Genomic DNA, 70,676 nt, shown 5'->3' on the forward strand with positions numbered 1-70,676 from the left:
TTATATAATACTAGATACAAACAATGTGCATTACACGTTTGGTTAATTTTATTTAGAGAATTTATTAATTATTTTTATTAAATTTATATTAATGTCATATAAATTTTAAAATAAATATTCTATTTTAATGAAATAATTTATTTATTTTTGTTTAATTTTATGTTTGTTCTAATTTTTTAATTTGGAAGTGACAATATAAGGTTATATATTATATATTTAATATAATATTAAATATTATACGTGAATTTTAAATTTAAATTTTTTGCTAGCTTTTTAAAAAAAAAAAAATTTGTTGCTAATTTAGAGCAGATTATATTTTATGTTTAATATGATATTATTCTAATAAGTAGGTTTACGTTTTAATAAAATTTTATTTAAGTTATAAAACATATGATTTTATTATTTTTAAATACTTATCATTGTAAAATACTCAAAAATATTATATTTTAATTTGTTTAATTATTTATTATTTTAAAATTATTATCATTGTAAAATATCTTAAAAATATCTTATTTTAATTTGTTTAATTATTTATTATTTTTAAATAATTATCATTATAAAATATTTTTTTTTAATTTTTAATTTTATTTTATTTCAGTTTAAGTGTTTACAAACTACTGTTAAATATAAGAATATTCCATTCAAGTTAACATCAAAAAATAAAAAAACTGTTAAAACTAAAAATTTCCGTTATCTACACACTTATTATATAGAATAGATTTAATAAATTGTTTATATTATTCCCAATACTTATATTAATTTATTATTACATAAATAATATTTTATAACTTTATTACAATTAATGTTATTTGCATCTGTCATTATATATAGCTGCCTTAATGAAACACATTATTTAGATTTAAATCTTGTTTGTGCGATTTATATATTATGTCATGCTAAGAGTATATATATGACAATTTTTCTATAAGAGCTTCATTTTAAACTTTACCGGTAGGGCTCTCAATATTCTAGACCCGTAAACAGTTTTCAGTGCGAATTTTTTTTATGACCGTATATATTGTAGTTGTTTAGAAGATATTGCAAATTTTTAGAAAATTCCGAATAATTTATAATACCGAAATTCAAATATGTTGTTGCACGCGTGATTAATTTTTTTTATATACGTTTATTTGATAATTATAAATTAAGTGTCATGATTAGATAACCGAGCCCATATGTAGACATATATATATAATTGGTGATGAATACACATCTTAAGTGTGGAAAAGGCCATGCATGCATTGATGTACATAAATATACATACAATTATGACATGTATATATATATATATATGTATACGTACGTGTTCTTTCTTTTCTTTCTTCTTGTTGAGATGACATATATTGTTGTAAATTAGAGTAGTCGTACGTAGTAGTAAAAATAAATAAAATTGGAGTGAAATGATTATATATAATAATAATAATAATAATAATAATGAGTTATTAGTAAAAGGGTGGTACGTAGAGAGTGGAGCTAGGGTAAATCAACATTAATGAGGGAGCAACCCAACAACATTAATGTTTCATACAATAATTTTGGAAGTACTGTCCCTGAATCATTGGCCTCTAGTGTTAAGTGGTCCCAATCTCTTAGCTAAGCAAACCAAAGCTACCTCATTCATCACATTTAAATAATTTCAAAATAATAATATCACTCCCTCTCTCTCTCTCTCATATCCTCATCACTAACCATACATATATATATATATATTTTAAAAATAAAAAATAAAAAATCCTTGGTAGTAATATGTATAATGTAGTGTAGGCATATATATATAAATTTTAGGTTTGTTTCATATTGTTTTGTCGGAGGACATAAACATAGTTTTGAGTGGAGAAGGTCAGTTTCACTTAGTTATATATTAATAATTAGAGCAAAAAGGACAGATATTTGTGTATGAATTGGGGGGTCACCAGTCACAAGAGTCGTTAGGAAAACAAAATTATTGAATTTGGTAAAACACGAAGAGACATATGCATATATATATATAATATATATATATAAAAGGAGGGAAAGGGGAGATGAATTTGGCTCTCGATCTATAGTATATATATATAGTATTGTATATAGTATAGTTCAATTCTGTTATTTATGTACCTCTGTCTACCCACTTGATCAACATATATTCAATCATCACCTGTACTATTCCATAATTACATTTTAATTTTAATTTTAATTTTAATTATTAATTCTTTTTCTTTTGGACAGTATATTTAAAATATTAATAATAAGCTATTTGCATGCTTTTTGAATTCAATTAGATGCACATGATGATTAATTGGGCGTCCGAGTTGGTATACCGTACAACTACATGCACATCCTTTTCTTTTTTCTTTTTTAAAAATTATTTATTTATTTCAAAACAAATATATAAATATATTTAATGTCGACCAAGAGAAGAGAGTAGTTGTGCGCCTTAATTATTATTTCTTCCCTCTTTTATTTATTTATTTATTTTTGTTTATACATAAAAATAAGATAAATGGTGTTGCCTTAATAAAAATAAGATAAAATATAAGTATCTCCAACCCATAACGCTATGCAAGCTGTTGCACCAACATCAAAATAGAAAATTTTTATCACTATATATTTTTTTATTTCAATCACAACATCAAAAATTACACCAAAAAATATATTATTTAATAAAATATAATATCTTCTTATTATTATATTTAATAAATATATTATATATTTAAAAAGATGTATTAATAATATTATTGTATTATAAATTAAGTTTGTCGTTGTCTACAGTTGCACTCTATATATGGTGTGGCACTGTAGACAACCCAATGTTTACCGCTCGGTTAGAATGAATATGGGGGGATATCAAAGCAAATTTGGTGTTTTGCAGCTGGGTTGGAGTTGGCCTAAGGGGCATTATTGGTGCCCAACAACACAAATAGGTGTTATACCGTTATTGGTGCTATCCAATATTGGGTCCTACTTATTGAATTTAATAATTAAGTATTATGGGGTATCGTTAACCAATAATATGGTGTCATCTCATGTGGTATTGGACACCTGAACGTGCGAAAGTAAAACTCTAAAAATATATAAATAAATAGCAATGGCTCCCTCTGGTCATGACACGTGTGTTTATATTGTAATTAATGGCATTCCATAAATATGACCTACTCTTAACTTTTAAGTTTAATTTAACTACTAACCAGCGGTTAATAAATAAATTTTGCTATAATAAAAATGTAAGTATGATCCAATATGTATTAAATGCATGTATGCATCAAATACATAAATGATTACCTTTCATTCATTAATGCACAAAGCTGTTTTGTCTTGATTTTCTTCCTTGAATTCAATACACCAACACCACTCTCTTGTTTCTTTCTATACACATACATGTACATGTACGTACACATATATGTATATTATATGATATTTTTTTTGTTCATTGGTATTATACATACTACATTATTATTATATAGCATATATATATATATGATATGATATGATGTATGAGACCTAGAATTGAACATGTGTATACTCCACACACACACATACCCTTATCTACTCCACTCCAATTATGGAAATTATGTAGAAAATAAGGGGCTCATTCCCAATTTCCCTATATATATGCTCTCTTTTTTTAAAAATAAAAAATAAAAAAAAACCATTATTATTGTTTTGCTCAAGCTATATAAATATATATATATATATATATGTGTATATATATCTAACAATTACTATTATTATCATCACTAGTATCCAATAGTAGTACTATAGCGACTAGACATATGTATATATACCAATTAATTTGATGACTTAGTCAAGAAATTTGGTTTTAGTATATTTGACTTCATTCCATATATCTAGATGCAACTTGAACAACTTACATAAATATAGTCAACACATTTAGAATTATTTCAAAATATATATATAGTCAAATATTTCATTCTAAGCATAATAATAAGTTTGTGACGAATGAAAAGAGTAAATCAAAATGAAAAAACATGACGAATTGTTGTGTGCAAAAAGTATATCCAAGTGACCCTTTTTATTATTAGTATTAATTATTCATATACATATGCAACTTGGTGAGTTGACAACGAGTAAACCAATTAATTATTAAAATTCATTAGGAATGAAATCGACCCTCCTCCCCATCTTTCTTAAAAATAATTAGTTTTGTATTGTAATTAGTTTTGGTAATAGTTTGAAAAAAAAAAAAAAAAAGGGTAAAAGGGTATTCATTTCTTTCATTTTTCAAGTGTTTTCTTTATGGTATGTAATAATTGGGGATAAATTGAAAGTAGTAGTGTAAAGTAGTTGAGTTGTACGGATGCAAAGATAGACAACATATATTAAAAGAGAGAGAGAGAGAGAGAGAGGGGGAGAGAGAGAGAGAGAGAGAGAGAGTTTAATGGTATCTTACAAACAAAAATATTTTTTAAAAAAAATAAAGAAAGAAAGTTTGTTGTAATTGTTGTAGGGACAAGGCCAAAGCTCCCCTTTTGTGGAGCTTAAGGGACACTTTTGTAATTTTATAATACTAATACTAATAATTAGGTTAAGGCCAAAGGGCAAAATATACAATAAGAGACTAATACGAGTCATTAACTTATACGGTCAACTCTCCTACTCAGCACTGAGAGAGAGAGAGAGAGAGAGGGGTTCCCCACACGCTGTTAATGAGAAATAGTCAGTTGACACGTGCGAGCTCCTATGATAGTGAGGAAGTTAAGTACTATCCATCTACTACTCTAGTTCTATTAGTGTTGCTATTGGAAACTTTAAGAGTGTGATTGACAAGAGTATTCAAATCTAATTTTTTTTATTTTAAAAACTACTTGAAAATAGTGGGACAAAATGATCTGTAAGATGTTTTTTAAAATAAAATTCAACTTGCTATTCTAATTTTGTGTTATAAAATCAAAAACAAGAAAATCATGTTTTCTCTGATTCCAAATCATTGTATCCTAAAATCTTACAAATCTATTACTTTTTTATATTTTTAGATTCTATACCAATCACATATTCAGATTTTTAAAACCCAAAATTAATTTTCAGATATCGAACCAACCACATTTTCAAAAACATATTTTCAAACTATAAATTTAGATTTTATTTTAGAAATACATTTTTTGAAAATGCAATTTTTCAATTACGAACCAATCAAACCCTAAAGTATCCAACATTACATGAAGTGAAACCTTATAATTAGTTAACGACACTACATAATTCTTGTTAAAGTCAAAAGTATGAGACCCGATATTGAATTCCACCAAAACGCTACCAATAACCGTGTGCCTCCTAACATTTCTCTACTACTACTACTCATACTCTACTTAGTAGTAGTAAGAGGACCAAATGAGCTGGAGTGGAGATTCCCTCCGTGGGATTTGAGCTGTAATTGAAAGCACCTCTCTCTCTTTCCCATTCTCTTCCTTCTTTTTTTTTTCTTTTCAATTTTTACTATATTTTTTTTTAAAAATAATTTAAAAAAGAAAAGGGGTGAAGGAGGCCTATAAATACACATTTGCTTGTTCATTTGTATTCATCAAAAGATTCACTTCTTACAATTTTTTATATTCTCACTCTCTCTCTCTCTCTCTCTCTCTCTCTCTCTCTCTCTCTCTCTCTCTCTCTCTGATTATTACAAACAACAATGGAACTCGTCACAGCCACCTCTCTCCTCTGTTTTCTGGCAATCTTCATCGTCTTCATCTCTCTCATCAAATCCTTCTCATCCAAACGCAACACTCTCCCTCTTCCACCAGGGACTCTTGGGTTGCCCTACGTAGGAGAGACCTTCCAGCTCTACTCCCAAGACCCAAATGTCTTCTTCACCTCAAAGCAAAGAAAGTTCGTACCTTTCTTCTCTTCTCTTCTGTGCTCTGTTCTTCACACCACTATTCTTTAATCTTTGTTGATTTTGTAGTATTAACTTGTTGTGTATGTACATGATGGTGATGATGACAGGTATGGCTCCATCTTCAAAACCCACATCTTGGGTTGTCCCTGCGTCATGATTTCGAGCCCAGAAGCAGCCAAATTCGTGCTGACCAGGGCCGAACTGTTCAAGCCCACATTCCCAGCTAGCAAGGAGAAGATGTTGGGGAAACAAGCCATCTTTTTCAACCAAGGTGATTACCACAGCAAGTTGAGAAAGATTGTCCTCCGCGCTTTCACCCCGGACGCCATCAAGTACATCGTCTCCGACATCGAGACCATAGCCAAGGACTCTCTCCAGTCGTGGGAGGGTCGCTTGATCAACACCTATCAAGAAATGAAGACAGTCAGTACTCTCAAACTCACCCAACTCCAAATCCTCTGCTTCTTGATGAACATAGTGACTCACAATTAGTGCTCTGTTTTTGTTTTCAGTTCACTTTCAACGTTGCTCTGCTCTCCATATTTGGAAAAGACGAAATCTTGTACAGAGAGGATCTGAAACGGTGCTATTACATCCTCGAAAAGGGTTACAATTCAATGCCCATAAACCTCCCCGGAACACTCTACCATAAATCCATGAAAGCAAGAAAAGAGCTTGCTCAGATCTTGGCTCAAATCCTCTCCACCAGAAGACAGACCAAGGAGGACCACAACGACCTTCTGGGTTCTTTCATGGGCGAGAAAGAAGGGCTTACAGACGAACAGATCGCCGATAACATCATCGGAGTGATCTTCGCAGCTAGGGATACTACTGCCAGTGTATTGACTTGGATTCTCAAGTACCTTGGAGAAAACCCTTCAGTTCTTGAAGCTGTCACTGTAAGAATATAAACTGTTTGTGTTAAGTCCTTTATGACTTGTATCGTTTCTATGTTATAATTATTAAAGCTTTGGTTTCGTTTTGGACAATACAGGAAGAGCAACGATCCATATTGAAGGGGAAAGATGGTGAGAATAAGGAGTGTAGTCTTAGTTGGGCAGACACAAGGAAGATGCCGGTCACTGCTAGAGTCATTCAAGAGACACTTCGAGTTGCTTCCATTTTATCTTTTACTTTCAGAGAGGCTGTGGAGGACGTTCAATATGAAGGTCAGTTTTTTCTTTTTTTGGCTTTTTCTTTACTCGAAATTAATTGGTAGAAAAAGTCATGCAGTGTGTGTTGCTAGCTAGCTGTAATAGATAGTTATAGTAGAGTACTAAACGATAAACATTTTACTCGTTTTTATCAAAACAGGATATCTTATACCAAAAGGGTGGAAAGTGTTGCCCCTTTTCAGAAACATTCATCACAGCCCTGACTTCTTCCCTGAGCCTGAGAAATTTGACCCTGCTAGGTTTAAGGTGAGCAACAAACTATTACTATTACTACTCATTCTTGTTCTTCTTCTTCTTTTTTACTATGACTGTTACTATGATTGATTATAGTATCATCTCCATTGTCTGATACACAACATGTGTGTAATCATCTCGTTTCAATGACTTAGGTTGCACCAAAACCCAATACATACATGCCATTTGGAAATGGGGTCCACTCATGCCCAGGGAATGAGCTAGCCAAGCTGGAAATGCTGGTTCTTCTCCACCATCTAACTACAAAGTACAGGTTGGTAAAAAAAATACCCTTCTTTTCTTTTTTATTGTTTCGTTGTTAGAATAATATGGGGGAAAACAAAATGCTAAAAATAGTAAATTGGATAAAACTTTGTGAAAAGGGGTTCTGACTCTGACTCTGTGATACTGTGAGACTGTGAGACTGTGAGACTGACGTGTGTGGTGTTACTATTGATGTGCAGGTGGTGTGTTGAGGGTGATCAGAATGGTATTCAGTACGGCCCTTTTGCTCTTCCCCAAAATGGGTTACCCATCAGATTGCATACCCTTTCTTGAGGTCACCAAATCTCAATTATTATTTCCATAAATAGAAACCAACTCATCAATTCTCAGACCCTCAATCAAAACCCATTTGGTTTCCACTTTCTTTGACATCATCACTGTCACTCCATTCCATTCCATTTTACTATTACCATCATCTAAGTTTATCCATTACTATTTTTTTTCTTCTTCTTTCTTTTCATTCCAATTCCAATCGAGAAAGACAAGGAGAAAGTCTCCACCTTTTCTCTTTTGGCCAAGAGATCATACCCTTCTTCCTTTAGACCTACTACTACTACTACTACTACTACTACTACTACTATTATTCTATATTCTTTTTTTTTTTTTTTTTGGGTGTTTTTAGATCGATAGATATAAGATAGTTAGATATAGAAAATCCAAAGTCCAAAGCCCAAAAGCCATTGAGCCATACCAAGACAAGTGTACAGAAGAGAAGAGAAGAGAAGAGTCTTTCCTTTAAAGCAAAACAACAATTGAACTGTGGTCATTTTTGTTTTCGATTCTAAGAGGAAAACCAACACAACTTCAGGCGGTGTGACATCCTTCATTCCAATCAAAATCAAGTCAAATGTATTATTATTATTATTATTATTTATTTAACTAGCTTGGCTAGGTTTTTATTTTATATTTACACCCTCCCAACTAATATTTTCTATTTTATAATTATAGTTATAGATATATATAACTTCTTCTTAATCATAAAATGTAAAGCCGCAAGGCGTGCATTGCAGAATGAAATTTTGATGATGAATAACAAATTTTATTCTCTCATTTTCTCATCTTTCTTTAATTATTTTATTATCTCTTGTTTGTTACTATATAGTACACTTCATCAGCAAATGACTCAAAGATATTAAAAATTATAACAATAAAAGAAAGTGTTATTCACAATCATACATATATAATTATATAAATAAAAAGAAAATAAAATGCATAATGTTTACGGCACTCCAAATCCAACCATCAAAGTCCAGCTGCTGCTGCTGCTAAAAATTTTAAAGAGAAAAAAATAATGGTTCTCTTCTCTGTTTTAAAAATCCAAATTAATAAAGGTGTTAACCATTTGACTTTTGGGGGTGTATTTATTTATTTTTATTTATATATATAGACACATAATAAATGAGATATATTATATTATGTTTCACAAGATTGAGACAAGCTGTTAAGCTCTGTGTTTTGTCATCTTCATTCATATCAAATATCAAATCATAATTCTTTTGAAAAATTACTTAATAACTTTGTCTTTGACCAAATAATGTTATTGCATTGAATTAAAAGTCTCAATTCAAAACCAAACTTGTTTAGTTTTTGGTCAAAAACTTGGAGCTTCTGGTTCACAGAAATATCCTTGTTAGAATTGAAACTATATATATATATATATATAGGTATAGCTGATCAGTTTGGGCCATTTTTCAAACCAACTTAATGTTTGATTTGTTCCATTCATGCATATTCATACATTATCAAAATTCAGCAACTTTGTTATGAAGGTCAACTCTAATATCATCATATATATATATATAATCTCGAACTTAGTACAACCCATTAATTGTCAATTTTCAATATTATTAATTGTATGTACAACTGGCATAACTTAATGTAGCTGATATATATAATTTTCATATCCAAAAAAATTAATAAAAGTCAGAGAGAAAGAGGTTGATGATGCAAAATAGGTACGCGTTGCAATGTTAATTTGATGAGTTGGCTAATTTTGAGTCGTGATAACATTAATATATATTGACAAATTTAAATTTTATCTGAAAGCAGCTTCTTCCTCTGACCTCTCTAACTCCATAACATTTATTTGAACAACTGACTCATCATATCATTATTTCACCCCAAAATCAGATGAGGATATATATATATATATATATATATTTATATATACGTGTCTCTACATAATGCGATGTGTGTATTTGTCAAACATCTTAATTCTTCCCAACAAGAATAACAATAGACAATGACGTGTATATATATATATTTAGTGGTTGTTTTATTGTTAGGGCGAAACTTCAAAACCTACCCTTACAAGCTAAACAAATTTTCAACTATAATAGTTAGTCGAAATTTTAGATGGAATATTTTGGAAAGAGGAATGTAAAGTGTAAAATGACTTTAAAAAATAGATCATATATATTTTGAAGAAATCTGGATATTGCTTATTGAGGATGAAATTCGTTCTTATTGGTCAAAATCAAAGTTCAAATTTTGGCTGTGTTTGGTAAAATTTTTATTTTTAAATTTTTTAAACACAAAAATAGAAATGTTATTTTTGTTTTTTTATTTTTAAAAACAAAAAATAAGAAATGTGTTTGATGAATTTTATTTTTATTTTTGTTTCACAATACAAAATGAGGTGTTGATTTGAAGAAGAGAAGCAAAAAAAAAGGAAAAGTTGAAAACTATTTAAAAATATTTGAAAATAAAAAAAAATATTTTCAAAATTTAATAATTGTTAATTAAATTTTTTTTAAAATAATAAATAAAAATATAGTTAACAAACACTATTTTATATTTAATTGTCAAAATTTTAATTAATTAAATAAAATTCTATTTATTTAAATGTTAACAAACAACACATTTATATAAGCCATTTGTTGTTACTAGTTTCCATAACTTGGAAGCTAAATTTAAAAATAAAACACAATGAAAATCATTAAACAAAAGTTAAAACAAATGTTGACGGGGATAATGCTTTCAAATTCGAATCAAAGACAATAAGTTAGAGCAATTCAATTATTGGTTAAGACATAGCTTACACGGATCAATGTTAAATATCACTTTAAAACTAGTTTGCTTGAATTTCTATAAATAGCAATTTTAAAAAATAAAAAAATTAGGTACCCTGTTTTTGTTGATATCAATTTATGGTGAGGCTCAATTTAGCAATTAAAATTATATTAACATTGATTACAAGACCTAGATGAACAATACTATTTTTTGCTTTTGAGTATTTTCTTTCTCTGATGTTGGTTGTCTTTTTTGTAATTACTCTTTATTTATTTATTTATTATTTTGGTTCTCTATATTTTAATTGACACAAACAAATGATTGAAAACACCAAGATACACAAAGAATTTGTAATGGAGATTATGTAAAAGAATATTTCTGCATAATATTCAAATAATATGATTTGGGCCTTTAAGTTGGTAGAAATGATCAAGCAGTACTCCCCACAATTCCGATCTAGAGTATGCTCCTATCCATCGATTAAATAGATGATTGTTGGAAACGAAATAATCATTTATCTTTATTTTGTAAATTCCCTTTTTATTTTCTCAAAAGAAAGAAGAGTAGAAACGAAAAAAAAAGGAATACAATTACATGTACAGTAGAAAAAGTCTTTCTTTCTATTCTACTTTTATTCTTTACATTTCTCAATCCATATTCGTGTGGATAGAATTGAATTCATATCATAATTTATGAATTAATATAGAAGTTTTTTTCGTAAGTTAAAAAGTTGGGTTAGTGATATTTTTACCATGAGTATTTGATTGAAGAATTAAATTATTACTCAACAAATACAAATTAAAATATGTCCAACACCACACGAGGTGACACCTCATAATTGGTTAACGATACTCCCATAATACTTATTAAATTCAAATATGTGAGAGCCGATATTGAATTACACCAATAGTGATATGCCACCTCCTTGTATTGTTGGACACTGCCGGTGCCCCTTAGCAACTCTCTTACTATTTTGGGTCCAATGTGCATTTCTTTTCCTCAACTTTATTTTCAACCACTACTTATGTTCATTTTGAGATCTATGGTAAATATTTTTCTTACCACTTATGACTTAGAAAATGACATAGTTTATTCTCTTCACACTTTGTATGCCATAGCAAGTAGCTAACTTAATTTGAAAGTGGTTCCCAAAAGGACCAAGGCCAAGTACACTGACTTTAATTTAGATATTTTGTTATTAAACTAATTTTACGAAAATTTGAAAACCCTTTTTCTTTCATGCATTAATTATAATAGTCGGTAGACAATTACCTTTATGCATTGTACTTTTCGAATTTTGGACTTCATTATCGACACAATAATTCATAATTGGAGTTATTAGGCAATGCAAAATTGTTTTTTATTCAATCAAAATTTATAAGGGTCCATCTCTTTAGTGAATATCATAGGACTATTTTAGAGTAATAAATATTTTAATTAATTGATTTGTTTATATATATATATATGATAATTTCTTTATAGGGCTTCGCTTTAAGCTTTATCGGTAGGGCTCTCAGTGTTTCTCGACCCGTGAACAATTTTCATCGCGATTTTTTTATGACTGTGTATATTGTAGTTATTTAGAGCATCTTGCAAATTTTCAGAAAATTCCGAATAGTTTACAGTAGCGAAAACTAGGTTTACACATGTTGCTTTCCCCTTGTATAAAAAAAATTAGTTACACGTGCAACAACATTTTTGAACTTAGTTTTCGATACTGTAAACTATTTGGAATTTTCTGACAATTTACAGGATGCTCTAAATAGCTACAATATACACGGTTATAAAAAAAATCACGCCGAAAACTGTTCATGGGTCGAGAACACTGAGAGTCCCACCGGTAGAGTTTAAAATAAAGTCCCATAAAAAAATTCCCCTACATATTCGTTTAGGTTAGGTTATTAAAAGTATAAATTTAGTATTAAATCGCAAAATTTGACTTTGTAAGTGACTATATTTTGAAAATATTCCTTTGAAAATTTGTTGGGTCCCAAGTTTATAAAATAAAATAAATAAAGATCGAGGTATGCGTCGTGCCTATTTAGTGGGAATTAAAAGTGATGTCAAGATCATTAGCTGTAAAATTAATAGTAAAATAATGATCAAAGAGACTATAATTTATATAAAATATCTATGAGCTCAATCAAAAGTATACTTTTTTTTCTTTCTTTTTTTACCTTAAAAGAATTAAATTATATGAGCTGTTGGCACAAAATGATAAGGTGTTTGATCCAATTGAGCAATTTTGGAACAAATTATGATGAAAGAGAAGTCTAATATAAATCTCATGCAATCACATGCCAGTTTAAGATCAGCAAGTTTTACTTTTATTTATAAATATATTTTCTTCAAATTTGTAAATCAAGAATAACAATGCACATATATATATATATATATATATTAGTATTAGGTTGAAGATTTAAGCTCAACTAAAATTGTAACAAAAAACAAAGAAATAGTAAAAAGAGTGAGAGTGAGAGAGAGCCGGCAATCTTGATTCTTGACCACTTTGTTGTCTGAGTGTGACTCTTCTCTGAGTGTTTGGAGCCAAAATTTGAAGGAAAAACAATGTATCAGCACAGCAGCCTCTAATAAAAACATACTTAAAATCTCATAGAAACTACTAATTAAGCTGCAAAATTAGTCCAATTTGGAAAATATGCAAGCAGAATAATTCATCACAATTCACATTTAAAAAATAATAATCAGAATAGTCTAATTTGGAGAAAGTGTACATGGTCATGACCCAACCTCTGATTAGTCTGCAGGGACCTAAACACAGGCACTACTGTTTTATTTCCTTCTGAAAACAGTAGAAGAATCAACAATTAAGGTACAATTTGTATTAGTTTTGAAGAACCCAGTTTTCCATGAAAGAACCAAACATATTGACATTGATTGTTGGATAATTCAGAAAAAGGTTACCCAAAGTATCATCAAAATGAATCATGTCACAAACAAAGACAATCTACCAGATGTTTTGACCAAAGCTTTATTTCCTTCTGTTTTTACTTCCCTTATTACCAAAATGGGTGTTAAAAATTTGTACACTCCATTTTAAGGGCGATTAGAATACTTTTTCGTTAAACTTCTGTTGGTATTAGTTAGACTTGTTGACTATGTCAGTTAGGGGCTAACTATTTCTGTTTGTTTCTCTTGGTCTATAAGACCATTTTTCGTGTACCTTTGGTTAGCAGTAATATACAATTTTTTTTTTCCTTTTCCTAATAATTAAGGTACAATAAGTATTTGTAACGCCCTAGCTACTCCAGAACAGTTACGGAGAACGGTGAACCGGAAATTTGACCCGCTACCCGAGTCATTTGGTTAAAAACGTGATCTAAGTACCATTAACAGGTTAAGGTGTAAAACCAGTAAAAAGGAAAGGGTACATTTTATTAAGTAAATAAACTGCTCATGAGCCTTTTAAAATATTTACAAGTAGTTCAAGTTACAAAAGAGTTGCTTCAGTTCCAGATATACAAACTCCGCCGGCCTAAGCGGCAAAAATAGGGTAAACCCCTAGTCCCTCTGAGAACTCCTTGACCGTGGCGGTCAAGCGGCCCTGTATGTACATTACATCGCCCAAGCTCTCCTCTCAAGGCTGGCCAAGCTTTTCCTTTCCTTTACCTGCACCACAAAGCACCCATGAGCCGAGGCCCAGCAAGAAAACACAAAATAGCATGATATGATATCAACAATAATCGTAGTTATTCCTTCAGGACTATCAGTCCAACAAGTAGGTGACAATAGCCAAAAGTCACAATAATGAGCATCGCTCCCTCCAGCCATGTGACGATAGGGTCACCAGGGCTTGACTAATGGGTGATTTCTTTCATAAGCTTGATCAGGACAGGTGCATGGTGATTGGTCACCAACATAACCTTCCTCACGACTCTAGCGTCGAAACTATGGACAACGTCCCTTAGCCTTGTGACAGACAGTCACCGGGGTCATATACCTTGGCTAAATCATCTGGTCGTAGACCAGGCAAGCGCTTATAAGTTTCTCGACCTTAGGGTCGGTCTGGCATTAATGCTATAGAGCCATTCAATGCATAATTCTCGACTTTAGAGTCGGTCCCTGACTAGTCAGTGTCTCAAGCGGATAATCAGCATTCAATAGCATTTAATATGCAATCTATGTCTACATATATCAACCAACATGCCTCAAGTATCAAACCACGCATGTCATTTACCTATACAGGGTGCAACTGTATTCATACACTGTTTTCTTACCTCTGGTTCGAGTGAGTATTATAATATGAACGACCCCTGAGAACGATCAACCTTTAAATTCCTCGACGGTCACCTGGTCATAACCAAAATATAGGATTCATCAATAAAAATGATAACCAAGGGTTCCCAAACCAAATCCCAGCCCCCGAGACATCAAATACTACCCAACCGGGTACTAGGTCCAACCCCGAGGCCTATGGTTTGAATCCCCAAGCTAAAAACCTTATTTTAGCAAAATTGGCTCTAAGGGCCGCGGCCCTCCCTGCTTTTGCGCCGCGGCGCGCCTCCAGACAGAGAGGCTCCCTGCCTGCCAAACGCCAAGGGCCGCGGCGCACCCCTGCTGCGCCGCGGCGCCCAGCCCAGATCAGCAAGTCGGCCACACACGAACCAGAATTTAACCCTGCGTTTTTCCCTTCAAACCAGTCCCTTGAATCATCTTAAAACCTTCTCCAAACATGTAATTGAACCCCCAATCCTTACCTATAACACCTCCTCACCAAAACCCAATCTTCTAACACCAAGAACTCCCTTTAATCCTCACTTCCCACATCAAAAACCATGAACTTAAAAACCAAACGAAAACAGAGCATAGCTTGAGTTCAAAGATCAAAGCTTACCTTAGAACCTGTTTTGAACCTCCCACACAAGCAGAACTTAGTCTACTAACTCAGCCCTGAAGTTCCTCTTGGTTGAATCCACAACTAGAGCTCAAACACCAAAGAAGACAATGAAAGGGGTTGTACGGGAAGGGAGAAGATAATGCCTCTGTTTTTGCCCTGCTTTCTCTACAGCCTTCCAAGCCACTTAACATAATATATATCCTCCCCTAAAAAGACCAAAATGCCCTTGTGACATCTAAAGCCTTTCAAACTACTCTAGGGGTAAAATTGGTACTTCTAGCTTAACCCGTTAATTATAATTAACGCTTCCCAATTCCCGCTAATCCCAATATCTTCAAACACCAATATTTCATAACTCGTTACCCTAAAATCCCCGGTAACGCGATAGCCTTTAATATCACCCCGAGACTCACCCCGAGCCCCGAGCTCAAACCTGTTATGACCAAACCAATAAATCATGTTTAACGATCGTCTCATGTCGAAATTCTCGAACCAATCCACATTATAATGTGGTCTCACAATATATCATTAACATACAACAAATATTCAATTATACCCTCAACGGGCCAAATTACCATAATACCCCTGTAAACAAATGTGGACTCACAAACATGCGTTTAACATCATATGATAATATAATTCTCATAAACATGCATAAACACATTTAATGACATAATTAAACAGTTATGGCCCTCCCGGCCTACTAATCCAGCCATTAACCATAATAGGGAATCCGGGGCATTACAGTATTAGTGCTGAAGTTACTTGGATTTTAAAGGAAATTGATGAGACAAACTTAGCTTAGCATGGTAATGATGAGTGTCATTCCAGTACTACATGCCACCAAAGAATAGGGCTTGTATTTTTTTAATGGAAAATGTGATCAAAGGACAAACTACTCACCAAATCAATTACTAACTCAAGGTTTCTATTGTTAAGAGAAATGCAGAGTACGTTTATGGAAAGATGTTGAGAGTTGAGTTAGATTTATATAAAAAGTATTTTACATGTGCATGTGTGTGAGGGGTGTTGTTAATTAGAAGTATGTTACACAATCTTGTAGTATATAATTAGTATATGCCTCATTTTCATGTAGTATCACAGATTAAAAATGTGATATATATATATATATATGCGAATGCCACCCAATGGCTCAATCACTGTACAAATATATTATTATTATTATTATTATTATTATTATTATTATAGGGAACGACTACAACGCATTTTTTTTTTTTGTAATATTAGTGCATCATTTTTCTATTTTCGGCACCCGGATAAATATAATCCCAAGTTTTTTTATTTGACGGTGTATATTGTAGGTATTTAGAATATCCTGCAAATTTTCAAGAAATTCTGAATAGTTTACGAAGCCGAAAACATAGTTCAAACTGTCAAATTTTACACGCGTACACAAAGAAATAGGCACGCGTGCAACAGACAGTTTAGACCCTGTTTCGGTACCATAATTTATTCAGAATTTCTTGAAATTTTGTAGGATGTTCTAAATAGTTATAATATACATCATCATATAAAAAAATTTGGGATTATAACTATTCAAGTGCCGAAATAGAAAAAAAATGTACCGGTGTTGCAAAAAAAAAGATGTGATGTAATCGTTCCCTATTATTATAATTATAATATTATGTGTTTAGATGCTTTATAAGAAATTTTAGTAACCGACAGTTGTGTATATTTTGTTTTATTTCAAATTTAATTTATATATAATATGTGCAAAATTAATTACAAAGGAGGTGAATCTCCCATCATCTCTCTTAAAATTCACAATCTCTAATATATTTTTTTTGTTTATATAATATTTTCGATTATATTTAAACCCTTCATATTTCATTCATATACTAAGAAAAGAAATATAAAGTTATCCCACATGGAAAACAAACATATTTCTCACTTTTATTTTTGTACATAAGAATCTTATTGTGTTTATATTTAGTTTTTAAGTTATAAATTGAATTTGTTAATTTTGTTTGATAAATTATTTCTAATTTTATTTTTATATGGGTAGAATAGTTTAATTTAATAAAATTTTATTATTATTCTAGGAAATACATTGTCTACCAAAAAAATAAAATAATACTTGGATATGCCAGAATATATGCTTTTAGAGCTTAAAATATCTATTAGGAATGTTTGACAATTTATCGCTTGACATCCACTATCTCATAATTATTCGATATGGCATTCAAAAGAGCATTTTGAGAGTCAGTTATAGTTTTCGGAACGATGCCTTCTAAATCATGGGAAAAAGGAGTCAGTAATAGTTTTCGGAACGATGCCTTCTAAATCATGGGAAAAATTCATAGCAGGCAGTGTAAATATTTCATTGAATTATTCTTGAAACAATTCTCATTTATCTTCTACTATATTTCAAATTTCTCCGCCTTTGAAGTATGGAAGAATTTAGTATTTCTATCACCATCTAGCTACCATACCCTAGATTCTATTTCCATAGGATTTCTCCCCTTCCGAGAGCTTCATTAAGATGACCCGAGCAGCATAATCATTTTCTATGTTCTAAGGACTATTGTTCTTTGTTGCGGGTAGATTTCGCTTAGCATTCATAATATGGTTTTGGATAATTTTGAATTGAAGCTAATTCCATCGAGATAATTTGATCATTGTGTTCTAAAATTTCTCATTGAAGTCTGCCATGGAGTTCTGGTTGTGATATAAATTCCTAGCCTTTCAAATTGAACTTTGAGTTTGGAGGATTTGCTTTTATTTTGTTAGTTGCATTATTTTCCCATAATTTTTGAGCTTTTAATGATTTTTTTCCCATAAACTTTGAGAAAAGTAATTTCTCCACATTTTTGGGAAGTGTTACCATTAAACCCATAAAAATGAAAATACCCCAAACATATTTAACATAAAGAGGAAATTACATTTTATAAGAGATTTTTAATAGAGTTTACAAAAATATAGTTCTTTTTTCAAGAAAAGTTATTCTATGACTTTTTTATTAAGAATTTTCATTTTTATTGGTTTAGTTTCCCATATTTTTGTATAAAAGTTGGTTTATCCCATAGTTTTACTCTTAATCAAGTTTTATTATTTTGGAAGGGTATTTTTGCAATTTGATTATTATTTTTTTAGCTTATATGATTTTTTATATTAATTTTATATAAAAAATTTCTTTGGTTGTTTTGCAATTTTTTTTTTTTTGTGATATGAACTGTGTTTATTATTATTACTATTATTTATTATAAACATTTTTTTCTTTTTTTAGATTGTACGTTTTTTTTTTCAAATCCTGGGTAAGGTAACCTGTTACTTAATTGATGTTTGACAGTTATGTAAAAAAAATCCTAGAGCTAGGTTAAATAACATGTATCATGAGAGGTAACCAGTTACCTTGAGATGAGTGATCTTATACCATAGGAGGGGTAACCGGTTACCATAAGAGGGGTGACGGGTTACTCATATTAAATATAAAAATAAGCATCAAATTTGAAGGAAAAAGAAGAAGAACACTTCATTGAAAAATGAATAAAAAGTAACTATGATTTTAGTAACATAAGTAACCAGTTACCATAAAGAACTCACAAATGTGCACACACATCAAAACGTGAAGGTAACCAGTTACCCCCAGAAATATACACACAAAGAACGGGAAGGTAACCAATTACCCCAAAAAAATATACACACAAAGAACGGGAATGTAAACAGTTACCACAGACCCGAGGAAAGAAAAAAAAAAACAGATCCACCCCCTTTCTCTCTCTCCCGTCTTCTTCTCTTCCCTCACCAAGAACCCTAGCTGTCGCCTGCCTCTGATTGCCAACCCTCCACTCCAACCACCTCCTTGCATCACCTCAAAAATAGAAAAAATATTATGATCTGCAAAAAAATCAGATCTGAAAATGCACGGCAGTCAAGGATGGGACTCACTTGGGTGCGACGAGGCTAGGGTGGAGCTTTTGGGTTATTGGTTCTCGACTTGGAGTGTTGGGTTCGAGGTCGGATAGGCCCAACGACGGAGATGGAGGTGAGAGGGGTAGTTCGCGTTTGGGTGTGGGTTGCCATGGGGCTGGGCTTGGAGTTACGTCGCACAGGAGGTGCGAAATCGCACCTGGGTTTGGATGGTGAGGCTCGAGCGGAACTGGGGTCTCAAAGGGTGGTGCCTCTCGAACGGAGGGTCGCGGTTGGGGTCGTTGGAGCTGGAGCTGGAGCTGGAGGGGATTGCGCCGGCTGAAGCTAGAAGGGATGGTGCGACTGGGTTTGAAGAGAGAATGGGTTTGTGCAGCTGGGTTTGGAGAGAGAATAGTGGAATGCTAATTTACAATAATACCCTTGTTTGTCTATGTTTAACGCCCAAAACGTGCATCCACTTTGCGATGGTTGAAGTATGGATCAGGTGGTCGATTCTACAAGGAGGCAAATAAATAAAGTTTAGAGATAAATAATATAAGGAAAATGTTATATTATTTTATAATATAATGTAATATTATATTATTTTATAAAATAATATTTTGGATTAAATAAATGTGACAAAGAGTATCACATATTGTAACATATAATAGAGAGTTACAATATTTAGATATATGAGAAATATCCAAATATATAACATATTTGGTGTTACAAATTCAGCTACAAATTTGTAACTTCCAAATATTACCATTTATTGTGAAATTTGTTGTTACACAATATTGAGATGAATTTTATAAAATTCATATGTGAAATGGCTGTTAAAGATATGATTTTAACTACAATAATGTGTTTTGGGGGTTACAAAATCAATTGGGTGGGTTTGAATTGTTTGGAAAAACATCACAAATTCATGTGCTGAAATTGGTCAGTGGGCGCGTCCTGTGGGACAGAGAGCAATGGCCGCAGCCACTGATGTCCCTGGCCGCGACCACAAGGGTTTTTCTGACCAAATTTTCAGTTTTTTCCAACTTTGTTAAACGGCTAAAAAAACCCAAATAACTCCAAATTCTCATTTTTAATTCCATAAACATCTAATTAACCATTAGTAACAACCATGAGGTTGGTGGAATTTGAAATTCAAATTGTGTCTCTAAACTCTATAAATAGTAGTCTATTGCTCACTTGAAAGATACAACTTTTCTATTCTGAGCACTTGGCTAGAAATCACCTTGAGACTTGATTATTCCATAAAGCATTTTAAAAATACGTGAGATATCCCGTAGTGCTTGAGTTAGGGGGAAATAAACTTTTGGACAAATGTTTCAAACCTTGTTCAAGTTGGTGATCCCTAACATTCTTCACTTTGGTAGTGTGAGTGAGAGTTGTTTGTCTTTTGTTTCTTGTTATTCTCTTTTACTCTATTGATTTTCATCTTCTTATTCTTCTTCTCCATTTATTTGTATTTCTTGTTTAGAGTTGTAATATTTTATTTTCTTTTGTTACAAACACTTTTACTTTATTTGTATCTTTTGTTTAGAGTTGTATTTCATCATCCTCTTCTTCTAACCTTTCTCTTATTTATTTGTATTTTCAGTTATATAATTGTAACAGTTTATTTATTCAATCATTGTCTATTGTGTTTTTTGTATAGAGTTGTAAATTTCTTACCATTTCCATTGAGGCAAATACATTTTTCCTAACAGAAAATAGAACAAGTGATATTTTTGTTATTTTTTAGATTTAAATATTAGAAATAAAGATAGAATAAAGTGTGATGTAACAATATGTAACAAGTAGGAATGATCAAGAGCCACCAATATCCATACTTATTTATGGTAAATCTTATGAGAAATATAAAAATTACATTATACCATTGACAATAATACAATAAAAGATTGGACATAAAACCTAACACAAATATTACTTTTACTAATTATAAAATACATAGAAAGAGCATGACTAATTTTATATAGATTTAACAAAAGTAAATATATATGAATGAGATGGAGAAAACGATAAAGATATTATCTATATTAATTTCACTAATTTGATAATACATAGAAAGTGTTTGACAAAATCTGTATACTATTAGTAAAGAAAAACAAAGATAACAAGATGAATAAATAGAGATGAAAGAAAATAAATCACTCAAATATATAAACTTTAAGCACATGGTGAATCAAAAATACCAAACAAAGTCATAGTGCATATAAGATCATCCTAACATTCCTTAGAATGTTAGCCTATTATGCTAGACATTCTCATAAAATTTTAGAGAGAAAATATGAGAAATGAAACTAAAATTTGGTAGAGTTTTGTTATCTTAAAATTACCTTCCAAATGTGAAAGAAGAATCCCTATTTATAGAGGGAGAAAATGACTAAAAAGAAATTAAACAACAAATGAGTTTTACAAAATAAATATGAATAATAATAAAACATGACTTTAAAAAATCAAATCTTATTATTAATATTAACCTAGCTATTTTGGTGAATTATCATTTTGTCATTTTTCTAAAACACCATAAAATGTGAGTTTTAAAGCTCAAAATGAGAGGTCAAAGGCCCAACACGCACAAGAAAATGGGCTGATGGGTGGCTGGTGGTAGCTGAACTTTTGACCAAGTCGCAGCCAATAGAAAAGTGCCATGTGGGCGGCTGGGCTGAAGGAAATGCATGTTTGACTAGGTTAGTGTGCGGGTCGGAATGGGGCCAGGCGCAGGTCACGCGGGTTAGCAGGGGCGCGAGTGAGCGGGCTGGGGCGCAGGTCGGACGGATGGATGGCTGGGCTGGCGGATGCGTGTCGAGTGGAGAGGACGCCACTTGGCACTGCAGGTGAGAGGAGATAAGAGGTGGACTGGGCTTGGGGTCTTTTGGGCCTTGCTCTTGGACTCCAATAATACCTTTTTTCAATTGATTTTCAGATTTAACTATTTATTTATTCTTTCTTTTTCTTTATGCCAAAATACAACTTTAATTCCTATAAAATAACAATAAATTAAATCATAATCAAATATTTTCATTTTATAAAATAAATGATATTAATTCTATGGAAATATTAATTAAACTTAGTTTATTTTGACCATTAAAATCAATAAATATGCATTTTTCATCACTAATCAGTATGATGTGTTTTAAATTTAGCTTCTATATTTTAGTTAGCTAGTTATTATGTTTCTCATACTTTATTTATTTTTTCTTCAATAAATTTTTCTATAAGGTATAATACTCATATTTTTGCACAATAAAGCCATATTTTTAAAAAATCCCCTAACATAATTGCATGGCCCATAAAGATAAAGAGGACATGTCAAATATCAACTTTGGGCTTTGTTTTAGAGCCCACTAAACTTTCAAACACAAATAGCGGATTTTTACGCTAATAGATTAGATACAGTTATAATAATAACAAAGAGTATTATAATTGGCTTCTTTGTAAAATGACCTATTTTTTTTGAGTCATTTTGTACTCTAGCTTATTTTTAATAATTCTTTGCAAAATGACCTCTCATAATTTAGACAGGTAGTTGAAAATTTAGATAGGTGGTCGAAAAATTTAGACAAGTGGTCGAAAATTTTGACAGCTGGTCGAAAAATTTAGATAACTGGTCGAAAATTTAGACAACTGGTCAAAAAATTTAGACAACTGGTCGAAAATTTTTGACAACTGGTCGAATTTTAGACAGAGACCATTTTACAAAAAATTATTAAACGTATGCCAGAGTGCAAAATCACTAAAAAAAAAAAAAAAAAAAAAAAAAAAAAAAAAAAAAAAAAAAGAGAGAAGGCTATTTTCACAAATTTCCGTATTATAATTTTACAACAACATAATCCTTTCCATTCCATTTCATGACTAAGTCGTCTCCCCCCATATTATGGCTGGTTCAGTTTAATTGACCCATTTTATCCACTACGCATACGTGTCACAAATATTCATCTATTTCTTTTTTTTTAAGGAAATATTCATGTATTTCTAAAAACTATATATCCATTACTATATTACATTCTATTATAAACAAAACAAAATAAAAATAAAAATAAAAATACAAGCATCTCGACCCGCCTAGAAATTGGCGCCAAGATGCCCTGCTGCTAATCCCGCACACCAATTCCAAGCCCCACTACCACACTCCATCACTCTTTTTTATTTTTTTTAATATATATATATTTATATTTATTTATCATTTAATTTCCTAATGCAGTAATTTATATTTATTCACTCAAAAAATATATATTTAAAACAAATAAAATAATAATATTGTAAGAATCCAATATTTATAATTAAAAAAAAAATGAAAGACACGTAAGAAAGAAGTGGAAGCAAACGGAAAAGGGCCATCCGTTTATAACTACGCAACACGTGGCAAATCGTAATTGGTCAGAAGGAGTGGGACACATAAGCTTTATCCACCTGTCTTCTCTTCTCCTTCTTCTAAAAATCTCTTCTAAACCAGTTGAGAGAGAAAGAGATGAATCTGGACCGCGAAACCCATAAAACCTTCTCTTTTCACCCTTTTGCCGCTCTCTAACGATTTTCATTTTCGCGAACACAAACCCTAAGCCACAACCAGATCTGTATTCCTATATCTCCAATTTCATCTCCAGATTCATTATCCATACCAATCTAATCAGGTACTTCTCTTCTCCAATCTTTCTTTCATGTCAATTCAATTATATATATATACATATATATGTATTTACTGGTATGCATGCGTGTTCTTCTCTTTGTATGAATTTTATCATTAGCCGGTTAATGGTGGCGAGGCTTCGATTTTCTACGAATTTGGGGCTCCTTTATTCTAGTTGTTGTTATCTTTGTTAGTATATTCCTTATGAATAATGGAGGACGTAGAAGTAGAAGAAGTGGAAACTGAACAAGAGTCATTACCGCCGCCACCACCACTACCACTACCACCCTCGCCGCCACCGCCACCTCCACCGTGCTTTCTTGCGGTTACGGATGGGAACGCCAACGACGTTTCTCAATTGGAACTGAAGCGTCACCGTGACTGCATTCTTGAAGAACAAGATCCTGAATCGGATCAATTTCCATACAAGAAGCAAGCCAAAGAAGTTTCCAATGACGACATACGCTCCGAGGTCACCAATCCAATCGCTTCGCACCATTCTACTTTTCATGACATAACTAGCCAACCAGCTCTCTTGCCAGCTGATAATGATGCTGCTGCTGCTGCTGTTGCCACTAATTATAATCAATCCGAATGCGGCGAAATCACTTCCACATGTTCGGGGAATTCTACTTCTGAGGAGACTTTGAGCGAAGAGCGTTGTGCGAGCGGTGGTAGTCGTAGCGGCAATGGCAGCGAAACTTGTCGGGTTGAAAATGATGTTATCACTTCTCGTGTTGTATTGGAGATTCCCGAGCATGTTGCTTTGTCTGGAATTCGAAAAATCACCCTTAAGTTGAGTAAAAGAAAGGACCCTTCTTTATCGACTGCACAGCACCACCAACGAACCAGTGGTTTCGATACACTATCATCTTCATATGAGATGCCTGAATGTTCCGACCGCAGAGGCTATGCTGACACTAGCAATTTTCAGTTATGTGCTCCTAATTTGGAATTGAAAATGTCTAAGAAGGTACTCCCAAGCAACTACCCTACAAATGTTAAAAAGCTATTATCGACTGGTATTATTGATGGTGCGAGAGTCAAGTATGTTTCGAGCTCGTCCGAGGTTAGATTTCTAATTTTTTTCTTCCGTTATATAGTGTCATCTTTTTTTTGTTTGTTCTAAGGATTATTCTAACGGAATGCTTACTGGTTGGCAGAAACAACTACAGGGGATTATAAGTGGTGGTGGGTATTTGTGTGGTTGCTCGTCGTGCGACTTCACAAGTGTACGTCTCCTGTATTTTTAGATAGCTCTCTTAATCGTTTGTGTCTGAATGTCTGCATATCCAATTGTGATGATCGAGTATTTTGAACAATATTAACAGGTACTCAGTGCTTACGAGTTTGAGCAGCATGCTGGTGTCAAGACTCGACATCCTAATAATCACATATATTTGGAGAATGGGAGACCGATTTATAGCATCATACAAGAATTGAAGACTGCACCTGTTGGCCTACTCGACGAAGTCATAAAAGATTTGGCTGGTACATCCGTCAATGAGGAGTATTTCAACATCTGGAAAGGTGCTTCTCATCTTTTTATAAATTATGAATATTCTAGAATGACATAGCTTGTTAGAATTGTTGATTGTTTCTTTCATATGGTTTGTTTTATGTTATTTCTTTTATGATGTCATAATTGTTAATGGGCTATATGGGCATATGGGCAGGAATGTAATGGGGATTTAAAGATTGAATTGTAAAAATTTAGAGGGTTTTTTCTGTTTTGGGTTTTTCCGTTAGTTATTATTTATGTTGGTTGAGGAGAGAAAATGTCTTTGCAGAGTAGATATGGAAAAAGGGTCGGATGAAAGAAGTAAAGTCTTTTTTTACCTGTTTTTTAATCGTATTTTTAAAATTTTGTTTAATACCTCGCAGCAACTCTGCGACAAAGTGATGGAGATGCTGAAGTGGGTAAAAGGCATCAGATGAATATTCCCAGATTGCCACATTCACTTGTAGGGTAAAGAGATACAGTCACTTGATATTTATTTTTTCAGTTGCATATTTGACTTCGTGTTTAATTATTTATGTTCTTCTTCTGCTCTAAAAACCAATAATGAATATTAAGTCGAGGGAAAATTTTAAGGTGCCTCTGCTCTAACATACTGTATGCTATTTTCTTTCTTATTTTGTTAATATATATATATTTTTTGTATTTATATTTGTCTGGGCACTGAACCACAAAGCAGCTGCATGAGTCGGTGGTTTGTTAGGTGTTCTGTGGCAGAGAAAAAACAAAAACTTTTGCCCTGTGCCAACTATAATGCTCGTTTGTCTTTTTCCCCCCTTCAAAATTGCAGGTCCTCTGTTCCAGCTTTAGAAGAAAGTGTTAGCCCTGCATCATGTTCCTTTCCACCCAGCAGCACAAAATGGCCTATTTATGGAGGAACAACAGAAGAGCCGAAACGCATAATGAATAAGTTTGTTCTTTCCTTCTTTCCTTAATTTTTTATTTTTGGAAATTAGCAGCAGCAACCTTATGTACACTAGGAAAATATACTGGAAGGAACTGAAATTGTGCATCTTCTGCAGATCAATCTCCCATGTTTCTAAATCAGTAATGCAACATAAGAAAACTGCTGAAGGGGGCACTAGGAGAAGGTAACACTCCCGAAGTTTGCCCCTGCCTTGTCTTTTGCGTACCAAATTTCTTTTACCAATGGATGATTTAGTTCTGGAACTTTTATCACTAATTGAAGATTGCTTTTGCAGGGATAATGATCTTCACCGGTTACTCTTTTTGCCAAATGGACTTCCAGATGGTGCCGAGTTGGCATACTATGTGAAGGGACAGGTATATATATATATATATACCTTTTATCAATGAAACAGTTAGTTGTTATCCGTATTAGTTAAATTACCCTAGGCTGGTATTTGAACCCCAGATCTCTTACAACAGACCTACTTAACCCCTTGAGCTAGACTTAAATGGCATGGACATATGTATTTCTCATGCATTTGTTTAATATGTAAAAGTTAATTTCTGGGGGTTTTGTCAACAAAAAAAAAGTTGATATTTGGGGTTTATGAACAGGTGGCTATAATTAATGTATAATTGATCTGAATTGTCATGTTCCAGAGGATACTTGGTGGCTACAAGCAGGGAAATGGTATATTCTGCAATTGCTGTAATAGAGAGGTGAAGTTCTTGATTTAGACAGGTGTTATATAGTATGATATCTCCATTTGATCCATCTTAATTAGTCACTGACATTAGTCACACCATATTTATCAGGTCAGTCCTTCCCAGTTTGAAGCTCATGCTGGAATGGCTGCCAGGCGTCAACCGTGAGTATCCTTCGTTATGTAATTATGTTTTTAATAAGCAGTTTTTAATAAGCAGTTTAATGTGTTATGTTGAGTTGTTTGGTCCTTTTGCAGCTACCGTCACATTTATACGTCCAATGGACTGACGCTGCATGATATAGCAATTTCATTGGCTAGTGGGCAAAGCCTTACAACTGGTGATAGTGATGACATGTGTGCGGTTTGTGGAGGTGGCGGTGATCTAATATTATGTCACGGATGCCCTCGCGCTTTCCATGCAGGTATTTTTGTTTTCAATAGATTTCTTGATTTTTTGGTTCATTTTTTAGATCTATAAATGCTAAATAGTCAGCTGTATCAGAGTTCTTGCATTTTGCTGGTGATGCATATATTCTGTGAATCACATTAGCATTTGTACAAGTGATTATTTTGTTTCCATTATGGTGGGTAACTTTTGTTTCATTTTTCCATGTTGTCCTGGTGTTCAATAACCGTTTTTAGTGAATTTAGCTGTCACATTTTGAATGTCAATGCATATAAATATATATGTTGCCTTTGTTTCAATAAATTTTTTATCAGCCAGTTTTATACATTTTGCAGCTTGTTTGGACTCAACGCTGGTTCCACAAAATAATTGGTATTGTCCAAATTGTAGAGATAAGTGTGATTCTGGTAGAAAGACAGCTGCTGGAGAACCGTCCAGCATTTCAAGACCAATTGTAATCAGGTTGACACGAGTCGTTAAGGCACCTGAAATTGAAATTGGCGGTTGCGTTGTGTGCAGGTCAGTTGCTCTACTTTTTTTTGTTTGACCTTGAATTTTATAATGATTTTAGGTGAAAAAAAGGACAAGTTGTCTATATTCTGAAAAACAAATGATTGGAAGTTACATTTTGAAGCTTTTGGTATAATGCTCAAAATAATGCTTGACTGAGATATTTATAGCACAGAGGATCTGAATTTGCCTATATATTGTGAATGCCTTTTTTTCCCCACTTTCTGCTATGCTGTGTGACTGCGTGTAATTTTTTATTGATTGTTCTTGCTAAGTTATTAATGATTTCTTTTGACTTGTTAGGGCCCACGATTTCAGTTCAGCTAAATTTGATGAGCGAACAGTTATGCTGTGTGACCAAGTATGGATTTTGTGTTGTCTTCTTTATTATATATGCTTACATTTTCTTGTTATTTTTCTTTGCAAGATAGTAATATTCTTTTATGTTTCAGTGTGAGAAGGAATTTCATGTTGGCTGCTTGCGTAGAAGTGGACTGTGCGATTTAAAAGTAAGTTAGAGATGTTAGATTAGATTTTGTGCTACTTATTTTGTTTATATGGATCTATATATTAAATTTGGGTATCTTCTTACTATGTTTTGTGTATCTTACTGCAGGAACTCCCAAAAGACAAGTGGTTTTGCTGTGATGACTGCAGTAGAATTCATATAGCTCTACAAAATTCGGTATCACTTGGACCCAAGATTGTTCCAGCTTCATTATCACATATCATACTTAAGAAGCATGCAGATAAAGGATTGTTTATTGATGGGGCAGAGGATGATATTCAATGGCGAATTCTAAGTGGAAAAAGTCGATATCCAGAACATCTGCCATTTCTGTCAAGGTCTGCTGCTATTTTCCGGGTAAGTAATTATTGTACCAGAAATTCTACTCATTTCCATGCTTATTTAAAGGGTAGCGATGATACTAAGTTTTGAAAGATTGGGAGTCTATTCAAAGATTTTAGTTTGCATTTGACATTAGTTGCTTCTGCTTGCCAACTCTGATTTTATTAATGTACTTTATCCTTTATAGGACTTCAATCTGTTACTTTTTTGCTTGAATGATCCTTTTTTTTAAAAAAAAATTATTTGGTGGTTGTTTTTTGATGGATGCGAAACTATGTGATAAGTTTGTCTAAAACAAGTAGGAGAACTAATAAGAAATTGCTTAAGAATCATGTTTCGGTGATGAACATAGGAATCACCCTTTCCCTTGTCATATTTATTTTTATCATTTAAGTGATGTTTTTTTTATTTTAAATATGTATTGGATACTTTTCTCTTAATGACTATGAAACTGATTTATATTTCATGTGACACAGTGGGTTCTTCAATAGTACAATTTTTTAACAATATTTAAGAATTCTGTTCATGTTATCTTTATGGTGGATGGCTCTTGAGAGCTCTCCACCACATATATAATGATATTTCAAGCTTACACACACACATATATATATTTAAATATATACATATATTGATTGAAAATAGTTTATTATAAAATAAGATACTGTTTTTTAATTGAATTTGGCAGCAATTTCTGTTTTCTTCTTCTTTTTTTCCCGAGTGTTTATTGGAGTTATCAATTTAAGTGTCGATTAGATATGTATTTTTTTGTTTAACTTATCCTTTTTACATATTTACGACATTGCCCATTTAGACAGCGGGGATTAATTTTTGGGGGAGAAAACTATGTTGTATGTGTCATGAGTTTCTGTAAGTTCCATAGGCTCTCACAACTAGCATCTAATTTTCTGATTTGTAATGCACAGGAGTGTTTTGATCCTATTGTAGCAAGATCTGGTCGTGATTTGATTCCTGTTATGGTGTATGGGTAAGCAAAGTTAGCCTATTAGTTTGTGATTTATGTGATAATATATTGGCAAGCAAAGAATCTTAATTTATGATGTCTTTTGCTTTGGAAATTTGCAGAAGAAACATTTCTGGTCAAGAGTTTGGAGGAATGTACTGTGTAGTTTTAACTGTGAGGTACTATGCCTTTTCTATTATTATATTGGGCAATATGCTATGTTAATGTTCTTTCTTTAATTGGTTATTGATACGAGCATAATACCTTTCTTCTGCAAATGCATCCATCCACACAGGTCTATTGTTGTATCAGCTGGTCTTCTTAGGATATTTGGTCGTGAGGTAGCCGAGCTTCCCATAGTGGCGACAACTAGAGAACATCAAGGGAAAGTAGGAACAAATGAAACCTTGATTTTTTTTCTTCTTCTTAGTATTTTAGTTTTCTTTTCGTTAATGTTAAGAAGCAGAAGAAGAATAACTACTAAGTTGGTATATTTTGGTTTGTTATAACAGGGCTATTTCCAAGTATTATTTTCATGTATAGAGAAGTTGTTGGTTTCCCTGAATGTGGAAAACATTGTGCTTCCTGCTGCTGAGGAAGCAGAGTCAATCTGGACAAACAAGTTTGGATTCACAAAGATGAGTGATGATCGAGTAAGTGTATATATATTTCACGACACCATTAAAAAGATTTTGTTTGGTTTTTGGTCTTACAAATAAAAAATGAGTAATGTGATTTGGTTGTAAATTTTTTCAGCTGTCAAAGTATATGAGAGAGGTGCAGTTTACAATTTTCAAGGGAACATCCATGCTGGAAAAGGCAGTGCAGCAGCAGCAACAACACATAATAATACCACCAGAATAGCTTAGCTTTTCATTATTATTATTTTTTGAAAATTATTTTCTTTTGTTTGTGAAATCCTTTCATTTCATTTCCTTCTCTGTAATATTGGTTTTGTTTCGTTAGAGCAAAAGAGTGAGCATCTGAGTTGGGTTGGGAATAGAGGTAGCAGGAGAAAAGAGATGTATTTTGTAAAAAAAAAAAAAAAGAAGAGATGAGAGCTGTGCGTGCTGACTTTTTATAATGCATGCTTTAGCTGTACTGTTTTTCTTAACGTAGGTTTAATAATGTATGATAAAAACACATTGTTGTTTTAGGTTGAAAAGAAAAGAAAGAAAAAAAAGAAAAAGAAAAGAAGAATATAACGATAGAGTAAAAGTAACATTATAATTCCACTTGTTTGTAGGGTCATATGTGCAATTACTTGCATATATTACATATCCAAACGACACAAATTACTACCTATTACGAAGACAAAGCTCAATTAATAAAAACACTCTCTTGCCACACATTGAGAGCTTACACCATCAAATTACTTGTCATAGGATAGTTTTGTTTTTGTTGTGCTCTTCCAATCCAAATATTACTGCATAGCCCGTGATGAAGTTTCCCATTTAAGATATCGACTCTATCAACATGAAAACCCTAGCATGATAGAAAAACAAGCATTAAAAGCATATATAACCAACATGAATAAAAATACATTATTATACCTGGTCGTATTTTTATCAATCCACAAAGTGTATATAATTAATCAATATTATAACTTGGGATCATATTGAATGTTTGTTCTCAAGAGGCATAACATCTGCTTATCTGCATGAATAAACTACATACACATAAAATTCAAGATACCATTGGTTAGTAATCTTTCTTTTAAAGGTTGTTGACAATTTCAAAAGAAGAAAGAAAAAAGTGATAAAAGTGAAAATACAGGAAGTTAAGAAGCTTATCTATATCCATACAATGGAATGGAATGTACAAGACGGACACAGATACAGACAGACAGACAGACAGACACAGTTCTCTTCTTGCCTATGAATGACTCACTCATTTGAAGAACAGCTGAGCTGAGCTGAGCTGAGCTTGACCCAGTTCTCATCCATGGCTTCTTTCTCTGGCCTCTCTCTCAAGTGCTGTCCTTGGTCTCTTCCTCACTCTCTCAACCACCGCTCCTTCAACTCCAACTTCAATCCCAATTCACTCTCTTCTTCTCAGTCTCAACATCAACCCCTCCCTCCCGACTTCACCTCCAAGCAGCTTCTCGACACCCTTCGTCGCCAGAATGACGAGTCCTCCGCGCTTCGCATCTTCGACTGGGCCTCGAAACAGCCTAATTTCTCACCCACTACCTCCATCTACCAGGAGATTCTTCGCAAACTCGCCAAGGTTGGCTCTTTCGACTCCATGACCAATCTCCTTCTCGATATGAAGCGCTCCGCTTGCCCCGTAGATAAAGGTACGTTCTTGATTTTCATCGAGAGCTATGCCCAGTTCGAGTTTTATGATGAAATTTTGGGTCTTGTCTCACTCATGGAGGATGAGTTTGGGGTGAAGCCCGATACCCATTTCTATAATTCTTTGTTGAATCTTCTTGTGGAGGGAAACAAGCTCAAACTGGTTGAAACTGCGCATTCTGGCATGGTTAGTAGGCAAATTAAGCCCGATGTTTCGACGTTTAATGTCTTGATTAAGGCCCTTTGCAGGGCTCATCAGATTAGGCCTGCCATTCTGATGATGGAGGAGATGCCCAGCTATGGTCTTTCCCCGGATGAGAAGACATTCACCACCATTATGCAGGGTTATATTGAAGAAGGTGATATCCGAGCTGCCTTGAGAATCAAGGACCAAATGCTTGAATCTGGCTGTTCTTGTACCAATGTCACCGTCAATGTCTTGATTAATGGGTTTTGCAAAGAGGGTAGAATTGAGGAAGCTCTGAGTTTTATTCAGGAGATGGCCAAGAGGGGCTTCCATCCTGATCACTTTACTTTCAATACTTTGGTGAATGGTTTATGCAGGGCTGGGCATGTTAAGCAAGCTCTGGAGGTCATGGATGTGATGCTTCAGGAGGGATTTGATCCTGATATTTATACATACAACTCGTTGATATCTGGGCTGTGCAAATTGGGTGAGGTTGATGAGGCTGTGGAAGTTCTCAATCAGATGGTTTCAAGGGATTGTTTCCCTAATACTGTCACTTATAACACTTTGATTAGCACCTTGTGTAAGGAGAACCAGGTCAAAGAGGCAACTGAACTTGCTCGTGTTCTTACAAGCAAGGGGATTTTACCGGATGCTTGTACCTTCAATTCCCTGATTCAAGGTCTCTGCTTGACCAGTAAACATGACCTTGCAATGGAACTGTTTGAGGAGATGAAGAGCAAAGGCTGCCAGCCTGATGAGTTTACTTACAACATGTTGATCGACAGCCATTGTTCTAAAGGGAGGATTAGGGAAGCTTTGAATCTTCTTAAAGAAATGGAATCCAGTGATTGTGCCCGAAATGTGGTGATATACAATACTTTGATTTATGGGCTGTGCAAAAATAAGAGGATAGAAGAAGCTGAGGAGATTTTTGATCAGATGGAACTTCAAGGGATTTCGAGAGACGCAGTGACCTACAACACTCTCATTGATGGGCTATGTCAGAACAGGAGAGTGGAGGAAGCGTCTCAACTAATGGATCAGATGATAATGGAAGGCTTGGTCCCTGACAAGTTCACCTACAATTCTCTTCTCACATATTTCTGCAGGAATGGAGATATCAAAAAAGCTGCTGATATTGTTCAAAACATGACTTCAAATGGGTGTGAACCAGACATTGTCACTTATGGGACCCTTATTGGGGGGTTGTGTAAAGCAGGTAGAGTTGAGGTAGCAAGTAGACTCCTCAGAACTATCCAGATGAAGGGGATGGTTCTGACTCCGCAGGCGTATAACCCTGTAATACAAGCACTATTTAGAAGGAAGAGAGTGAAAGAAGCCATGAGATTTTTTAGGGAAATGATGGAGAAAGGCGATCCTCCGGATGCTATATCATACAAGATTGTGTTTCGCGGGCTTTGTAATGGTGGAGGGCCGATTGGAGAAGCTGTTGATTTTGCGATTGAGACGACAGAAAGAGGATTCATTCCCGAGTTCTCATCGTTTGTCTTGCTTGCTGATGGACTCTGTGCTTTGTCCATGGAGGACACCTTGATTAAGCTTGTGGATATAGTCATGGCGAAAGCAAAGCTCTCAGATAGTGAAGTTTCCATGATAAGAGGTTTCCTCAACATACGTAAATTTCATGATGCCTTGGCTACTCTTGGTGGTATCTTGAATAGCCGGACGCCTAACAGAGCTTACCGGTACAGATTAAGGTGAAATGTGCTTGTGTTCATCAGATTTGGAGGTGTCAATGGAAGGGTTTAGTGTTTTGTCAGATAATGTTGTAGAAAGTCAAAATTTTTGTTATACAGGACTTTGATGGATAGAAGAGCTGTGGCAGAGGAGGAGGTAACTATTTTGACTAGTATATGTAGTCATCATTATCCAATCTGGTTGTTGTATATTCTAGGACATTAAATTGTTAAAGTTTATACTTGAAATCCAAAAGGGTGAGATAGTGATCTTTTGATGTTCCTTAGTTTTTGATTTTGAATGCACTTACATTGAGTTTGAGACTGACTTTTTATAATGGAACTTCAAAACTGTTGGTTAAGCTTTATGGAAGTGGAGAAGCAAGTATGAAAATCAATACAGGATTTTGTAACATAAATCTAACCATCTTCTAATAAACCCATCTCTCAATCCAACTTAAAAGTGGATAATTTGTGTACCCTGAGTTTGAATAAATCATTATTTAGATAAATGTCTCAGTATTAAACAAAAATTAACAAACGGTACAATACAACAAATTAATATAGCAAAGTTTCACATTTACTCTCGCCCTTTTTAGGCTTAGATAAATTATAATATTCATTTAGGGTTTGGTGCAAAATAATAATAAAATAGCTATTTCTCTACAATTTAAAAAATAAGAAAATTAGTTTTTTAATGAGATTATTGTGAATCATTTACATAATTTATCAGACAATAAGGTAAAAATAGATTTGTTAAGAATGTTTTCCTTTGATCAATACATAAATACTTTTGAGTCATTATTACGTAATACAAAGTTATTCGGTTTCTTTTCCATTTATATAATATGTATTATTTTAATGTAAACGATTTACGTGGCCATGCATTGACCGGAATCCATTGGTCAAAACTTCCTTCCTTCAGTGGGTCCCGCTGATGAGGTGGCAAGATTTAGTTGGACCAGTGGACGTGTTGAGAGTCGGAGTGAACCTTCACAAGAAATGACGAAAAAGCCCATAACGGAAAAGTCCTGCTTAGCTAGGCTCAGCAATGGCATAATCGTCCAATAGCTTTAGCGCTCAAAAATACCGTTGAAGAGAGAAGAAACAACGCTTTTCCGCCATTAAAGCATAACATATGGATCTATAGAAAGAGCGAGAACGCAGAAGAAGAGCTCAGCGAAAATGATAGAATGGCTGAGAAAGATGCGAACTGCGTTTGGGGCTTCGTTTCTTTGGCTCGTCTGCTTGATCTACTTCACACAGGTTTATATATCCTTTTTTTTTTCTTCGTAAACAAAATTTTGGATGAATTTCGACACCTATTACGATTTCTACCATGTGGATTTTCCATGTTGACTTTGGGAGTTTGATATTTTTATTTTGAATGATTGTCAGTTGATTGATTGATCAAGACGAATTTTGATAAAGATTGTGTACCATGAACCAGCTTTGAAGCATGATTAGAGTTTTTTGCATGTTCATTATTAAAATGGCATTTCCTTTCATTTTTATTAATAAGATGATCATTTCAGTGTCCCTTTTTCGTTTCTGGAAGGAGATAAGGACAATTGTTTTGCTAATGGTTTAATGTTTAAAGTAATTATACAATTAATATTTCAAATTAGTTTAGTTTATATTTTATTTTGTACTTGGATAATTGTGGCCGAAAATTGGTTCTATCTATATATCATATTGGGTATTATGACATTTCCTGATATGACAAGTCTTTTTCTTTTAGGCTGTGCATAATTAAGTATTTATCTTTTGTGTTAACAGGGATTTAGATCATTTGTGTGGACAGCAGTTTCTTACCAACTAAAAGATAGGCTCAAGTTATCACCTTCAGCTTCTCAATTTGTTTTTTCAGTAGCATTTTTTCCATGGAGCATTAAACCATTATACGGGTATGGATGTTTCATTGATTTAATGGGGAGTTTAGTTCACAATTTCTTAAGAAATAAGGACGGTGGATTCTTTTAATTTGTGTCATTTTAATTAATCTTAAAAGAGAGTGAAAGTAAAGGTATCAACTAGTAGCGTGAAATTAGCAATTTGAATCATATGATTGAATATTATAATCTATTGATTCTATTGACAGTCCAAGTTAGAGGTTCTATAATGTGTTTCAGTACTGCTTTCTTCTATTTACTTTGGAATCTTAATGTATTGCTCATTTGCAGAATTATTTCAGATTGTATACCAATTAAAGGAAGAAAAAGGGTTCCATACTTAGTTATATCAACTGTGCTCTCTCTTATACCATGGCTTGTACTAGGGCTTAATGAAAGCGTGAGAAGTTCCAGCTGGCACCTCACATCTCTCTTAACATTGCAAAACTTAGGCTCAGCCATGGCTGACGTAGTTGTTGATGCAATGATTGCTGAGGCAGTAAGATCTGAGAGGTACTTGAGTAGATTAATTTTCTTTCTGCCACCTCAGAATATATAACAGCTGAATATTACCTGGTAGTTCATATCTCACACATGTTTTTGATCAGGGCTTCACTTGCCGGAGATCTCCAGTCAATGTCTTGGTTAGCAATGGCTTTTGGTGGTATATGTGGGAGTTTGTCAGGAGGATATGCATTAATTAACTTCAATATAGATACAATATTTCTCCTGTTTGCTATATTACCATCCCTGCAGTTGTTATCATGTGGCTTGGTTGAGGAGAGTTCTGTAGGCAGTAAAGTTCTCGACTCTTCTAACTCAGAAAACTCCAATGAGGTGAATGGGAATAGTAGTTCTATAGATGGAGATAATTTCTTGGACAAGAAATCCAGCATCAGTACTTTCAGAAGAAAAAGGAGTCAAAAGGACCGTAAAGAAGTTATCTCTACTGAACTCCAGAGTGCTGAAAAAGTTGACTCCTTGGCATCATCATGGTTCCACTCGCTGAAATCTGCAGCTTATAGCCTGTGTTGTGCTTTTGGAAAACCAATCATTTTCAGGTAATTAAGAAAGGTCTTACGTCCTACAGTTTTTTCCACAACTGTTGAATTACAGCACTTGAGAAACTTATAAAAAAGTTAATCTCTAATGGCCTTTTCATTGTTTTGGAATTGGTTGATATGACATCATCAATGAAAGAGTGGTAAAAGTTTCGAAAATAAAATAGCATATCTAGATTAACCTTTGAGGATCTTACTTCTGTTTCGAATCAAGTTTATTGTACACGTGCATCCATTATTTATACACAATCTTCACGAGTTTCTTTTTGTAAATTTTTTCTGTTTCCCATCTATGAATTTGTTCATCTTTTTTATTCTTACAACACTTAATTCATTTTGCTGTTGGGAAGGTCAGACCAATGGCTTGGTTTTTTCTGGCACATATAGCAGTTCCGAATCTCTCAACAGTCATGTTCTATTATCAGACTGAGTTCTTGAACTTGGATGCATCTTTTTTGGGGACTGCACGAGTTCTTGGATGGTTAGGTCTAATGTTTGGAACATTTGCCTATAATCAGTACTTAAAGACCATGAAGTTAAGAAGAATCCTCATGTAAGATAAACACAGCTTGGTTGTATTTTCATGTGTGTATGTATGTTTCTTCATAGTGCTATGTTTTCTTGTTGACAGTAACTTGGATCAAATTTTCAGATAACATCTTCACCTTGATTCATGCAGGTGGGCTCATATTGGGTTGACTGTATTGGGTCTGCTGGATGTTGTTTTAGTGTCTCGGCTCAATTTGGCCTTTGGAATATCCGATAGGATAATGGTGCTTTGGGGATCTGCTCTAGGTGATGCAGTCAATCAATTTAAGTATGTCATATACTCTTACTCATTCCAGTCTTCATACTTTTCCTAATTGGTATATACAATCTATTATTATACCACCTCTGTGAGTGTTGAGAAGCAAGGAGTTTCGACGTTGCTCTTTCGCCATTTTGATCTTGCTTTTGTGATAATTGAACTGCAGGTTTATGCCATTCCTGATCTTATCCGGGCAGCTGTGCCCACCTGGGATTGAAGGAACCTTGTTTGCTCTATTCATGTCAATAAACAACTTAGGATCGACATTGGGGTCATTCATGGGAGCCAGTTTGGCTTCGATTTTGAACATATCATCGGGTTCTTTTGACAACCTCCTTTTGGGCATTGTCATTCAAGTCTTGTGCACTCTCATTCCTATTGTGTTCTTATTTTTGATACCAAAGGAAGCTACAGGAGTGTCAACATAGAAAGTGATTTTAAACTTGTACGATACAAACACAATTATACAGCATTACAAAGTTGTTGAGATATGTATTGAATCATTGTAGAAAGTTGATATAGTTATATCAACTCTTAATTATGAGCTAGGCCATGATAATTCCAAAGTTGTGTAACTTGGTAGAACAATTTTGATATGTGGATGTTTCTTGCTAATACTCGGGCTGGGCATTTTCGTCACAGTGGGCCGACCAAACCGGTCAACCTGGGCCGAAAAAGCTTAATTTGAGCAGGCCGAAATTATATGCCTTAAGATAAATCCTAATATTTACTTGAGACATGGTGCAAAATAATAATTTAGGTAATCAACAATATAAAAATGTCATTTCTCTACAAATTTAAAAATAAGTACCTTCACTCTGTACTACTATTATTTTGTGTCATTTACTATAATTTCACTTATAATTTTGTATTTACTGCATCCCGTACTGGAATGGGCGACCTTTTTTTTCTTTCTTTCTTTATATATAGGTATATATCCAATTAATTATCTTTTTCTTTTGTCTTTAGCTAATCATTGTTGTGATGATTAAATATTGCATTTATAAACTATAACTACACTTTTTTATATAATAATTATTACGTAAATATTATTATATTGATGCTGTTTTGTTCCAAATTACAAGAATAATATGAGAAAATACTAAAACCTTTTTCCCTTTGCTTTGATTATTTGAAATAAGAGAAAGTATATTAATTTCACATATGAAGATATATGAATATATTGCATAATAAAATCAATATTTTTTTTGTTGAGAAATTGAAAAAAAGAAAAAAATATCAGAGACAGGTTTCGATCCTGTGTCCTGTGGGTTATGGGCCCACCACGCTTCCGCTGCGCCACTCTGATTTGTTGATTTAGTAGATACTTGTTTTAGATAAAACCTCGTCAAAACCAAGACCAGTCGAAGGTCGCTCGTCTCTTAGAAATAAGAACAGAAAAAACAAAGAAACGAAGAAGTAGGCGCTGGTCTCAGTCGGAGGTCCCGTCGCTCGTTGTTCGATCGTCAACAGCCATAGAAATCTGTCACGTAGACACCCTCTCAAGTTGCCAGGTAATTCAAACTGAGCTCATTATCATCGTCATCATTTAAATAGTGCACAATGAAAAGATCAATCTCAAATTCCAACCGTGAATTTTTTCTTTTTCATATAAATCGTATTTTATTTTCATATTTCTGCTTCGATTATGAATAATTTTTCTTTAAAAATATATATGTATAGTTTTTGCATTTTTATTCTATGTTTTAACTAAAGTTAAGATTGTACAAATTCAATACAAGATTGTTGTTTTAGTGTTTAATCTGATAGTTTACCATACACAGCTTTGGATTCACCATTAAATCCTATAATTTCCAATCCAGTCAATATATTTAAGTTCAATTCTGCGTGTCTGTAAGAACTAAAAAGAAGTGACAATGAGAAGGAGACCTGGAATTGGTGGCTTACAGACGGCAGCTGCTGCTAGGGTTTGCTTTCATTACATTAGTCCTCTCAATTCTCATCTCTTTTTTTTATTATTTTTTAATATGTTATTGTTATGATAGTCTCTTTTCAAATTGTTAGGATCAATACCGGGTGCTTGGAGAAAATGTAGCCAAGATTCGAACTGATCTCATGAAGGAACAACTAGCCACTTTTCGCTCCCAATTAGAAGATTTCGCTCGAAAGCATAAGGTTCAATTTTTTTTTTTTAAGAAAATGATTATTGCTTTCCCTGATTTACTATAATCAAATCCAGTAGCTGATTAGATTGTTGAGTAGGAAGATAGTATTAGCAAATGAAATTGTGTGGACTTGGATGATGGGTTATCATTGGATTTTAATTATTTCTATTACAATGATATTATTAGCATTGTGATTTCTTTTTGAGTTTAGTGTTTGAAATTTAAAGCTGTGTCAATGTGTGCAGAATGATATTCGGAAGAATCCTGCTTTCAGATCACAATTCCATGAGATGTGTACAAAGGTTGGAGTAGACCCCTTAGCTTCAAATAAGGGTTTCTGGGCTGAGCTCTTGGGGATTGGTGATTTCTACTACGAACTTGGTAGGTACCATCTTCTCATAATTAGGTGATAACAATGAATATTTGAAAAGAAGTATAATTCAGGTTGACAGTTTAGTATTTGTACTTGTTTTTCTTACTTTTGGGAAGATAACCATCTGTACTTTCTGTTTGTTAGTCACAACAATCTTCTTTCTGTTTTTGTCATTAGCTAATAGTATTTGGTAATCCTTGAAAACTTTGCTGTTGTCATTAGTTACATCTCGTGAAATGTAAAATGTGATTAGGGATTTTAAGGATCTGTGTAGAACTCATGAAAGCTGAGATTGAGAATATGTTAAATTATTTGTTGCTGAACTTGGATCTCATTGGTTAGACAGGTGTTCAAATTGTTGATATTTGCTTGGCGACAAGGCCTCACAATGGAGGTTTGATCAACTTACAGGAACTCTGCAATCTGCTTCGTCGAAGGCGAAAGAGTGATCGAGAGGCTGTCTCTGAGGATGACTGCCTGCGAGCTATAAGTAAACTGAAGGTAATATGGCTTAGTTGCCTTATGAGAAATTGTGTGGTTGTGGATGGTACTACACCTCTCCTCACAAAGAGGAGGTTCTAACTTTAAAACCCCCTCCCAAATGTCTAAAAGAAAAAAAAAAATTTGTGGTTCAAATTTTTAAACCTTCTACAGCTATAGAACGTTTTTTTATTCAGGAAATACTTTATATTATACTTGTCTGCTAGAAGAATCAGTTGTCCCTACCTGTAGTTGATCTAAACATATTAAGTTCTTTCATTCCGTTGTTATTGTCTTAGTAGTGTTTTTTGGCTTTTTGATTATGGGATGTCAAATTAAGTGTTGCTGTAATTGTTATTTGTTGAGTAGTCCATGGCGAAAGTAACTATTTGACATGGCTTAAGAATTATACATACTACTTTATACTTTTTCTTGAATTCATACATCAGTTTTAGATGTAAACCTTAGTTGCAAATTCTGTTTTCGAACATCAGTTATAGTCTGAAGCCCTTAGATTTGTTTACCGTGTAGCTTGTGTGTTTATTTTAGGATTTTCATATGCTAACATTTATTGCATTTGGTTTCAGGTTCTGGGGAGTGGTTTTGAGGTGATTTCTGTTGGAAGAAAAAAGCTTGTTCGTTCTGTTCCAACAGAGTTGAACAAAGACCATAATGAAATTTTGGAGCTTGCCCAGGTTACTATTGTTTTATCTTCCATCTTGTCATAAATAAATACTTTCTTCAATGTCGAAATGTTTATGTTTTATACCTGGAATAATACTTCTTTTTAAGCATAATCAGTCTTTTTAAGAATAATACTTCAATGTCGTCTGGATTTCATAATCAGTCTTTAATAACTATTCACTCTTCAGCCAACTAACAGAAATGGAAACGAAGAAGTACCATTCACAATGTATTTTTCCTCTTTCAACCAAAACGATTAAAACAACCACTTCCACTTTCATTTCTTTTCTAGGCTCAGGGTTTTGTCACCATTGATGAAGTCGAAAGGCGGCTTTCTTGGACCTCTGGCCGTGCAACCGATGCACTTGATACTTTGCTAGATGTAAGTTTTTATGCTATATTTGTTTTATTTTCCTACCCTAGTTTTGTTATGTGATTTAAATCTGACTTGGAACCCTTTAAAAATGAATTCTACAGGAAGGTCTTGCAATGATTGATGACGGCCATAGAGATGGTAGACGCCGATATTGGTTCCCCTGCATTTCTCCTATTGCATCATCACTTGGAGTCGATTCTTAACAGGTATGGTATGGTATGGTATGGTATGGTGTGGTATGGAGGAGGAGCATGTATTTTAATCTGATAAGTTTGTTTGGTTATCAAAATGGCTCTATTTTATGCTCTTGGAAAATGATATTGTCCATTCCATTGTAATATGTTGAATAAAAATGAAGATATATAGTTTTGAAATGCTGATGGTTCCGTGGCCTAGCTTAATCCTTTAGAGGTATATCAGTTAAAGTGTCAAGCATCAAGTTTAAATGCATTTCTGCAATTGTTTATTGTGATTTGTGTATTGTGTTTGTGTTTAGGTTAATCTCGCTCTCTTTTTTTGTGTGTGTTGTGTCTCAAATGGCACCGGATAATAGTAAATAATTATACACCACTTTGCAGTTTGCACCAAATCATTTCCCCCCTTTTACTATTTATTGCAAGTTAATAAAAGAAAAATAAATCAGAAACCAATTTAATGAGCATTGCTATTTGGTGCACAACACCTGTTGATATAGCATAGTGTTATTGGTATAGATATATGAACAATTCTATACATGTAGGCTGAATTAATGTATATATAGATTGAACATATATGAAGAAAGAGGATCGAATATTATATACATCCAACTATTGTAATTGATAACCTTGATCTAGCTTTAGATCTACAAAAGAAAAGAAAAGAAACAGAAGTTATCTTAAATCTAACCAAATTCATCATGGGAAGACTCTATTTTTGGAGGGTTACTTGCTTTAAGTATGCCTCTTGCAGTCTCACCCCATGAGCTCACAAATTCCATAGCTCCAATCCCATCAAACATACAAATGTTCATGCATTGCCCTAGAACAAAGCCTCCACATTTGAACTTAGTTACGTGTAGTTTGAAAATTGTCATCGCATAATACTCTCTCTTGAAATATTTTAACCATAAGATCATTGAAAAAAAGAATAAGAGAAACTTTAAAAGTGAACTCTGTTTTAAACTAACTTCAGAAAAAAAAAGCATGAATATCATTCCAGAAATAAGAAGAAACTTTTTTGTTCTCATACTTGAACTTCATAGCTGGAACTGTTAATCGATCCTTGTCTTTCATTTTCATAAATAATGAATCATGAAAAAGCTCAAATAAAATCACATATGTTATCTTATTTGAATTCTAGTCAAGTAAAAACTAATGAAAACTTTCAAGTTATGCAAACCTGAACAACTAGATCAGGAATCTCAAGTATGTTTTTGGCATCAGGAATATCATAAACCAGCTTTCAGGATAAGGTTTTGTTATGTCACCAATCTCTTCAATAGAACAATTAGCTTCAGCCTCAAGAAACACAGCGCCTTCCCCAATAAAATTCACTAATCAATTTCCCTCTTGAACTAATAGTTAACCTTCCAGCCAGAACTAAAACCTTTGACAATGCATTCTTGATAACTTTCATAGCTTCCTCATTGCCTTTAGAATCCTATTTGAAGCAGAAGATAGTGCGAACAACCACGGTCATATTCTGGTCAAGGGTTGAGAGAAAACACAGTTACTCGTGAAATTTGAAGGTGACAAAGATCAAACAATTTGAATGCTTGTAGAAATAATAATGCCAAAATTAGTTTAGATTACATTTTTCGAAAGGGAACCCTTTTATAAAAAAATTGATTTTGAATATTTTGAATTCGAGCAAATGTTGAAAAATAAAAAACTACTTATTCTTCAAAAGTGGAAAGCACGAAAGTTGTAGCCCATGCTCCTAAAATTCTAAATATAAAGTTTCATGAAATTTGAAGATGTATAGAGGAAGATACCACCAAAATATTAATTGATGTTCGACTCTAATATAAGCGTTTCCATGTAACATTTTAATACTTGTAAAAATTATTATGTTGAAGTTATACTTATGTAAGCATTTTTCTTTTGGAAAAATACAATTTCGAATGTTTTAAATTAAAGTAATTTTGAGGAAATGAAAACTACGCTACCCTTGAAAATGGAAAGCATGAAAGTAGTGACCTACTCTCTTAACTTTCCAAAATATAAAATATCTTGCAAGTTGATGTTTGTAGAGGGAGATACGATCGCTCACACCGCACCAAAATTTGGAATTCGAGCAATTTTCAGAAAATGAAAACTATGTATTCTTTGAATACAGAAAACACAAAAGTTGTTTCCCACTCTCTTAACTTTCTAAATGTAAAATTTCATGCAATTTGAAAGGTGCGTAGAAGATAATATGACCAAAATATTGAAAAATGTTCTACTTTGAGGCAAATATTTGTTAAAATTGGCCTTGAAAAGAAGCAAATTTTCAACTGTGGATGTAGAGCTCCATTTTCACTTTAATAAAAGCATTCCCTCGTGACATTTGAAGGTAATAAATATCAAACAATTTGAATGCATTGAAAAAATATTATGCCAAATTTGGTTTTGACTACAATTTTCAAAGAGGTACTTCTTTTAGAAAAAATTGATTAAAATGTACAAGAAAATACTTATATTAGAGTCGAACATCCGTTAGTATTTTAGTCGGTATTTTTCTCTATATATTCAAATTGCATGAAATTTCATATTTAAAAAAGTGGGATACAATTTCCGTGCGTCCCACTTTGATTGTTAGAGATTGCTTTTTGATGGAAGAAGTTGCCAACTTATCATAGTTTTTTTTAGCAATGCCACCTTATCATAGTTAATATATTAGATTTGATGAAGAAAAAATTATAGAGAAGGGTTTAATACGATTCGGTCATGGCTCCTGTTTTTATGTTTTAGATGATAAAAATATATGTTCAAGGTTAGAAGGGTCATTTTAAGTGGGTTCGAAGTTATTGTTGTGAGAAACATTATAATCGTGTATAGTCATTATTATTGAAACAACATTAAAAGTTAAAACAAGACTCCCAGGTCCTAGCAAACGTGGCCGCTAATCTAAAATTATAATAATAATAATGAAACAACATTGTCTTTTAAGAAAAAGCTCTTTGGTTTCAAATTCAAACTCCAGCCTATCTTTGCGTTGCAATATATATTTATAGGATCTACATAGTTTAAAATAATTGTCAAAAGTCAATCTTAAATATTTATAGCACTTAAATATATAGTATTTGTTTTTATTACATCTAGTGTGGACACGTACCCCTGTTAACTGTCTTAATGGTCAGGACCAATTCCGCACCAAAGTTCACCAAAATTGATTACTTAAGTATTCAAGTTAGGCTACACATGCATGGGCCGGATTTTCAGGTTTCGGGTGCACCGAGTTCGGATTTTGCGGGTTTCGGGTGGAGAAAATTAGTATCGAAACCGATCTGAAATTTTCGGATTTTTTCGGGTTTGTTCGGGTTGGGCTGTGCCTATTGGGTTTTGGGCCGAAAAGTCCAATTTTGCAAAAATACAATTTTATTACACTTTTTTAATTTTTAAAGTTTGTTTTTACAAATTGATTTTTAATTGATTTTTTTTTTTACAAATTGGGTCGGTGTTAAAATTTTTGAAAAAATATAATGTCAATCAAAAGTCCAAAAATACTTAAAATACAAACAAAGTCAAAATTACAAATTACAAACATGAAAAATGTCAAAGTCCCAAAATACAACCATAAACATAGATAAAGTCCATAAACTAAACTAAAGTACATTACTAGATAAAATTTTCACCAAATCTATTGGAACAATTATCAAACCAATAAACATGTCAAAACTTTTAAGATAACAAACCAAAACTTATCCACATATATTTAGCGTAATTCTATTCTAAACAAAATTGTCAAAAGTTCTAGATAAAATCTTCAAATTCCCCCTAAAACTATAATAGAAAATTTCATATAAATGAAGTGATTTTTTAGAAGTACTATCGAATTAACACAGAAACTGTGAAAATGCATTGAATAAAATCTTCAAATTCCCCCTAAAACGATAACAAAGTGCTCGGGTGGGGTTTCACTCACAATCACTGGGAGGAGATTTGGCTGGCTGGTGGTGGCGGCGATGGGAGGAGAGGAGGTCCCTGTTGGTGGCGCTGTGGCTGCGTGGCGTTGGCTGGCACGCTCCCTGAGTACGGCTACGGGAGGGATGCGAGTTGCTCCTGTTGCACGGCTGGCGTGCTCAGTGAGTGCTGCTACAGCCCTACGGGAGGGAGGCGAGAGAGGTGGTGTGGTGGTGGAAAGACTTGGGCTTGGCTGGTGAGTGAGGGAGGCGTTTAGAATTTAGGTTTTCCTTAAAATAAAAAATAAAAAACATAAAATATCTCATAAAACACAAAATAATAATAAAAAATTATAAAATGCTTAGTATTAAGAACAATAGTATAATATTACGAATGGTACAAACCGAGCATGTACAATCTATAAAGATTGTTTTTTTTAATTAAGGCTTGTGTTAGCGTTACAGTCTAGACAAGTGTGGATTTAAGCAGTATCTTGGCATCCTTCCCAATCGGCCTATGAGCATTCTTGTATATATATCTTTGCCCTATTACATTATTGAATTTTTTACCATAAGAAAAACAAGCTTGTTCTATCAAAAAGAAGCAAAGTTACTTAACTTAGAAAATACTTTTGGTTGAAAAGGTATTGTGAACCTTTTATACTTACTTAGTAACCTCAATGAGTTCGAGTAAGTTATTGAGGATAATTCCAAAACCCTTAACCCCCCTCCCTTTTCTGCAAAAAAAAAAAAAAAAAAAAAAAAACAATGAATGAAGAAGAGAAACGATGTTTTGAGCTCTATTTTCAAATATACTATTCTTCATTCGGCAACAGTCGAAATTCTAGTGCCACTGAAGTGTTGGTATTAAATAGAATAAAATCAGGGACTTAGCGGAAGGTGGGGAAGGAGGATTTTAAAAAATCATTAATACCAGCCATGACATATATCTATACATTAAATCAAAACATATATTTATATATATATATAAAAGGAAATAGAGATTACCTCTTGGAGCCTATTAAGATTTCCTGTGCCTTTTAGTATAATCAACGATCTTTCTATCCAAGAAGACTTACACCCTAACCTTCCAAGTCGTTCCTCTCATACACAAGGACGTGTGTGGGCACGTATGATTCACTGATTGATTATTTAGGCTCCTAGCACCTAGAAGGTCATCAGGCCTAGCACCTAGAAGATCAATAGGCCTAGCACCCGGAGGGTCAACATGCCTAGCACCTAGAGGGTCATCGGGCCTAGCACCCAAGCTCTAAAGGGTCATCGTGCCTAGCACCTAAGTCTCATAGACCAATAAAGACTTAGCATTTTCCTGAAGATTTCAATCGTGCATCGTCAACCACGATCCAAAGAAACAACGAGAAGACCCACGATCTCATAATCATGGGGAGGTGGACACATATCTCCACTCACAATGTTCGTGTACCAAACCATGATCCCCAGTCTTTCTGATCATGTAACAGCCCCTGGGTACTATAAATAAAGGACCCAGAGCTTCACTTAAGGGGGTTGATTTTTGAGGGATTTTTAGACGATTTTTAGACAGTTATTTTATGGGGAGAGACTCTGAGGAAATTGGTGACGAGTGAACTCTTTAGTTCATCTGTATAATTGTCTATCGAGTGATTCAGTAATAAAGACTAAGTGGAATAGGTTATTACTGTTCATCAGAACAGGGCTGAACGACTATAAAATTATGTGTATTTGTTTAAGATATTTGTACTCGGTCGTATATTACATTTATATTCATTCAAAAGGTGTCGTGTGCCGTACATACGCCGTTGGCCAATTTCACAGGTCAACAGGCTCGAGGTGATCCTAGTGAGCGGATTAGCGGAATAGTCACAACGGGGTCCAATACTCGGCTCGGGGCAAACCTAGGGGTATTTTGGGGACTTAGTGCGTATTTAGGATTTATTGGTTAATGTGCAATTATTTGGTGATTAATTGAGCATTTCAGGATTAATTGAGAATTTATAGGACTATTGGAGGATTAGTGGGAAATGGGACACAAAGACTGTTTTTCCCTTGAGGGGCTTTGATGGGAGATTGTAAGACAGGGGTATAGTGGTCATTTGGCTAGATGATAGGCTTAATACCTTAGAATCCTTTAGAAACTAGAACAAGACAGAACACTCACTCCTCTCTCCTCTCCCAACCGACTCTCTCTTTTTCTCTCTCAATTTGGTGGAATTTTTAAGGAAACTAAGGGGAATTGGTGGCTAAAAGCTTGGGGAATTAAAGACTTGAGGCCTAGAAGTTGGTTAACTGCAGCTAGGGGGAGTAATTCACAACTAAGGTGAGTTTTAATTGCTGTTTCAATGGTGCTCTATTTTGTTTTTGTGGTTGTTCTTAGCTTTAAGGTTTAAGATATGAATTTGACTTTGGATGGAAGTTTGAGTGTGTTGAGGTGGGGTTTTGTTGCTGGTATCATATTGGTGTTATGCTGTGGATTGAATTATAGTTCTAGAATTTATTTGGGAAGTTTTGATGGATTTTTGGTTGAGGAAAAATAGGGAAATCCTTAGGGTCAAGTCGCGGCCCTGTTCTTGGGGCTCCGTGACTGAGGTGAACCCAGGCCAGGTAGGGGCTTCTGCTTTGGGGCGCGTGGCGACTCTCTAAGGCAAGGCGCGTCCCACATCCTGGTTCTAGTCGGGGGGCTCTCTGACCAGGGAGGCTCGCCGCGACCCTTAAGGGCAAGTCGTGGCTCGCCTGGTCATTTTTGGCCACTTCAAGTTTTAATGACGAGAACTTTAACCTAAGCACTCGTGATGAATTCTACTATCCGGTTTAGTAGAATTCGAGGTCCCAGAGACTCGTATATTATCCCAAAGATTTTTATTGGTTTAGGAATTTTAATGGTTATCCATTATCGCATTGTGACTAGGTTATACCGCAAGGGCTCAGGATTAGGGATCCTACTTGGGGCTGTCATACGCTAGCTGCTCGGGAATTGAGGTAAGAAAACTGCACCCGAGTTGTGATTGGGGCTTAAACCCCCTTATATGAATATGGACATATTTGTAGCAGAGAATATTTGGAAGGGAATGCTTGTATATGTTGCTATTGATTACTTGCTATGCATTGTGCATTTGTGATTATATCTGTTTGCAGGCCAGCCTAAGGGTGTCAGAGGCCGATAGTAAGCTTGCGGAACGCAACTTGGCCTAAGGGTGTCAGGGTTGGCTAAGAGACCAGGGGACTCGGCCTAAGGGCCCCGTGCTTTGATATTATACCATAAATAGAAGTGTGGTTCGCACCTGATCATTTCTATTGATTGATGAGTTTGGTTTACATATTCAACTAAGTTGAATATTACTGTTGGTTGGTTGTTTATATCCAATTGTTAATTGAATATGATGATTTATGTTTACTGCTTTTATACTGTTGTCTAGTCGTGCATGATGATTGGAGTTTTCTTGCCGAGCCTTGGCTCACGGGTGCTACGTGGTGCAAGAAATGGAAAGGGATAGCGGGACCAGCCATGAGTTGGAGAGCTTTAGGGGTGGCGTGTACATATGCAGCCTGCTCGATCACCAAGGTCAGGATAGCTTGGAAGGAACTAAGGTTAAACCTTGTTTTGCTGCTCAGGACGGCTAAGTTGTATTCTATTTGTCTTTTACAAGTTTATAACTGATTTTGGGATCCCGTGTGCAAACTTAATATTTTAATGAAAAATAACCATTTTGTTGACCAAATCTCTTAATATCTGCCCTTGACTTAGTCCTTAATTATACATTTAAGTTCAAATGACTTGCTTAGCGAGTTAAGCGTTAGTTTAAACACACATTGCAACAGTCTTGGTTAACCAGGGCGTTACATGTCAATTTTCATTTTATTTCCAAAATGTGCATAACGCTAGACATTGAGGATAATGTCTCATTTAAGTTGAGGGTAGATATTCATGCATTGAAACTAATTTTGATTACCATTTGAATTTTGAGTTAAATTTTTATAAAATTCATGACTACAAAATTGTTAAGAGATAGTTTTTGCTATTTTACTATTAATTAGAAAGTAATTTTAAGAGTTATTCTACGCATAACCAAATATTTATAGAAATATCATCACATTCATTTTAAGTTTAAAGTTGTTTTACCTTTTTGCGAGTTGTGAAAATGAAAAAAATAACTTTTTGAACTTTTATTGATCATTTGAGTTGACAAAATTAATTTTTAGAATTTTAAAACATGACAATTGTCTTTATGTATATATGTTGTCTCTTGCTATTAAAAAATGAAATATATGTTTAAATATATCAAAATGAAATAAAGGAGAACAAGAGCAATATTTTTCATTTTCACCTTTTGTAGTTTTATTGAAAAATAAATATTGTTAAATGAAAAAAAACCAACATTACTGTATTTGTTTTCAATTTTATGTCATAAAAAAGTTTGTGTTTTATTTAGTTATATTCTATTTTCAATTTTTGTCTCTTTGTGTCATTTTATAAAATCCTGAAAGTTTTTATGTCATTTAGATTCTAAATAATTAACTGGTCTATCTTTTGATTAATATTTATTTGAATTGCTTGTCCTAAGATTATAACATCCATTACCGAGTGATAAACAATGTATTTTTAACTCCAAAGAGTGTCAACCGTTGCCTTAAAAATATTTCCAATACTCCTGTGAGGAATTTGGGGTTGAGACTTTACTATTTAGTGATTTTTTAAAACTACTTGTGTTATGGATTATGGAAAGAACGATATGTTTGGTGCACACATAAACTCTCAAATTATAACTTTGATAGTTTTAAATAACATTTTTTAAATTCTAACTAAATATTTTGTTAGGTAATTTTGCATGATTTTTCATTATTTCATTTTGTTAATAATTTTATCCGCTTGAATTGTTTGACACTAATAATAAGTAATATGTCACCCATATTTCATCTATTAGAAAATCATCACAATTAATGACCTAGGCATATGTGGCCACAACTTTAGTTTAGTTATTATTTGGGAATACGTAGCTTAGAAGCACTTGTTTTTTTTTTTTAAAAAAAAAAATACATACTTTTAGCTTCATTGTGCAACTTAGTTCACTAGGTTCTTCATTGTTAAATTCAATACTTATGTTGTTAAAAAAATACAACTTTCCAAATTGATGATTATTGATAACACACATTAAAACTAAAAGTATTACTATATCAGTAATACCCTCCCTTGTACCTATAGTAGCTAGCGACCCAGACAAACACAATACAATTAACCATGGCGAGGAGAGTCAGTAGACTATAGTAGTAATCGAGATGTCCCCTATTAATATTATCAGGAATCCAACCCAAGCTCCTATTTTGAGTTGTCACTTTGGTCACAAAAATGACAACAAAACTACTTAAAAAATTTCCCAAGGCTAAAGTCGTGAGTGACAATGCTGAACACAAGTTCCTCAAAGAATATGGTGCTTGGTCGTAAAAAAACTCGATTTGTCCCACCAAGGTAAAAATCTCAGCGAACCCGACCAAGAAGTACTGAGGGACTTGCCAGAAAATCGACACGGGTGCAAATTCAACATCGTAGTAGTTATGCTTCCTCACAATGTTTAGCCGAAGATGCTCCAAGATTCCAGCAATGACTATTGCAATGGCAGAGATGGCGAGCCCTATTCCTACTCGTTGTAGCTGGGTGAATCCTTGTTCGTGTCTAGTAAGTTTTTTTGCGGTAGGGACAATAACCCAATCGTATATTGGAGCTGCCACAATGACTCCTAGAGCATTGAAGACCAATAGTGACGCCGATGGTACCTTCAAGTTTCGGTTGAAGATCGTCAAATGAGGGTCCATCTTGTTACCCTGTAGAATAAATATTGCATATATTTGGCTTAAGACGGTAGCAAACATTAATCCAGAAGCCCATACAGGAAGAAGTCGAATAATGCACTTAAACTCCTCCACTTGAGTGACCGTGCAAAGCCTCCAAGGGTTTGCTAAACCCTTGGATGTTTTGTCAATTTGAGTCTCAACGGCCGATTTGTCAAAGAACCTGAAATAATATATGCATAATAGAGCTCTTTTCACTTAGTGGTAATGATGATACTAAATTTATATATTAAGGGAAAGAAATATGATATATTATAACCTTAATTGGTCTGTGTGTTTAAGCTTTTTTGTTGCTTGAACAATATCGTTTTCACCTTCTTCTTCAATGTGGCTAAGCTCGTAGAGATTTGATTGGTCACAAGGAAGTACAACATCATATTTCCGAATCGATGCAATTATAACCTGACACATTTTTGTCAGGGGACTCCCTTCGGGTTGTTGTAGTCGATATAGTCGAGTTCCGAATGAAAAAAACCCTAGTGCTATAGCCATAGCAGCGGCCGAAACACCGAAGCCCCATGCCCAGCTGACGTTGGTCTCAAGCCATACCACCATAGATGTGCTAATCATCATTCCTACATTTTGTATCATAAATGACCAATTGAAGAAAGAGCTACGTTGTTTCTTGTCATCGAACTGGTCGCCCCCAAATGAAGAGACACATGGCCTAGTTGCCCCAGAACCTAGAGCCACCAAGTACAAAGAAATATTTGCCACAACAGTCTGTAATTCAGTTGGGTGGCATTGACGTGTGGTCGAGTCACATGATGGTTTTAGTGCCGGAAAGACAACACACATCAACAATATTGTTATGCCCTGCATGATGGCATATAATATTAAATTCCATAAGAAAAATCTCAACATAAATGCTAGAAATAGTATTAAAGATAAAAAAGAAAAACCATATATATCATCACATTAATCTATTAGAAGTTGCTACACATTTCTATAATACTCTAGATTATGCTAAACATTTGTAGAAAACTTTACTCTAGAATTTTCTAGATATTTATAGAATAAGATTACTCTAGAATTTATTATTATAAGCATTTATAGAAAACTTAAGTCTAGAATTTTCTAATTATGCTTGAGAAACAAGTAAATTTGTGTGGTTAATATCCCTTACAGTAAAAGAAGGATCTAGAACAAGTAATTCTAGCTACAAATGTAAAGTAGGCAAGCTACTATAAATGCCCCATCATAGGTAGCAAATTGTGTAACTAGAAACTACAAAGCATCAATAAAATTATACTACTTTCTACTATCCTTTTCTCTCTAAAACATAAACCTTACTCCTCTAAACCCAAATTTATTCACTTGTCCACTCAACAACATGTTTGGGATTGATTATGCAAACTTATTCATAACCCATCACTACTCTAGCCACTACTACTACTCATCAAATATTCTAAACTATAACAAATCATAACTATATTTTCTCAATCCCAAATTCACAAACCATCACAATCAAATGTATAAAGCTTATTAATTACCATGACATAAATGGCGGTGAAGATGATAATGGTCCAGTATTGGCCCCAATAAGCATCAGCCAAAAATGCTCCTATTAGTGGTGTGAGAAAACATGTACCATACCAATTTGTCACACTGTTGGCGGCATTGGCAGATGTTTGGTTTAGGGTTTTGTTGAAGAACTGAACAAGGTTAGTGCTGACACCGTAGAATGCCAACTTCTCCAAAAATTGATATACTGGACACATTCAAATAAAACAATAATAATTAATATTTGATAGAGGAAGGTGTTACAACTTCAATGGTTGAAACCAAATATTATACCAAATACAAATAGTTTACTTAAAAGAAAAACAAAAGAGTATATTTTGAACATATATACCGAAAATAAAAATGGAGGCTCTCCATTTTCCGGAGTTGTTCTTGTTGGGTGGATTATTGGAGATATCTCCGCTATCATCTGCCCTGACGTTGGTCATTTTTTCCAGTTGATCTAGCTAGCTTATTCATATTCAGATGAAGTTGATCTATATATATATATATATATATTTGTAATTAAAATTTAAACACGAAGAAAATACCTGATCAGCAGGGACTGCTTTAGAGACTAAAATATAAGAACAGTACCTTGCATGACACATTTAATAACATCACTTGATCGAACAAACTTAAATGGCAAAAGTGCTTTTAGAACAACAAATCATCACTTGCAAGATTCCAACTTTGATTACTTTATCTTCACATGATCTATATATATATATATATATATACACACACAGCTAATACTGATAATGAGTTATATATATATAAGAATAAATCTATAACCAAAACTTAAATCCAGCTACCTTTCTCAACTAATGTATCTGTAACTGTAGCTTCGACGTTACCACCTTCCCGGAGCGCAACGGTCGCTGAGGTTGAGTCTCTAACCGGTCAAAAGAATAACGATAGAGATTATGATGGTGAACGTGATGATGAGACCGGTTCCGGCAAAAGGTGTACGAGGAGAATTATTTGGTCATATTATGGCTGGTGGTGATGAGAAACCAACTTTCCATCTGCCATTGCTATTTGTGCAAAACTTTCATCTATTGGAGAAAAAAAATAGAGAAGGTAGATCGAGGGGATGTGATGAGAGAGAGAGAAAGTTAGTACAATAGTTATTAATTAAAGAGAATTGCTAATTTGACTAACACCACAAGAAAATATCATTTAACCTAATATCGTGTCGAGAGTGTTGCTATTTGACACTTCTAATACTAGATCAGGTAACATACTATGATTATACTATGATTAGTGATACCCCATAATACTTATTAAATTAAAATAAATGAAATTGATATTGAATTACACTCATGACACCTCATATCATATGCCTGCCCGTGAGAACTATATTTGCCTTGCGCCATGAAGACCGGTGGCCATATTAGCACGTTTCTCTCTAATAAAATATTGTAGAGAGGAGATAATATAAATTAATAGACCGTACAATGAAAGGCATTAATAATTAAAGAAAGAAGGAAGGAAAATTCAGGTGACCGGATGATGTGGTTGTGGATCATATCGAGGGTGGCCCCCTAAATACAGGACAGGGTCAAAGCAAAAGACGTATATATATATATATATATGCATGCAACCATGAAGACATTTATTTAAATATATATATATATTTATATACATACGTGCAAGCAAACAAGATTACATTCTCTTCTCTGTTCATTTCACACTCAATTTCATCAAATGGGTTTGGATTTCCTCACCAAGAAGCCATATTCGCCTCCTTCATGGGCCTCTCACCTCAATCCCATACCTTCTCACTTCATCTCTCTCGCCCATGTAAGTCATTTCTTTTACTTTGCTAAAAGGGTTTTCTTTCCTAATAGCTAGTATTTATTTGATCTTTCTCATTACTACTTCTCTTTAATTTCTCAGCTTCCTACTCCTATTCACAAATGGAATCTTCCTAATTTGCCAAACAACACTCAAGTTTGGTTAAAGGTATTAATATGATCCTTTTATTCATGCATTTGGTGAACACTTTATTATTAGTTATATATATATATATGTACTGACAGAAAAATGTTTGCCGATATATAGCGTGATGATCTTTCTGGGATGCAATTGAGTGGTAGCAAAGTAAGGAAGTTGGAGTTTTTGCTGGCAGATGCTGCAGCACAAGCTGCCGATTGTGTCATAACAATTGGAGCAATCCAAAGCAACCACTGCCGTGCAACTGCCGTGGCCGCCAGATATCTCAATCTCGATTGTTATGTTATATTATTCACCTCTAAGGTCAATAATTTCCTTTTTACAATTCTTTTATTCTTTTTTATATTCCAAACTTGCTAACAAAACATTTTTGTTTTGTTTTTCTTTCTGATCTCTACTTAGGACTTTGTGGACCAAGATCCAGGATTGACAGGCAATCTCCTGGTGGAGCGGTTAGTTGGAGCTCACGTTGAACTAATTTCAGAAACAGAATATGCAAATATTGGGAGTGTGGTTCGTTATCTTTCTCTTGAATAATATTAATGTTAAGCTTATGATTGTATAGCCATGCTTTACTTTTTGAATCACTCTTTTCCTATTACCTTATTTAGTTTCATCATTATCTTTTTTAGTCTTTAATCAATAAAACATAACCAGTGATAAAAAAAAGAGATTAATTATTAGGGACTGATTAGTCATATCTTCTACATAAATTTCCAAATAAGCTACCTTTCTAAAACTTACAAAATACTTTTTTTTTAATAAAAATACCTGCTTTTATATAATAACTCTATAATTTTGCCAAAAAAATTAAACGTAACTACATAATTTGAATTTCATATATATATATATATATATATATATTAATTTTCTCTCAGGCTCTTACCAACCACCTCAAAGAAAAGCTGATAAGTGAAGGGAGGAGGCCATATGTCATTCCTCTTGGTGGATCAAACTCCTTAGGAACCTGGTTTATATCATCTTATTAATTTGATTGCATTAATTGAAAGCAATTATTTTCACATCAATTTATATAAAGATTATCGTCTGATATGTATCTCTTTTCATAATTCTGAATCAATTCCAATTATATTATGTGACTTTATTAATTAGGGGCGATATTGAGTCGATTAGAGAGATTGAGCAGCAACTCCAAAGTGGGAATAATGCTGATTTAAAGTTTGACGACATTGTTGTAGCTTGTGGCAGGTATTATTCCATTACCATCGATCTTACATGCATGACCACACTTCTTAATTAATTAATTATTAAATTCTATAATCATGCATATTTTATTTTTGTATCAGTGGTGGTACAGTTGCTGGTGTCTCATTGGGATCATGGATGAGCTCGCTCAAAGCAAAAGTATGCTCCTTTTAAGTAATTACATATGTAGAATTATTAATAATATTATTACTTTCATTAATGAATAATATTTATACTTCAGGTTCATGCATTCTCTGTTTGTGATGAGCCCGACTACTTCTATGACTTTGTGCAAGCCCTAATTGATGGCCTTGAGGCTCATGGGGTTGCCTCGCGTGATATTGTTACCATACAAAATGTGAGTAGTCTATATATATATATACTACTACTGGACTCGATTAGAACTAAAATGTTGGTTACCAAACAAAGTTTTTCTATGAAACTAAACATGCTTCTATGAAACTATATGCTTTGGCTTTGCATGGATACTTGATTCTTGACCAAAAATATAGCGCTTTGACTATCACACTACAACTGAATATATTCCTCTTATGTGAATGTGTTTATGCTTGGTACTTGAATAAACACAAAAGCTCAGTGATTGACTCTTCAATTGCTTGGATGATCTTATTCTTCTGACAGGCCAGAGGTATGGGATATGCAATTAGTACTCCAGAGGAGACAAAATTTCTTATGGACATTGCTGCAGCCACTGGTGTTGTTCTTGACCCTGTTTATAGGTTTGTATGAATTCTTCTTTTTAATTTTTTTTTTTTTTATCGCATTTTTCCTTTGAACATTAGAAGAAAAATAAAACATTATATTCTTTCTTACTTTTTAGTGGGAAAGCTGCTTATGGATTGTTGAAAAATATGAGTGAGAATCCAAAGAAGTGGGAAGGGAGAAAGATCCTCTTTATACACACTGGCGGGTTGCTAGGGTTGTATGGAAAGGCTGAGCAAATGGAGGTAGGAAATTGGCGCCGAATGGACATCCCTAAATCTGCTTCACCCGAGGATGGTATTGTAAAAATGTTCTAAGAAAAATAGCTAATAAACAAATCAGCGGGTTGTGAAGTTGGTTTGCTTTCCTTCTATTGAAGGGGTTCATTCAACAAAAATATCAATAAAAGGACAAATAAGTACTTGGACTGCCCTAGGGTTTAGGGTTTAGGTGCATTGAGTAGGTCTTTTATGTTTTAGTAATCAAATCCCCCATCTTTATTGTTTTTCCCATATAAGTCCCCAATGCTATATAATATTTTAACAATAACAACATTGATAAAATAACACCCATTTGTTTCTCTTTACACTCATTTTAATTAATTAATTATTACTAAATATATTATTTTGATAAATTTACCTAAATATTCACATTAAATCATAAATAATAATAATTGGCGCCGGATGGACATCCCTAAATCAGCGGCTTGTGACGTTGGTAATTGGAGACTGCACTAATTTCGCCGTAATATATTTTATGTTGGTAACTGGTTTACCATGCGCGCAGTGGAATGCATGGGGTGGTGGGACCAGAGATTTCAATTTTTTTTATTTAAACAAACTTTAAATAATCAGATCCATTATAATGTGTACATTAATCAATGAGAAAGAAAAAAAAAGGAATTACTAGTTGTAGAACTATCCCAGCCTCATCCCCCAAATGTAGCTGAAGACGAACCTCATTTAGAGTTTGATGAGGAGGAGGTGGACTTTGAAACCCTGAAGACAACACTGGGAGTGTTGCAAGATGAGTTGGCCGCGTTGAGGGCCAATCAGGAGAGTGCCGCCGAGATAATGGCGTCACAGCAGAGGGAGATAGAGCGCCAGCGCCAAGAGCTGAGCGAGCTACAGGCGGAGATGGACCGTCGGCAGAGGGATACCATGGCAGCCCTTGAAGCAGCCCTCCAGTTGGCTAGGAATCAGACTGCGCCAGCCTCGCAGCCTGATCAACCCCCAAGTGGGCCACCCCAAAGGGGTCTCAATCCTAGCCCTCCGCTCTAGCCAACAAGCCCTCAAAGGCCGGATCACTCTGTTCATCAGTTCCATAAAAGCAACAGGGGCATTAGTCAATCCAAAAAACATGACTAAGAACTCATAATGCCCATACCTGGTACGAAAAGCAGTCTTCGGTATGTCTCCCTCCTTGACCCTCAACTGATGATAACCAGAACGAATGTCAATCTTTGAGAATACCTTCTTACCTTGCAATTGATCGAACAATCATCTATCCTTGGCAAAGGATACTTATTATTTATTGTCAACTTATTCAGTTCTCTGTAATCAATACACATCCTCAAAGAACCATCATTCTCTTTCACAAACAGAACTGGCGCACCCCAAGGTGAGAAACTAGGTCTGATAAAACCTAAATCCAACAGTTCTTGCAACTGTATTTTTAATTCTTTCAACTCAGCTAGGGCCATTCTGTAAGGCGCTCTAGACACTGGCTCCGTCCCTGGTGCCAGTTCTATAATAAACTCAATTTCTCTGTGTGGTGGCAACCCTGACAAATCTTCTGGAAATACATCCAGGAATTCACAAACTAACCTGGTTTCTTTTGGTCTCACTGGCACGACCTGAGTGGTATCAACCACACTGGCCAAGAATTCAATAAAACCTCCTTGCAATAGATCCCTAGCCCTCAATACAGAAATCATAGGTATGCGAGATCCATGCACAGTACCAATAAACACAAAAGGATCCTCACCTTCAGGCTCAAAGGTGACCATCTTCCTTCTGCAATCAATGGTTGCCCCATACTTCGCCAACCAATCCATACCCAATATCATATCGAAGTTAGTCATAACCAACTCTATCAAATCCACTGATAACTTTCTGCCCTCCACTATCACTGGCAAAGATCTGACCCATCTCCTGGATACCACTAACTCTCCAGTGGGTAACAAAGTTACAAACCCCACAGCATAAAAATCACAGGGTCTACACAACCTATCAATAATACTACTAGCAACAAAAGAATGTGTAGCACTAGAATCAATCAATACATTATAAGGGGTTTCAGCACTAAGAAGTTGACCTGTAACAACTGAGGGAGAAGCCTCAGCTTCTGCTTGAGTCAACGCGAACACTCGAGCTGGGGCCGAGCTGTCCGCTTTCCTGGGTTCTTATTTTCTTGCCTTAGGGAAATCCTTTTTAAGATGACCCACTGCTCCACATGAGAAGCAGGCCCTTGCCCTAAACTCTCCTAAATGATGCCTCTTGCATCTAGGGCATTCAGGATAAGACTTCCAGGCTTCACTACCACCTGGACAACCCATAGAAATACCACGAGGCCGCCTATCAGGACCTGGAACTGGGAAGGTGTCAGGAACCTTCCTCTTCTGATCATTGGGGCCTACACCCCTACCAGAACCCACAAATGGAGGACCTGGCCTCCTGAATTCCTTTATGGCTGCATTGTCACGCCAGATCCTGTTCTCTGCACTCTCAGCTGTAAGTTCCTTCTCTACCACCTGTGCATAGGTAGTAACCCCAGCCACAGTGGTGATACGAACATCACGGGCTAATCTGGGCTGTAGCCCCTGTAGAAATCTCTCTCTTCTGGTCCCATCAGTGGGCACCAGCTCCATGGCAAACTTTGCCAAACGATCAAATTTTAAGGCATACTCAGTGACTGATAAGTTTCCCTGAAGTAGCCTAATGAATTCCTCATCTTTAGCTGCCCTGATGGCATCATTATAGTATTTTTCATTAAACAGAGTTTGAAACTCCTCCCAACTCAGGGCATTTACATTCTTGGTCTGGGTAATCACTTCCCACCAAATCCGGGCATCCTCCCGAAACATATAAATGGCACAAGCCACCCTCTCATTACCAATTACCCTCATGAAGTCAAGGATAATGGTAATCATTCTCATCCATTGTTCAGCCTTGGCAGGATCTGCACTGCCCTCAAATACTGGAGGTTGTTGCTTCCTGAACCTTTCATAAAGAGGCTCCCATTTATTTCCAACCTTAGGCAGCTGCCCAGCTGCTGGCACCGACACAGGAGGTGCCTCTGATACATTAGCCACTGCAGGCACTTGCTGCTGCCTCAGGAGACGAAGCTCTTCTCCCTATCTTAGCACTGTTGCCTGCAAATCACTGACTATTTTCCACCAGTTTACAGGAGCTGGCTGTGGAATCTGTGACTGGTCATTCTCCTGACCCTGACTGTTATTATTCTGGCCTTGATCACTTTGGTCAACTGAAGTATCTGTCTACCCTGGATTCATTCTTATCTGTTATACCTTGCTGAAACATTGATCAATACGACCAGTCAGGTAGTAATAACTAAACCTCTTGCCGCCTTACGGTCCAAGAACAAGCAAACAATTGTCACATTCCACAGTCATACAAATATACAAGCAGATACATGTTTATAGCATTTAGCACTTAGCATGTATCACATAATAGTTCACGATCAACCATACAAGTATGTTCCAGCAATCTCAGTACTAATTAGCACACATTTGCTGAGGATATAATATTTCAGGGCACAGGTTTAACATGGTGTCTCATGCATACAGGTAAAGCATATATACTATATTTAAGCAGTTATACATATAACTACATAAATAGTTACCAAACCATGAGTTGAGCTTGACTTCAGTGATGTGTGTACATGCCCAGCCAGTCTACAGGAACCCTATCCTTGGCACACTTTGATACCAAGTTGTAAGGCCCTGGTTACCCCAGAGCAGTTATGGTGAACGGTGAACCAGAAATTTGACCCGTTACCCGAGTCCTTTGGTTAAAAATGTGCTCTAAGTGTTATTAACAGGCTAAGGTGGAAAACCAATAAAAAGGAAATGATATATTTTATTAAATACATAAAACTGTTCATGGGCCCATAAAAACATTTACAAGTTATTTGCAACTCAAAATGGTCATTACTGTTTCAAATTTACAAACCCGTCGACCTAAGCAGCAAAAATAGGGTAAATCTCCTAGTTCCTCTAAGAACTCCTTGGCCGTGGTGGTCAAGCGACTGCATATGTACACAACACCTCCTAAGCTCTCCACTCAAGGCTGGGTGAGCTTTTCTTTCCCTTTAACTGCACCACATAGCACCCATGAGCCAAGGCCCAGCAAGAAAACACAATATAGCATGATATAATATCAACAATGATCATAATAATCATTCAGGACTTTCAGTCCAAAACAGAGGAGTGACAGTCGCAAAAGTCACTAAGGTGGGTACAGCTCCCTCTAGCCATGTGACGATAGGGTCACCGGGGCTTAACAAATAAGTGAACCTTTCACTAGCTTAAACAGGTTCGGTGCATGATGACTAGTCACCAACATACCTTCCTCATGACTCTAGAGTCATAACTATGGAACACTGTTCCCTAGCCATGTGACAAGCAGTCACCTAGGCCTTTGGCCCTGGCTCTGAGTAACTAGTGTTAGACTAGCCAAGCGCTTATAAGATTCATTGACCTTAGGGTCGGTCCAGCGTTAATGCATTAGAGTCATTCAACGCTGATATCGATTAGATCTAATCTTCATTCGGCCCTGCGTTCAGGACGCTTATGCCGTTTCTGACTCTTAGGTCAGTATCCCTGACTAGTCAGTACCATAGACAAGTAAACAAGATCCGCTAGCATTTAATATGCAATCAATGTCCACATTTATCAACCAACATGCTCACCAACAATCATGCATGTCACATACACAGGGTGCAGTTTTCTTACCTCTGATTCGAGCGAGAATGAACAAAAGAACGACCCTTGAGAACGATCTGACTTTTAGTCCTTTAGCGGTTGCCTAGTCATAACCAAATATGGGAAATCATCAATAAAATGAACATCAAAGGTTCCCAAACCAAGATCTAGCCTCCGGGACATCAATCCCCACTAATCCGGGTAGTAAGAACAATCCCGAGGCCTAATACCATGTTCCCGGGGTCAAAACACACAAACGGGCTCAAAACTGCCCAAGAGCCGTGGCCCTGGCACCTTGTGCCGCGGCCCCCAACTACAAATGAAGCAAGGGCCGCAGCGCCCAGCAAGAACAAATTCTCCCACCTGCTTCTTCGAGCTAGGGCCATAGCCCCCAACCCAGAGCCATCCCCAAACACGTTTTCCATCATCCCAAAGCCTCCAAAATCATGCCTAAACACTTCCAAATCATCAAATCAAAGTTCCCAAGTTTCCCAATCGTCCAAAACCACCAAAACCCAAGGCTTCAACGAACCAAAAACTCAACGATTCACAAAAGCCAATTCTAAGCTTAGAAACTCTAAAAACTGAAAACTTAGATTACCTTCGATTAGGTTGTTTCTCATCAAATCCTTCGGTCAAGAAGCTTCTAATCTTTCCTAGGATCACTATGCCTCGATCCTCGCTTGATTTCGATTCCTAGAACTCGAGATTTTCTCGAAAATGCTTCGAACGGTAAAACAAACTAACGGGAAAGAACGAGAGGTTTTCTAACATACGTTCTATCTGACAAGCTACTTCAAGCTAAAGTAACCTCAAATAAAACCTAGTGTTCGGGGTCCCAAAAACACCCCTGGGGACATTATAGTCAAAACTCCCAAAATTTCCTCATGATCTCAATAACTCACAATTTATCATCAAATAACATTCTCATAACTCAATATCCCAATAAAAGACCCCCGTTATGAAAAAACCGCTAATTCGTAATATAAGACCGTCTCATGCCGAATAGCTCGAATATATCTCCATAATAATGGGATCTCATTCACAAATCACAATATGCACCCAAATACACAAATATGCCCTCAACGGGCCAAATTACCAAAACACCCTAATAATCAAATGTGGACTCACATGCATGCATATAACATCATATCATAATATAATTCACAAAAACATGCATATATTCATTTAATGGCATAATTAAACAGTTATGGCCCTCCCGACCTACTAATCCAGCCACTAAACCGCATTAGGGATTTCAGGACATTACAGCAGCTTTTGCTCTTCAGTTGCAATTTAATTTTTTTAGCATGCTCTGCTTTCTGGTTTGTATTATCTTCATCATTGTTTACATTTTGGCTTTGGATATTTCTTGTATTTCTGGTTTGGATTCTATTTTTGAATTTGTATCGATTTGAAATATAGAGGTCGCTAAATCAATTTGAAACTGAGATTTTTGAGTCTTGCTTGTTTATCTGCAAAAATGTTCAAAGTGGTTGTCACACTCATTTGGTCTATCATTGTTTCTGAATATTTGATTTATAGGTGTGGATTTTTAAGCATGATTTCTAATTTTGGATGCTTGTAAATAGTTCATATATACTGCATATGAACTCCTTTGTTTTATCACATGAATTCTAGTTTTCGATGCCTATTGCCTAATAATTGTAGTTTTGAATGTTGACTTATATATATATTTTTATTTGGATCATTATGTTACTTTGATTTTTTTTTGCCTGTGATGTTGAAGAATGATTATACTTATTTTATGTTGGCGATTATGGGACTTGATGTGCTCATATATTTTTTTGTTTTAATAAATGTTGGTATATCAAGTGTCATAAATGCCCATAATAATAAGTCATGTTTTCTGAAATCCTTGTGATGATTAAATTGAGGATAATTATTGTGTTGAAATTAATTATATAATATTCCCATTGTCGCCAACCTTAACCCCACCTCCAACCATCGTCGGTGTCCACCTCCTAAAGCCATCATCGTGATTGACCCAAAACGGATATGTTTTAAATATTTATAACTCGCAAGCGCACGAATCGTATTTATAGAATAGTGTTCATGTAAGCACGAGATTGAACCCAAATGAGTTGTCTAAAATCGAAAAGAAAACTATTTTAAACCAAAATTAATAAATTATAACCTAGCCCCAAAGATTGATGAAATTTTTGTATAATGAAAATAAACTAAAAGATAATAATAAAGATATTAAAGACAATATATAAACATAAATTAATAATAGAAATCAAGGTAGTAAACGAAAGATTATTAAGATAATAAAATCCACAAAATATAAGTTCAATAATATTTATAAGTACATTGATTCCCAAGTTTTAGTGATAGTCAAAATAAATCAAACTATTATTTTCTAAATAGATTTGTAATTTTAAGCACACTTTACTTTTAAAAAGATATGATTTTTCTTCACTTTTCAAAATTATAATTTCAAAGCATTTATTGTAAATCAATCTAATGCAATAACAAATAAATCAATGAACATTATTTATAAGGTAAAACATAATATTTTTGTTCTAGGCATGGATGTGTACAATTTAATGACACATCTTACACAAAGAATATTATGTTTTTGCACTAATGAAGAACAAAGTGTAAATATGTGCTAACAAACTATTCATTTTGGAAATCACAAGTCCTACCTGCACTTCGAGCTCAAGAACTCGATGGATTCATTCTCGACACTAAACCGTGTCCACCACAGTTTGTTGACAGCACAATCGGAGGAACTGTCCCTGGTGAATCTCGCCAAGTTAATATCGGATACACTATCTGGATACGCCATGATCAAGCTATCCTAAGTTGGCTCATGAACTCTATCTCTGAATCAATGTTTGGTCACATAGTTCGATGTCAAACCTCCATGGAACTGTGGAATACCCTTGAACTTCTTTTTGTCACCAGCTCTAAAGCCAGGATACTTCAACTATGATTTCAACTTCAATAAATGAAGAAAGGAAACCTCTCCATTCATGACTATATGCTCAAAATGCGAAATTTGGCAGACAATCTCTCTGTTGCTGGCCAACTAATTCCTGATGAAGAACTTATTCTCTACATCCTTGGCGGTCTCGGTCATGATTATGAAGCCGTGGTCATTAACCTCACTTCTCACCATGACCAACTCACCTTTCAAGAAGTTTAGTATATGCTTCAAAGCCAAGAAATGCGTCTGGATCAAATCAATACTCCCATGGACCAAACTCCTCCAAGTGCCAACTTTGCCTCTCAATCTAGAAGGCCTTCAAACTTTCAGTTTCAACCTCAATCCCAATCTTTCTCTGGTCGTGGTTTTCCCAATCGTGGCCGCGGACGTGGTTGAGGTGGTCGAGGAAATTGCATAGTGTGCCAACTCTGCACTCGTCCTGGTCACATCGCCTCAAAATGCTATCACAGGTTTGATATCTCCTTCCAGGCACCTGCCAGTTCCAACTTCTCCTCACCAAACCAGCAAAACCACTCTGGCTATCCTTTCAACAACCAAAATGCCTCAGGTAACCATCAACAAGCCTTCCTCACCTCAACTATCAACCTTGATGAAAATGCCTGGTATATAGACAGCGGAGCCACAAATCACATCACAGCAGATGCATCCAACTTGCAGCAAAAATCGGACCAAAAAGGTATAACTCATCTTGTTATTGGAAATGGCCAATCTCTCTCAATCACTCAAACTGGTAACAGTAAACTCACTCTACCACATTCACCAAATTATTTGCTTCTCAAAAATATTTTATGTGTCCCTCAAATAACCAAAAATTTGCTCTCTATTTCTCAACTTACAAAAGATAATCATGTTTTTGTTGAGTTCCATGCTGACTGTTGTCTTGTGAAGGATCGAACCACGGGGAAGGAGCTGCTTCGGGGAATGCTTAACCATGGATTATATCAACTGCAGTTTACACAGTCATCTTCTCCACATGTTCTGCTCAAGTCCACCAGTTTCTCAAACACTTCAAGTTCTATCGAGTCTGTCAAAACCACCACTGTCCATGGTGGAGAGTCTTTACTTGCTGAATCAAAATCTGATGTTAGTGTATGGCATCAGCATCTTGGTCATCCTAATCTAAATGTAATGAAAGTCATGTTGGCTAATGAAAAAGTTGCTTTTAAATCTGAAATTCCCTTTTGTGATGCCTGTCATATAGGAAAATCAAAACATAAACATTATGCCATTTCCCAAAACAGCTCAAGCAAACCTCTAGAGTTGATTCACTCTGATGTTTGGGGTGCTGCCCCCATTCTCTCCAAAGATGGATATAGATATTATGTCCATTTCATTGATGATTTTAGTAATTTTACTTAGATTTTCCCACTTAAACTGAAATCTGAAGTCAAAGACATTTTTATTAACTTTCAAAAGTTTGTTGAAAGAAAGTTTGATACAAAAATTAAAACTCTCCAATCTGATTGGGGAGATGAATACAGAAGTCTTGCACCATTTCTCAAATCCATAGGTGTCCATTTTCAACATCCTTGTCCACACACTCACCCTCAAAATGGAAAATTAGAAAGAAAACACCGTCACATTGTCGAAATGGGCCTCACACTACTTTCTCAAGCCTCACTGCCCTTGCACTACTGGTGGGAATCCTTTAGTACAACCACATTTCTTATAAATCATCTATCAACTCCCACCTTAGATCACAAATCACCAATCGAAGTCCTCTTTCAAGTTAAACCAAAATTACACTTTCTTAAAGTTTTTGGCTGTGCATGCTTTCCCCATCTTAGAGCTTACAACAAACACAAATTAGACTTTAGGTCCACAAAATGTGTCTTTTTAGGATATAGTCTACACCACAAAGGTTATAAATGCTTACATCCAACTGGCCGTATTTATATAGCTCAAAGTGTCACTTTCAATGAACATGAATTTCCTTTCTCCACTGATTTTCATGTTCTTGACTCCACAGTTCAATCTTCCTCTTCCCCAACTATCCAATACAGTCAATGGTTACCTTCTCTCTGCACTTTTCAACAGGAAAATGATTGTGTAAATTCGGCACCAGCTGAAGAATCCATGAGTTCAGCAATCCCAGATGCATCTTCACCTCCTTGTGGCACACCTCAATCCTCCAACATTCAGCATGAAACTCCAAGGTCAGTTCCATCCTACCCTTCCATACCTCTTGGCATTCATCTCCCTTTCGATAACAACTCTCCAATTTTAGCATCTACATCATCGTCATCTCCACCAACATCTTCCCCACCTCCCCTACCCACTCATCCCATGATCACCCGCTCCAAAGCCGGCATCTTCAAACCAAAAACTTTTCTTGCCTCTCTATCCGCTAAAACTGCCTCTGCCCTTCTCACTTCCATCCCTGCCACCATCGCTGAAGCCCTTGCCATACCCGCCTGGAAACATGCCATGGATGAGGAATTCTTTGCCTTAATCAAAAATAAAACTTGGACGTTGGTTCCCTTCCACCATACAATGAATGTTGTTGACAACAAGTGAATTTTGCGCATCAAACACAACTCCGATGGCTCCGTTCAACGCCATAAAGCACGCCTTGTTGCCAAAGGATTCCAACAACAACCAGGTGTTGATTTCTTTGAAACGTTCAGTCCCGTCGTCAAGCCACCTACCATTCGACTTGTTCTCACTTTGGCTGTCACATACGACTGGGACATTCAGTAAATTGACATCAATAATGCCTTTCTCAATGGCACTATTGATGAAGAGATTTACATGTCTCAACCCGAAGGTTACATTAACTCTACCTATCCAAATCATGTCTGCAAACTCAATCGGGCTCTCTATGGGCTCAAACAGGCTCCTCGCGCTTGGTTTGACCGCTTGCGCAACACCCTTCTTCAACTTGATTTCCACAACTCGGTCTCCGACACCTCCCTGTTCTATTTCCATCAAGGTGATGCTCTCATGTTTGTCCTCGTATATGTTGACGATATCCTACTTACTAGCACTAAATCACAACAGGTTACCTCCATTATCTCTCAACTCAGTGTCTCTTTTGCCCTCAAATCCTTAGGCTCAGTTCATTACTTTCTTGGTTTTGAGACAACTAGGGGGGCTGATGGCATTCATTTGTCCCAAACCAAATACACAATTGATCTTCTCACTCGAACCAACATGATACATGCCAAACCGTGCCCCACTCCCATAAACCAGAACAATTCTCTTCACCTACATGATAGTCAACCTTTTGAGCATGTCACACTTTATCGAAGCACAATTGGGGCGCTCCAATACCTCACGCTTAGCAGACTCGACATTGCATTCACAGTCAACAAATTGAGTCAATTCCTACAAGCTCCCACTCAAAATCATTGGCAAGCATGCAAGAAGATTCTTCGGTATCTGGCAGGGACAGTTGGAGAAGGAATTAAATTTACACCAGCAACAAGTCTCTCAATTGAAAGCTTCTGCGACTCAGACTGGGCTAGCTCGTTGGATGACCGGAAATCAACAACTGGGTACTACGTTTATCTCGGTGGTAATCTGATAAACTGGAGCTCTCGAAAACAAAAATCAGTGGCTCGTTCAAGCACCGAAGCTGAATATAGAGCTCTTGCTCAAGCGTGCACCGAGATAGTATGGCTTCAATCTTTACTCAAAGAAATTGGAATTACTAGCAACACTCCAGCCATCATTTGGTGTGACAATTCAGGGGCTTGACAATTGGCCTCAAATCCGGTATTTCACTCGAGAACTAAGCACATCGAAATAGATGTCCATTTTATAGAGACAAAGTTTCAAGCAAAGAAGTCGAGGTCAGATATGTCCCCTCCAGTGAACAAACTGCAGACATACTCACAAAGTCTCTATCGATCACAAGCTTCCAATACTTAAAAGGCAAGCTGGCTGTTGTCTCATCACCCCAGCACAGCTTGAGGGGCGTGTTGAAACAGAGGAATTAGAAAACCCTTCACTATCAAATGAGGAAACGCACTATTAAAGCTGCACTATTGTGACCGTTGCTACAGCTGCGCAATTGTCCTTGGAGATTCCCTCTCGTACACAAAATAAGGAATGAATGTACCATATTTGATGAGCTGTATTTTCTCTCCAATCACAGCATGTATTTTATAACCGTTTTGGTCTATTTATTCTCTTACTTTCCATTTGTAAATTGAGCCAATTGAATACAATTAATTGAAGGAGAAAGTTCAGTCCTCTGTTGCCTTTTTTACTCTGCAATTTATTACCTTTTATCTGCTAACCAATGACACCTCATATCATTATGATTAACATATATTAATTACGACGGCGAGAGTACATTTGCTTTCCGCCATGAAGACCGGTGGCGATAAAATGAAGGCATTAATAATTAATTATGACGGCGAGAGAACTATGCGAATAAAAAAATGTAAAGAGGATTTAATAATCAATCAAATATATAATATAATTTAAATTAATATACCGTAAAATGAAGGCATTAATAATTAAAGAAAGGAAGGAAAATTCAGGTGGTTGTTGACCATACTGAGGGCGGCCCCCTAAATAGAGGGTCACAGCAAAAAGGCATGTGATTGTTAGTACTACTACAAACCACTTTATCAAACGACGACGTATAGATGCATGCAACCATGAAGACATTCATATAAATACTACCACGTGCAAACAAGATATTACTACTACTACAAACCACTTTATCATTACATTCTCTTCTCTGTTCATTTCACACTCAATTTCATCAAATGGGTTTGGATTTCCTCACCAAGAAGCCATATTCGCCTCCTTCATGGGCCTCTCACCTCAATCCCATACCTTCTCACTTCATCTCTCTCGGCCATGTAAGTCATTTCTTTTACTTTACTAGAAGGGTATTTATTTTTGATCTTTCTCATTACTACTACTTATTGTTCCCTTGATTATTCTCTTTAATTTCTCAGCTTCCTACTCCTATTCACAAATGGAATCTTCCTAATTTGCCAAACAACACTCAAGTTTGGTTGAAGGTATTAATTAATGTGATCCTTTTATTCATGCATTTGTTCAACACTTTATTATTAGTTATATATATATATATATACTGACAGAAATATGTTTGCCAATGTCTAGCGTGATGATCTTTCTGGGATGCAATTGAGTGGTAACAAAGTAAGGAAGTTGGAGTTTTTGCTGGCAGATGCTGCAGCACAATCTGCCGATTGTGTCATAACAATTGGAGCAATCCAAAGCAACCACTGCCGTGCAACTGCCGTGGCCGCCAGATATCTCAATCTCGATTGTTATGTTATATTATTCACCTCTAAGGTCAATAATTTCCTTTTACATTTCTTTTATTCTTTTTTATATTCCAAACTTGCTAACATATATCATTTTTTTTGTTTTTCTTTCTGATCTACTTAGGATATTGTGGACCAAGATCCAGGATTGACAGGCAATCTCCTGGTGGAGCGGTTAGTTGGAGCTCACGTTGAACTAATTTCAGAAACAGAATATGCAAATATTGGGAGTGTGGTTCGTTATCTTTCTCTTGAATAATATTAATGTTAAGCTTATGATTGTATAGCCATGCTTTACTTCTTGAATCACTCTTTGCCTATTAACTTATTTAGTTGCATCATTATCTTTTTTAGTCTTATATCAATAAAACATAACGAGAGTGATACAAGTTTGCCATTAGAAAACTGAATTTATAAAATTGGTGGATCAT

At 34.9% G+C, this 70,676-nt stretch overlaps 8 protein-coding genes across 11 annotated transcripts in view; 7 read left to right on the forward strand and 1 right to left on the reverse strand.

The window, feature by feature from the left end:
- Window positions 1-5,537: 5,537 nt before the first annotated feature.
- Window positions 5,538-8,574, forward strand: LOC133831777 (abscisic acid 8'-hydroxylase CYP707A2-like). The gene is made up of 7 exons (XM_062262191.1): window positions 5,538-5,820; window positions 5,938-6,253; window positions 6,343-6,729; window positions 6,825-6,999; window positions 7,145-7,251; window positions 7,395-7,513; window positions 7,704-8,574. Exons 1-7 carry the CDS (start codon window positions 5,624-5,626, stop codon window positions 7,795-7,797), a joined length of 1,395 nt encoding a protein of 464 aa, XP_062118175.1. The 5' UTR covers window positions 5,538-5,623; the 3' UTR covers window positions 7,798-8,574.
- A 15,154-nt stretch (window positions 8,575-23,728) lies between these two features.
- On the forward strand, window positions 23,729-30,872 carry LOC133831774 (uncharacterized). Of its 3 annotated transcripts, none has more exons than XM_062262185.1 (20): window positions 23,730-23,913; window positions 24,028-24,978; window positions 25,073-25,141; window positions 25,241-25,439; window positions 25,794-25,878; window positions 26,219-26,338; window positions 26,451-26,519; window positions 26,631-26,712; window positions 26,998-27,057; window positions 27,154-27,206; window positions 27,300-27,466; window positions 27,786-27,969; window positions 28,264-28,321; window positions 28,413-28,469; window positions 28,577-28,825; window positions 29,734-29,795; window positions 29,894-29,950; window positions 30,067-30,160; window positions 30,284-30,424; window positions 30,528-30,872. In XM_062262185.1, the coding sequence occupies exons 2-20, from the start codon at window positions 24,121-24,123 to the stop codon at window positions 30,633-30,635; spliced, it is 2,772 nt and encodes a 923-aa protein (XP_062118169.1). In that variant the 5' UTR covers window positions 23,730-23,913; window positions 24,028-24,120; the 3' UTR covers window positions 30,636-30,872. The 3 variants fall into 3 exon arrangements, with proteins under 3 accessions (XP_062118172.1, XP_062118169.1, XP_062118171.1); XM_062262187.1 differs by having other exon boundaries at window positions 24,104-24,978; XM_062262188.1 differs by lacking the exon at window positions 29,894-29,950 and having other exon boundaries at window positions 23,729-23,913.
- Window positions 30,873-31,155: 283 nt separating this feature from the next.
- LOC133831775 (pentatricopeptide repeat-containing protein At3g53700, chloroplastic) lies at window positions 31,156-34,242 on the forward strand. The gene has a single exon (XM_062262189.1). The coding sequence runs from the start codon at window positions 31,716-31,718 to the stop codon at window positions 33,978-33,980; it is 2,265 nt and encodes a 754-aa protein (XP_062118173.1). The 5' UTR covers window positions 31,156-31,715; the 3' UTR covers window positions 33,981-34,242.
- Window positions 34,243-34,995: 753 nt separating this feature from the next.
- On the forward strand, window positions 34,996-38,451 carry LOC133831776 (probable folate-biopterin transporter 4). The gene is made up of 7 exons (XM_062262190.1): window positions 34,996-35,221; window positions 35,735-35,862; window positions 36,139-36,360; window positions 36,456-36,908; window positions 37,264-37,461; window positions 37,588-37,725; window positions 37,883-38,451. Exons 1-7 carry the CDS (start codon window positions 35,141-35,143, stop codon window positions 38,142-38,144), a joined length of 1,482 nt encoding a protein of 493 aa, XP_062118174.1. The 5' UTR covers window positions 34,996-35,140; the 3' UTR covers window positions 38,145-38,451.
- A 621-nt stretch (window positions 38,452-39,072) lies between these two features.
- On the forward strand, window positions 39,073-42,227 carry LOC133831778 (vacuolar protein sorting-associated protein 22 homolog 1). Of its 2 annotated transcripts, none has more exons than XM_062262192.1 (8): window positions 39,073-39,230; window positions 39,501-39,644; window positions 39,742-39,852; window positions 40,088-40,223; window positions 40,562-40,716; window positions 41,283-41,390; window positions 41,672-41,761; window positions 41,857-42,227. In XM_062262192.1, the coding sequence occupies exons 2-8, from the start codon at window positions 39,594-39,596 to the stop codon at window positions 41,956-41,958; spliced, it is 753 nt and encodes a 250-aa protein (XP_062118176.1). In that variant the 5' UTR covers window positions 39,073-39,230; window positions 39,501-39,593; the 3' UTR covers window positions 41,959-42,227. The 2 variants fall into 2 exon arrangements, with proteins under 2 accessions (XP_062118176.1, XP_062118177.1); XM_062262193.1 differs by having other exon boundaries at window positions 39,095-39,230; window positions 39,540-39,644.
- Window positions 42,228-50,987: 8,760 nt separating this feature from the next.
- LOC133833183 (protein NRT1/ PTR FAMILY 8.1-like) lies at window positions 50,988-53,632 on the reverse strand. Its single transcript, XM_062263433.1, has 4 exons — window positions 53,536-53,632; window positions 53,174-53,391; window positions 51,940-52,496; window positions 50,988-51,843 (listed from the first exon to the last, which is right to left on the reverse strand). Exons 1-4 carry the CDS (start codon window positions 53,630-53,632, stop codon window positions 51,009-51,011), a joined length of 1,707 nt encoding a protein of 568 aa, XP_062119417.1. The 3' UTR covers window positions 50,988-51,008.
- Window positions 53,633-54,061: 429 nt separating this feature from the next.
- Window positions 54,062-57,657, forward strand: LOC133829560 (putative D-cysteine desulfhydrase 1, mitochondrial). The gene is made up of 10 exons (XM_062259262.1): window positions 54,062-54,989; window positions 55,086-55,151; window positions 55,251-55,445; window positions 55,545-55,655; window positions 56,021-56,112; window positions 56,256-56,351; window positions 56,450-56,507; window positions 56,590-56,706; window positions 56,991-57,088; window positions 57,190-57,657. Exons 1-10 carry the CDS (start codon window positions 54,894-54,896, stop codon window positions 57,386-57,388), a joined length of 1,128 nt encoding a protein of 375 aa, XP_062115246.1. The 5' UTR covers window positions 54,062-54,893; the 3' UTR covers window positions 57,389-57,657.
- A 12,005-nt stretch (window positions 57,658-69,662) lies between these two features.
- Window positions 69,663-70,676, forward strand: part of LOC133831779 (putative D-cysteine desulfhydrase 1, mitochondrial) — a 3,988-nt gene continuing 2,974 nt past the window's right edge. The window contains exons 1-4 of the mRNA XM_062262194.1: window positions 69,663-69,810; window positions 69,910-69,975; window positions 70,079-70,273; window positions 70,370-70,480. Of these exons, the coding sequence (XP_062118178.1) occupies window positions 69,715-69,810; window positions 69,910-69,975; window positions 70,079-70,273; window positions 70,370-70,480 (468 nt within the window). The 5' untranslated portion in view covers window positions 69,663-69,714. The remainder of the gene's footprint in view (window positions 69,811-69,909; window positions 69,976-70,078; window positions 70,274-70,369; window positions 70,481-70,676) is intronic.

The sequence above is a fragment of the Humulus lupulus genome, chromosome 4 (genome assembly GCF_963169125.1).
Source record: "Humulus lupulus chromosome 4, drHumLupu1.1, whole genome shotgun sequence".
NCBI lineage: Eukaryota > Viridiplantae > Streptophyta > Magnoliopsida > Rosales > Cannabaceae > Humulus > Humulus lupulus.

Excerpts from the sequence above, each read along its gene's own strand:
- LOC133831777 (XM_062262191.1), top strand. The coding sequence starts at position 5,624 with ATGGAACTCGTCACAGCCACCTCTCTCCTCTGTTTTCTGGCAATCTTC. Across the intron at positions 7,000-7,144 it reads GGAGGACGTTCAATATGAAG|GATATCTTATACCAAAAGGG; the intron begins GTCAGTTTTTTC and ends TTATCAAAACAG. Across the intron at positions 7,252-7,394 it reads TTGACCCTGCTAGGTTTAAG|GTTGCACCAAAACCCAATAC; the intron begins GTGAGCAACAAA and ends TCAATGACTTAG.
- LOC133831778 (XM_062262192.1), top strand. The coding sequence starts at position 39,594 with ATGAGAAGGAGACCTGGAATTGGTGGCTTACAGACGGCAGCTGCTGCT. Across the intron at positions 39,645-39,741 it reads AGACGGCAGCTGCTGCTAGG|GATCAATACCGGGTGCTTGG; the intron begins GTTTGCTTTCAT and ends TCAAATTGTTAG. Across the intron at positions 40,224-40,561 it reads TGATTTCTACTACGAACTTG|GTGTTCAAATTGTTGATATT; the intron begins GTAGGTACCATC and ends TTGGTTAGACAG.
- LOC133829560 (XM_062259262.1), top strand. The coding sequence starts at position 54,894 with ATGGGTTTGGATTTCCTCACCAAGAAGCCATATTCGCCTCCTTCATGG. Across the intron at positions 56,508-56,589 it reads TGAGCTCGCTCAAAGCAAAA|GTTCATGCATTCTCTGTTTG; the intron begins GTATGCTCCTTT and ends TTTATACTTCAG. Across the intron at positions 57,089-57,189 it reads GTTCTTGACCCTGTTTATAG|TGGGAAAGCTGCTTATGGAT; the intron begins GTTTGTATGAAT and ends CTTACTTTTTAG.
- LOC133831776 (XM_062262190.1), top strand. The coding sequence starts at position 35,141 with ATGATAGAATGGCTGAGAAAGATGCGAACTGCGTTTGGGGCTTCGTTT. Across the intron at positions 36,361-36,455 it reads GAGGCAGTAAGATCTGAGAG|GGCTTCACTTGCCGGAGATC; the intron begins GTACTTGAGTAG and ends GTTTTTGATCAG. Across the intron at positions 37,462-37,587 it reads AAGTTAAGAAGAATCCTCAT|GTGGGCTCATATTGGGTTGA; the intron begins GTAAGATAAACA and ends TGATTCATGCAG.
- LOC133831774 (XM_062262185.1), top strand. The coding sequence starts at position 24,121 with ATGGAGGACGTAGAAGTAGAAGAAGTGGAAACTGAACAAGAGTCATTA. Across the intron at positions 26,520-26,630 it reads GAAGGGGGCACTAGGAGAAG|GGATAATGATCTTCACCGGT; the intron begins GTAACACTCCCG and ends TTGCTTTTGCAG. Across the intron at positions 29,796-29,893 it reads ATTCCTGTTATGGTGTATGG|AAGAAACATTTCTGGTCAAG; the intron begins GTAAGCAAAGTT and ends GGAAATTTGCAG.
- LOC133831775 (XM_062262189.1), top strand. The coding sequence starts at position 31,716 with ATGGCTTCTTTCTCTGGCCTCTCTCTCAAGTGCTGTCCTTGGTCTCTT.
- LOC133833183 (XM_062263433.1), bottom strand. The coding sequence starts at position 53,632 with ATGACCAACGTCAGGGCAGATGATAGCGGAGATATCTCCAATAATCCA. Across the intron at positions 53,392-53,535 it reads AGCCTCCATTTTTATTTTCG|TATATCAATTTTTGGAGAAG; the intron begins GTATATATGTTC and ends GAATGTGTCCAG. Across the intron at positions 52,497-53,173 it reads TCACCGCCATTTATGTCATG|GGCATAACAATATTGTTGAT; the intron begins GTAATTAATAAG and ends GCCATCATGCAG.